A 72089-nucleotide genomic window follows, 5' to 3' on the forward strand; every position below is an offset into this window, starting at 1 on the left:
GGTTTTTATGTTCTCAGGAATGTTAGAGTTAAAGGTTTCTCTGGTAGACTTCTTCTGTTTAGGAATGTTCTGTCTTAAGAAAACATAATATGGAAGCACAAAATTTACAAAATAAGTAAATGGATACTCTGGTTTCTTTTCAGATCGCATAAATCTTTCACCTTTTACAAAATAAGTAAATGGAATGGTTATTCACCTAACGGGAGCATTTTTGCTTTGCAAAACAACTCCCTGAAGGGTTTCTGTTACATACTGTTCTTCTCTCATCCCTCGTTGGTACACATTTGTTTATAGATAGTTTCTTGCTATATGAGGGATGAGGAAGCTGGGTAGAGAAAATCTGGCTAAATCTTAAGAAGAAAGTATTAATTGAAAATCAGTCTAATAAGACATGGCTTTAAAGCAATAATTCAATTAAAAGGAAAATATTTTCTATTTTCCTTTCAGGAACACAATTATGGGCTGAATAAAAACACGTTGGTGTTTTCAGCTTCTCTGCTTCCACACCATTCTACCGTCCTTACCATTGCTGGTTTGGGTGCTGGTTTTGAGCAAAAGTGAAATAATAAATATCTTACCTGTAGCATGGGAGAGCAGTCTCCCGCTCAAAGCAGGAGGAAGTGTTTGTTTTTAGACTGTAACATTATCTCTAGAAAAATGGAGAATAGATAAAAATAAGCTTTGCTATTCAAGCTGACTGGACCCTGTATCCTATAATTCCCTTTGACCACTAGAATTAAAAAGTTTTATATTTGAAAAGACTTAGAAAAATTCCTTGCAAAGGATTATTTCATTTCATTATTGTCTTTTCCACTCAATTATCTGTTTTATTCAGGAAATAAACATTAGTTTAACATTAACTAAAGAAAACGATAAATAAGTAATTAATAGAAAAACATTTCTGTCAAAGAATGTTTTCATCTTTTTAATTTTACCCACATTTTGGGGCGCCTAGGTGGCTCAGTCAGTTAAGTGTCTGCCTTCAGCTCAGATCCTGATCCCAGCGTTCTGGGATCCAGCCCCATTCCTGCGGATCCCTGCTCAGCCGGGAGCCTGCTTCTCTCTCTGCCCCTTCCCCTGCTTGTGTTTTTCTCTCTCACTCTCTTTCTCTCAAATAAATAAACAAGATCTTAAAAATAAATAAATAAATTTTACCCATGTTTGGTCACCAGATGTGTATCTGTAATACACCAGTGGATTTTGAAAGAGTAAATAATTTAAAATGGGTGAAAAGGAAATAAAACCAAAATGCAAACACTTCGAGAAGTGAAAGGCTTAGCATTCTCTATGACAACTGCTTCCCTTTTTTCTTCTAACTTCTAGATAACCAGTTTTCTCGGAATGCAGTGATTCACAGGACATCTCTGTTTCTTGGCACCTGCAACTTTAAAGGTCATGTTGAAGTAATGATCTTGAGGAGATCCTTAGGCAAATGCAGGGGAAGTATCGAATAGCTAATAATTTGATGCCTTTGAGAGAAGACAAATCTATAAATTCTAAAAGATCGTTATTATTTAAAAAGTGCCAGGTTTACACGAGATAGGGTCTTAGCGTTAACAGCAAGTTAAACCAAGCAAGGAGAAAAATTGGAAAATGGAGCTCTTTATCCAGGAAGGAATGTTTGGCAATTTGCGATAGGGTAAAAATTTCAAGAGGAAGAGATAGTGCTAGTTCAACGCGTGCCAAAAGACATCCCCTTCCATCTGCCCTATCTTGTATCTTCAGCTTCTTCTTCAACACTGAATTCTTCCTCCCCACGTGTAAACATATTCAGGCCTCTCACACCCAGGGAAATTACCTCCCCTTGATCCTGAATTCCAGTGTAAGCATTATCCTCCCATCTTTCCTCGATTCCTGTCAGCTAATCTCCTGGAGAGAGAAGCTGTGGTGCAGTCTGGGCCATCTTACCCCCTCACCTTCTTGCAGCCGTCTCTACCCCTAGTCTGGGAAATTTTTCTGCAACTGTCAGAACTAGGGGGCCCTTTCCCTTGCCCCTTTTGTTAACATAAAGACATGCGCTGCCTCTTCCGTTCCATTTACCCCCTTGTCAGACTCAAGGAATTATTTGCACATCTCCCCCTTTCAGGAGAATGTATTTGGGGGCGGGGAGGCCAGAGATGATATTTAACTTGAAAACTTAAGAGGATCCCAGGAACCGGTACACATGGGTACACAAGAAGTGTATGTTAAATAAACGGTTTTTCGTTATTGGACTGAAAATGATTTTCAGGAATTTGGGAGGAAAAGAGCGTTTATAAAGACTTGTGTTATTGTTGGTTTGTTTAAATGATGTGGCCTGTCTTTCCACATGGTTTGGGTTTGAGGGACTCATTTCCTGTTTCTTTTAAATGGTTTCTTGCTCTGAAACCCCCCTGCTAGTTCAGTCCCCTCTCTCGGAGGTCTTGAGCTTTCAGGAGGCCTCCCAGTCAGGTCTGGCGGTGATGTACCCCATTGCATTGTTTGCTTAGCCGCTGGGAGATTGGTTCCCTGTTTGTGGGGGAGGAAGCAGCAACAGAAAACCCCAAGGACCCGAATGTGGTCTCCACATTCAGGCAACTGCGCCGGCTCAAGAGCAGCAATGGCCTCAGGGAACTTCGAGAAGAGCAGCTGCTCCACAGCTTTCCCGGGAAGGATTCTCATCACATGTGTCCTTTGCTTTACTTAATGTTTGGGTGTTTTGTTTTGTTTTGTTTTGTTTTGTTTTGTTTTTTTAGATTATTGTAAAGCAATATAACCATATTTTTAAATTCTGGAAGATTAAAGGAAAGAAATTGTTTCTGTTCTCTCCATACTGTGTACTTTCTGTATAGTCCTCGACAGTCCTGATTGTGATCATTTAAAAAAGTGTGATTGTCATCGTTGTGCCCGCTATTTTCACTTCCTGAATTATAAACTCTCTTTTCTGTGCGACATAGTCCTATAATCATTATTTAAAATCAGGCCATTTTTATGCATTACAGTTACTAAACGGGGAAATTATGAGGTATATATAGTAACCTGAAAAAGGTTCTTGGAGAGTTCGTTCCATATGCTATCCGTGATGCTGGTGGGCCAGATTCCTGTGACGCCTGGTAATTAGGCAGTTTCATTCAGTACCTACTCTATGGTTGCTGTTTCCACAGGTAAAGGTTACCACTTAGGCTCGATTGCTTTTCTGGTGCACAATTCAAACCCTTTTACCTAAGGATTCCAGCCTCAAGAGATAAGTATATTTGCAAATGGAGATTTTATGTACCAGAATATTCAGATCTAGTGCTATCTTTAATATTTATGATACTGTCAAATTAGTACTGATTAAAAAAATGCTCTGACAACAAGGGACTGGCCAAATAAGAATATAATAAGAATATGAGACTGAATACGAGCCAAAGTCAAAAAAGAGAGAAATAGATGAGCATTTCTGTGTAGGTCAGTCAATCAGCAAGGTATGCGTCAAATTAACTCCAGATGAGGTTTGAATTGTTCAGAACACAAAGGCAAGTTCATCTGAAATGACTTGTGGAGGAGTGTTGAAGAGAGGTTAAGAATCATTTCTGTAAGACACAGCTGAGGAAATCTGCCAGGGTGGGGGCAGTGGGGGTAGGGGGCTGGGGGTGTGGGGATCTAGTGGGGTGCAGGGCCTGGGCAGGGGTAACAACAAGGATCAATAATGTTTCCTGTCACTACAGGCATCTTTCCTAGAGATTTTCTTAGTTTGGTGGTCAAAACTTGTGTTTGCTCTTCTTTGCATATTTTCTGCTTCCTTCCACTATGAACCCTAAGGTGAGTATGCTAAAGGGGAGCGTTTTGTTTATGTTCATTTGTTTTAGTTTGATTTTATTGCTTCTGAAGGGGAAGGTGGAATTCTAAGAAGCCAGAGAACACCTTTGTAGGTGCAACCTGCAGGCATCTTTGAATCTTATCAAAACATGACTCCTGAGATCACAGAGCTTTCTCTGATGAGCCTGCTCTGAAGTCTCCTGCATGAACTAGAAATTTGGAAGTTACCAAAAAGAAGTTATTTGCTATCCTAAGGAAGAAGAATACCAATTGTTTATTGCGTGTGGTGTTAGTCATTGATGATTACCATGCATTCTCATCCCCCACCCTACCCCCTGTTCTGGGCATATGGTAGAATTGTACTTTCTGGCCTTAAACTGTAGTTGGGAGGCAAGATGGGAGAGAGTGTATTTGTTCTGGATGATGAGTTATAAGGGAAAGTGATGTGTGTTGCTTCCAGGCTGAGCGTTTCATTACCAGTATAATTATTCTCCAATGCTCTCTTGTCCCCTCTGCCATGACAACACGCCAGGTTTAAGATGACAGATACAGTACCAAGTGAAGAGACGTAGGGCAGGGTTCCAGCTCTATTGGGATGAACATAGAGTGAGTGGGAAAGAAATCTATATTGTTACAATTAAGATTTGTTTAAACCACAGTCTACATGGATTGATACAAATGCTTACTGTAGGATAAAACTATAGTGAACAATGATATCACTTCATTTAATCCTCTCAACCCAATGAGGTAGACGTTCTCATCTTCTCCAGCTTATCGATGAGGAAACAGATTTAGAGTGTTTAAAGAAATTTCCCTAAGTTTTATCTCTTGGAAGTGGCAGATCTGAACTTGAACCTAAGTTTTGTTTGATGAAGCAAATGGAGACACCCTTATACTTTATAGAAGCATGGCTTAAAATAATAAAATCACAAGGGAGCTCAGAAGAGGTCGAGACTATTACCTCTTGACATGTTGCATTCTGAAAGGGGAGTTTTAGTGTTGAATTAGTGAGGCCTCAGGGGGCTCTCTGTCTCTCCAGACAAGGCAGGGTGAAGACTCTCCTTCTGATAGCCTTCAGGCATATCCTCCTGGCCTCTTTTAGAAGCAGAAAAGACCTATGTTTGTGGCTGGAGTTCCCTGGCTCCCAAATCGCAGACCTGTGTCCCGGGTGCATTCCCATGTGTTTGTACATAATATTTCAGTAAAGCCTAAAATGAAGGAGACCAAGACCAGGTGTCAGACTGCCTGGGTTGGCCGCTTAACATGTGATCTTGATAAAGGGAAAGTCTCTCAGCCTTGATTTCTTTTTCTGTAAAATGGGAGTAGATTAATAGTAAACCTCAAGAGTACCCTTATCCTGATGAAAAATAATGTAAATCTCATAGGTTGCTGTGAGGATTCAATGAAGCAATGCATGTCAAGGGCTTAGAATAGTGCCTTGTATGTGGCAAGCACTCTCTCCCTTTTCTCTGTCTGTATAACTGGTTCATTTGTACATTTTCAAAAAACCATTGCGAAGTAACCTTATCTTGTTTTAAGATTCTGGAGGTCTTTTTCCCAGCAAGAGGAAAGGAGTCTTAAAGTGGTAACCAGTTTTTATTTTGTTGTGTTTTTAAGCCACATCAAGGATGCAATACTTTACTTTGAGGAGAGAGGTCAGCAATGTTCAAAATGCAGGAAGTAAAAGAAACACAGGGAACATTCTTTGTGAAAACGCTTGCAGAATCTCCTCTAATCCTCATTTCAATCCTGGGTTCTTACCTTTTGCAGCCAACTCAAGGGAAGGCCCTTTCTGACACAGAGGGGTAAAGGGAGGCATAAATAAATGGTTTTTGAAACAATAGTGTTTTGGGGGACTTTTCTTATTGAAAATTATTTTTAAGGTTATTTTGAAAGTTTGCCTGAGGGCAATTTTTACTAAGATGACCCAGCTTTCTTCCAAGGGTGGGTAAATCATTTCCCCTCCGAGATCTTATCTGCTTTTTATCTGTAAAAATGAATGGATTAGGGTTGATAAGTCTTCTTATATCTGTTGCTCTTTGATTCTGCCATTTCCAATCTCGGAATGTGGATCTGGAGCCTGTTTCTGCTTTAGATTGTGGGCTAGGAATACAGCCCCAGCTCTGCAACTACCCCTCCGTCCTCCAACCCCCCCCCCCCCACCTCGCCCCCAGCTGCCTGGAATTAGAAGTGAGGCTGCGACCCCTTTATTTGACGTTGGAGCTCTCTGTAGCATTAACCTGTTGTTGTCTAACGTGTGGGGCAGAGGAAATGAGCTTGAAGGCTATTAACAGGGGGTGGGGAAGAAAAACAGTGGTTTTGTTGTGAAGCCACAGTGCCAAACTTCAACCTGGAGGAATTTAGTTTAAGTCCTGGAAAAAAAAAAAAAAAAAGTGACGGAGAAGACTTGTAATTGCGTAGTGAGTCGCTACAAGAGGGTAAGAACTTTCAAGGCACTGGATTGAAGAGACACAAAAGTCAGGAAGTGACCCTTTCGTCGGGATTTCAGAGGCCCCAGAGGGGAAACAAAGTGCCCTCACAGCTCGGAGAACTCTGGACCGTACCATCCCGACGAGCAGGGTGGGGGAGCCGGGGAGGGCGGGGGGAACTGACATCTTCGTTCCCGACGAGCCGTGAGCACACTGAGGATTTCCTCGCTGAAAAGACTCCGTGTCCGCAAATCCCCCGCCCAGAAATGAAAGCGGGTTTCACCCGATCCCCATTGTGGAGCCCGCTGAGAAAGACGCCCGGGTCGCCCCGGCCAGAGCAGCCTCCAGAATCGAGCCCTGTGCGCGCCTGTCCGGGCCGCGCGCCCGGGTCTGCAGGATGGCGTGCGGGGGCCAGCCCATCTGCGGCCGCGAGCAGCCGGGAGGAAGCCGCCCCGGGGATGAATGGGGCTTTGTTCGCCGGCAGCCGCGGCTGCCCTCGGCAGGCCGGGCCCGCACAACGGAGGCTGTATGCGAGAGGAATGGAAATGAGCCTCCGGCCCTCCCGAAGGAGCCCCATCCCCATCCCCTAGCAGTGCCGAGGAATGCTGGCAAGCCGGAAAGGAACCCTCGCCGGGAACGCTGCTCTCGCGCCTCTGAAACCCCATTGAGAAGAGCCCTTTGATGCAATTAAAGCGCGTTTCATTGCAGGCCCGGGAGGAGGGAAGGACCGTCAAGCTTTTTTCTGTCTCGGAGCATGTGTGTGCACCTTTGTGGGGCGGGTTACTCAGCGAGCAGGCGGGAACTTGAGCTCCCTCTCTCGCAGACGTTCTGTAACATCATAAAAGCATACCCATAAACAGATTGGTTTTCACCGTGGGTGGAACCCAATTTGGATGAGTTCCAGGCTGACCTGCAGGCTGGAGTTCCTGCTTTGAAAGGCTCCTTGGTATGCCTTCCACCACCTGCTCTGCTCTGAAGGTTTAGGCGGGCAAGAAATCGCGCTTGTTTCTGAAGTCACTGCTCCCCGTTTTCCATTTTCTCAGAGATGGAGTGGGGCATGTGGCAGGTCCAGAAATGGTCACAGTCTGATGTGTAAAGTGATGTAGTTTTCAAATGTTGAAGGACTAGATTGCGACGGCTATTTTGATACTCGATTCTTCTCTGAGATTCCCCTACTCCTTCCATAGAGGCAACCGTGTTGCCCTACAGAACCCACATAGCCTCTCTAAAGTTAATATTTTTCATTTGTTAAAATGAATATTAAAAAGGCCAGAGAGCCTGTATCACAAAGATATGGGTGCTTGTGCAATTCTATCTAAATTGGAGGTGGGCACCTTATCTACTGGCACAGGTGACAGATGTATGGGACTGGAACTCAGGTAAATGTCTGTGTAAAAAGATCCCCTAGATTCCCTTTTTGTTGACTTGGGACCACTTATTAGTAGGGCTAATAGTCTGATGTCTCTCTCTCTCTCTCCACTAGAATATGCCTCATTGAGAACAAGAACCTATCTTTTGTATTCCATTGTTTTCGGAGCCCAGAGGAGTCCCTAATCATCATGTCAGCAACAACTATGTTGACTGAATGAATAAATCCAGGAATGTAAAGAATTAATACTAACTGGCTGGCTATTTTCTGTCACTTACAAATCTAAACAAGAACTAGGGGGAGCTAGGTGGGTACTGGGGATCCTTGTCTAGGCAGAAGTTAAGTAGAAGCTTGAAGAGTAGGAAAACATTTTTGAGAGCACAAACATGCTGCAAATGTTTCCTGAAATGACCCAAGGCAGAAAGGGACACTTAGGTGAAGGAGTCATTCTTTCCCAAGGAATGGATGTTTAATTCCGGCAAATGTGAATCATATTTCATATTTGCAAGGAGTGTGCATAGACTGTTCTTCATTCATTCTTTAAATATTCCATGGACGTGGAACAGTAACAGTAAGGGCTATGCATCATGGGCATCATTGTTTTCTTATATGTTGATCTGAATATGTCTCCATGGTTCTTGTTATGTTAGGTCTTGTTTAGACCTCTATCTTGAGGGTTTTCCCCTGAGGCCTTGTATGCATGAAAGCTTTTCCCATAAAAAAAAATTAACAGGGGCGCCTTGGTGGCTCAGTGGGTTAAAGCCTCTGCCTTCTGCTCAGGTCATGATCCCAGGGTCCTGGGATCGAGCCCCAAATCGGGCTCTCTGCTCGGCAGGGAGCCTGCTTCCCCTACTTCTCTCTCTGCCTGCTTGTGATTGATCTCTGTCAAATAAGTAAAATAAATAAAAATCTTAAAAAAAATTAATAGCACACTCTTGCATCTCAATCAGGAAGCCCATAAATATGAGATAGTAGAGAACTTCCTTCAGATATATATATATCCAGGTATCTGCAGGAAATACTACCTAAGTGACCACATGAGCAAATGGATGCTCCACTCATATCTCCTCCATTCCCACATAATGCATGCCTTCGTAGATACGTGTGTGCGCACACACACTCACACACACACACGAAGTGAGTAATATTAAGTCCAATTTAAAGATGAGACCCAGGGGTGCCTGGGTGGCTTAGTGGGTTAAAGCCTCTGCCTTTGGCTAAGGTCATGATCTCAGGATCCAGGTATCGAGCCCCGCATCGGGCTCTCTGCTCAGCGGGGAGCCTGCTTCCTCCTCTATCTCTGCCTGCCTCTCTGCCTACTTGTGATTTCTGTCTGTCAAATAAATAAATAAAATCTTTAAAAAAAAAAAAAAAAAGATGAGACCCAGTAATTTCTTGTTTGTATCAGAGTACAACATGCCAGCACACAGTTGCCCACAACTTTATTTCTTCTCATGTAGCTCTGTTTGGCTGTCATTTGACATCCCTGACAGTTGAGACTATTCAGACCGTCCCATTCTTGTGTGTTTAGCCAAGTGGATCCAACCCATATCAAATCCCATATGTGAAGTGATTCTAGGATAGAACAAAAGTTGTACAACAGTATCAGTAGCAGTGCTCCTCCTTTGAATAACGGCCGAGTTTTCTCCAAATTATTATTTCTCTTTCCTTCTGATTAATCAGATTTTTTTAAAAAAACTTTATTTATTTATTTGACAGAGAGATAGAGAGAGCACAAGTAGGCAGAGAGAGAGGGAGAAGCAGGCTTTCCACTGAGCAGAGAGCCCGATGGGGAGCTCAATCCCCGCCTGGGATCATGACCTGAGCCGAAGGCAGCCGCTTAACTCACGAGGCAGCCGCTTAACTTACGAGCCACCCAGGCAGCCAAATCAGATTTTTTAAAGAGCAGATTTATCCTCATTTCAGATTGGTCATTAATAGGTAGTAGCTTAGATCGATCTCCTTGACTCTAGCAAATAATGAATAATCCAAAAGAGGTCACTGAAGGCCAGAATTAAAAGTTCTTGTCTGATTCCATTAATGAAAATAAAAAATCCCATGTGAACAATCATGTTTTATCCATTTAGATTTATTTATTTTTAAAAGGACTATGTCTATTTACCTGGAAATACTCAGGATTTGGTAATACCTTTTATTTTACAAACCTAGAATTGTGCAAGCCTAGAAATTGTTGGTGAGAGTGAAATTTGCAGAGACATGTACTTGAAGTAAAGATAGTGAAAACTAGGATTCCCTGTTGCAAGTTAAGAAGTTACTTCAGAAAGGTAAAAGTGGCTTGCCTCTAATCACAGACCATGGAATTACAATTGCATCTCTATTCTCTTAATGTCCAAGGTGGTGCTCAAGGGTTGGTGTTTTAATTCTAGGGAAGCCTGCAGTTTAGACAGTGACCAGGCCCCGGATCTCAAAGGACATATGGAAGCTAGTTCATCTGATTTGATAAGATCAGATTAGCTGTATTACATACTGTCCTTTCATTTTGAGATTTCAATTATTAGCTCAACTTCTCATTTTTCCTATCTTGTGATTTGTCCAGTAGCCAGGAAAGTGAAAAGAAGACCTCTCCTTTATTTACCAGATGACCCATGGCCTTCTTAGCCAGGGCTCTCTAGAAGTGAGGGTGGAGACTTTTATTTGTCCTGTCTTTGGGACAATAAAAGGGGAGGGGACGCCTCATTCAGCCTGTCTTTGGCTCCTTAAAAGCCAAAAAGCAATACTATTTACTTAAGTCTCTGGGCTTCTAAGTGCTGGGGTGGCTCCTGTTGACTCCAATTGGAGTCCTTGAAGCTAGGTGGAGCTCTCTAGAGCTGTTAGTCATGTGAGGTTGCCAGGGCAACTTAAAGTCTCCAGAGTTGGAAGGCTTCACCAAGTACAAAGACGAGACTGCCAGGGTGCATTACAACTTAAAGGCGTGTGTTCAATAACATGTCATCTCCGGGTAATGGGGCTTTTATTTTTATTTCGTGGGATTAAAAGATCAGAAGCCGGAAATTAGCTGAGGAGGATAAAGAAAAGGAAAAATTAAAGGGGGGGGGCTATTTCTGTTCCTTATGTGGGCAATGGTTGAACAAGGAGAACATCTGGTCCTGGAGCAGGTCTCTGGGGCGCTGCTTTTAATTACCCCGTCATTTGGTCTCAGGCTAAATTAGTGACTGTGGGAGCAGCTCAGATCTCCAAACTGACAGGCCCAGAGAGCGGGACTTAGCCTGCCACATAGTCAGAGGGAAACACGGAGCTTCCGGTTTCATATTTAAACCAGAGATTGACTCATAATTGTAGCTGTCAGGAGGGTGATGGAGACATTATGTAATCTGGTTCTTACGGCGATGTGTATTTAAGATTTCTGTTCTGTAAATTCCAGAGGAAATTTTGTGCCCATTGAGGGAGAACTTGCTGGCTGCTCTGTGGTGTGCCCCGCAGGGTAATGACAGTGCTGTTAAAGGTTCTTAGGTCCGCCTGAATCCAAACATGAATGAATTTTCCCATAAAAGGCCCTCCTGTCTTTCCATAGACTTAAATGTGGATGAGGTTAGGCAAAATATGGTGAGCTGCAAAGAGGCAGTATGTTGACCCAGTGGGGAAATTTAATGACAAACCATTCAGTCCACAGATTTTTTTTTTTTTTTTCTGGGCCACATAGTTCCCTTCACTCGTTCCCATTATTTCCAGCCTCAGAGATTCTGGAAGTGGACATTAGTTGCTCCTGGAAACAAAGCACTGGAGCTGTGGATCATTTGTTCCATTTTCATTCTGCTCGTTTCTTGCCTCTTGGAGGCCTCTGTGGAGTGGTATAAATTTTCAGGGCCAGGGAAGGCCTGAGACAGACCCAGTGTTTGCAGCCACGAAAAAAAAGTCAGATGAGGGTGTTTAATTTTAACTCTGAAGGAATGTATTCTCAACACTTCTGCGAAAGGAAGACTTTTGTTTTCATTTGATTGCTCTCTGAACCTAATATGCTTCACCCGCGCCCTAAGAACAGTTCGTCAATGGAGAATGGTTTTCATATTAGGAGAATAATAGCGGAGACAAAATAAAAAATTTACAAGGTGAATTGGGACTGAGTTCGTTTGTGTTTGGGCAGTAATGGTGGTGGGGGCTCGGGGAAGACTGAAACCTTCCAACTCCCTGGTTGTGGGTTTGGCCACTCTCTTTCCTCTCTTGGGGAATCTCCAGTCTATCTAGACTTGGAGTTCCAGTTTTGTCTTTTCAAGCCCCTCAAAGAAGACAATGGTATTTATAAAGTAGTTTCAGTCAAAATTAATTGTTAAATGTGTGAAAATGTGTAATTAAATGTTGGTTGTCATCATGACCTATTTATAAAGTTTCATGTGACTATTATACAGTCACTAACTTAGGACATTATCATGGACTGCTGGCTGATGCAGAGATGGATAAGTTCATGAGCTGTCTAGCCTAAGTTTATTCATTTATTCATATGGGGGTGGTTTCTATTATAGTCTCTATTTTTTTCTAGAAAAAGTAAAAATTGGGATAATTGGATATTTGCTTGTTCATATTTGGAACATGTTATTGGGAATGGACAATTTTCACACTTCAAGAAGAAAGTTATTTTAATGAAAAATAACATAATAATAAAATTAAATAATATAATATTAAAATAATGTATTTTGTATACTTGTATATTTATACACATAGAAATGCATATTTAAAGGACTAATTAAAAATTTTCTGTGTTCTTTCATAGTCTCAGTCTGTGAAATATTTTTTAGGACACAGTGCTAGTATAACGACTGGATTTATTTTCTCTCATGAGGATAAAGATTCACATGGATGTTATACAATGACTATAGCTTAGGACATTATCATATGACTGCTGGATGATACAGGGATGGATAACTTCATGAGCTGTCTACCCTAAGTTTATTCATTTTCCTAGTCATTGAAGTGAATGGACTTGATGTGAGTCCTCTTGAGATACTTCCAGAGGCAACCATCCTTGTAATGGCTTCTATCCATCAGAAAATTAGGTCCTGATTTGACTGTTTTTATTTTCCCTCTACTAGAACTTCAGATGGGCTGGGGATTTCTCTTCCAGTCAAGGGCCATTGGCTTATAGAAAACAATAACTGAAGACAACAAAATAGTGTTATGCTGTGGTTTGAGGAAATTAAGCTTAACATTCGATCTAGTTATCAGTGGGACATTTCTCTTTCTTGCCTTACTCTATCCAAACCCAGGCATTCATCATTGAGGATGAGGGATTCATCAGAAAGGATAATTGCCAGAACTAATAAATTACCTCTAATTAATAAGAATTATTAATAAGGATTAATAAGTTACCTATAATTAATACGAATTAATAAATCTTTATTTATTTCATGATGTTTAATTGGTATTGAAAATTAGTTGAGATTTGCTTTTCTTTAAACTTTACAAACCACAGTTAATCCAAGTGTGTCAAGTTGCCCCAGCAATCTTTGAGAATTTCAATTGTCCACACATGATTTTAAATTCCTTATCAGAACTTTCAAAGCTCACCAAATCTGGCTCCAATTTACCCTTCTAACTTTATTTCCTATTACTCCCAATCTACCCTTCTAACTGTATTTCCCACTTCTCTGTGTCACATGCCAGGTGCACCAGCCAATCTAAATGACTCCATGTTTTCAAAGCGGCTTTCCTTAGACAATATCTTCAAGTTCTAGTTCTATAAAGCCTTCCATTAGTATCCCTAACCACAGGTAATTATGTTTAACTGAACTCCCATAGCACTTTATAATTTCTCTTACAACATTTTGTGATATATAGATTTATGTTCAAACCTCACCCATTTACTTCCTATAAGTTCCTTCATGGTGGAATCCATGTTTGATTCACGTTGTATCCACAGACTGCCTTATATTCCGCTTACTCATGATAGAAGTTCCACAAACATTTGTAGAAGGAATGAATAAAATCAAGCTACAACATTCAAAATATTTAGGAGGGAATCTCTATTTTTTGGTAAAACAAAGGTGGGATTTGGGCTCCTTTCACAGATAATACCATTGTTTCTCCCTAAAATGGACGGACTCAGTGCCCACCACCTGTCCTCAAAACCCAGAAGGACTCAGAACCTCGTGCATCATGTCAGGTAATGAGGAACTGTTTTGTTTCTGTTACTGGGATACGGATGAAAATAAGGATGAGGTAGGTAAGTAAACTCCTGTGCCAGACAAGGAGGAGATCTGGGACACTGAGTTTAAAAATTTTTTAACGGAATTGCCACTAGATTTATTGTGTAGGGTCTTTTGTTATCTTTCCTTCCCTTTCTTTTCCGGTTGATTTGTCAACTCTGACCATCTACTCTGATTTGAATGGAGCTCTGGAATAATGGGCTAAGTCAGGAGAATTGGCTTCTAGAGTTGGCTCTGCCACTGGCTGTGTAGTTTTAGGAAAGTATAAATAATTAATTTCCTCACCTATGTAATATTGATAATAAATTCTCTTACCTTTTTCACAGTGTTGTTAGGATTCAGAAGAAAAGTTTATAAGGAACAATATTGAAAACTACAAAGTGTTTTATATTTGTAAGGAGTTCTTATAAAACTTAAGAATACTGGAGGTTTCCTCTTGGGATATCTATTAAATCACTATTCCCACTTGCACCAATATTACTTAATATGTCTAATTAGGCAAAGTAGAGGGATTTGGAATTTTAGCTCTGCCATTTACTAGCTCTGTGACTCCAGGCGAGTTACCTACCTTCACCCAAACCTCATTTTTCTCAATTACAATTGGGGATGATATAACTAGCTCATACAATAGTGAAAATTATGAGTGTCCTGGCTTTGTCATATGTCAACTCGGCTAGGTTGAATTATATTCCCTAGAAATCCCTTCCTTGAATGTGTTTGGTTGGGATAGGCCACAAGAGACATGTTCACAATGGGTCTGGAAGTTGAAAGTGAAACAGCAACCACCTGTCCTGGGATCCTCCTTTAAGTTCTCTGATTTTGGGGCTTATATATATATATATAGTTCTGTGATAAAGGTTCCTGGCTTCTTCAAGGAAGTACTGTCATATCATTAAGGTTAGAGGTTGCTATAACTGATATAGGTTCCAGTTTGTCCTTGTCCTTGTGGGCTCCAGATTGTACTTGCTCACCCATAATTTAGGTCTTCTCTTCTCTTCCTAATGACTTGCCCTGTGGACTTCAAGCTCCAGCATCAGACAAAAGACTTACAGAGACTACTTAAACCAGTCTCCACCATTGTGTAAGATTTCCATAATATCTACTCTCCTCTATCACCAATACACACACACACACACACACACACACACACACACACACACACACTCCTACCTTCTAATGCTGTGATCATTATTTTTAATTTTGTCATTCAGATGTCAGAGAACTAGGTAAGATTGTCTAAAGGCTCTATCTATTCCCTATAGAAATCCTCTCTAAGATTTCTTCAAACCCCTGTTGAGTTTATATTTTCATGGTCACTTCTGGCTCACCAAACCTTTCCCAATCTGCACAAGAGACTTATTCATACAAAGCACTTGTTAGCATAATTGTCTTCAGTAAAGATTTTGGTGGCATGGGCAAACAAGAAAAGTTCATGTTACAACAAAACAATTTCCAATTGAATTTCAGGCGCCCTTCTGTAAAATGTTTCTCCGCTAGCTCATCTTTACAGAAGGTGCTCAGTTCTTTCACCCTGTAAAAGCCCTAGCCTCAATATCTCCTTGGGTCCTATCTCCTTCTTTTCCCCTTTTCTCATCTGCTTTCCCTTTTCTTCCAGTACTCCGCCCTGTTGTTTTCAAGTGCAGAGTAACTTAACTAGCTCTCCTTTCTTTTTCTTCCTTAGGTTATTGTAGACATATGTCCATGCCCTTAGGATTTCACTTTCTATTCCCAAAGACTCTTTTTCCAAGAAGAATGTTATTGCAGTTAAGGAAAGAAAAATTTCACCTGGTTATAACAGTGACAAGAACAAGAAGCATACATTTAGCACTTACTGTGACCAAGGCTCCAAGAACTCTTCATTTGTCTTCTCTCATCTGATTTCCACAACAGTCTAGTGAGGTAGTCTGGCTTTATTTAGCCTTATTTTTACAATGTTAAAATCAAATCCCAGAAATAATAATAATAATAATAAAGCAATTATAAAAACTAATATTTATTGAAATCATATAGGTCAGGCACTGTTTTAAGCACTTGACTTTTTTTGCACTAATTTCTTACAACTCTACAATTTTAGCATAATTATCCTCATTTTATAAAGAATTTAAGACACAGAAAACTTGGGTAATCTGCTCAAATTCACACAATAAAGAGAGGCGCTGTGAATGGAAGCCAGGCTGTTGGAATGCGGAGCCCAGGATACTGTTTGAGAAGGTAAGAATGTGTTTCAGTGTTCTCTCCTATAGTTGGCCTCCTCTCTCACCTTGATACTTTTCTTGACTAACCTATTATTTTAACCCACCACTCACATTTTATATCCTTTATCCCTGTTTTATTTTGTCTCCTTAGCACCTAATACTATCTAGTATGTTGTATATTTATGTATCATTTTTATTTTTCTATCTCCACCACTAGAATATAAGCTCTGTAAGGGCAGGGAAATTTATGTCTGCTTTGTTCACAGTAGCATTACTAGGGCCTCTAAGAGTGTCTTGCACATAGTAGATGCTCTACAAGTAGTTACTGGAGAAAGAATGAAAGAAAAAGAAAGAAAGAAAGAAAGAAAAAAAAAAAAAAGAAAGAAAGAAAGGAAGGAAGGAAGGACCTAGAGGTCAAGGCCTTCTAATTAGATCATGGAGATACTTAAGGAACCAAACACTTTGGACAGAATGTGAAAAGGTTGTAAATTGCTGAACTCTGGTTATGATTAAATTCATGAGGGGGCCACGAATACTGTGATTCCCCTCCATTCTTTCCTTCCTGTCCTCTCCCCTACCTCTCCCAAGTGCACCTATATAACTGTCTTCATTTGGTTCAACTGCCTTCCCTATGAGCCTGCTCTCAAATACTGAAGAATAGTCTTTAAATTGCTAATTTACTTTCTCTATTTATAAAATGGAGCTAAATGTATTTCTAATAACCAGCAAGATTTGGAAGAGATCAGTGAGACAGTGATAGAAAAAAATAAGGCATCGGGGCACCTGGGTGGCTCAGTTGATTGGACGACTGCCTTCGGCTCAGGTCATGATCCTGGAGTCCCGGGATCGAGTCCCGCATCGGACTCCCAGCTCTTTGGGGAGTCTGCTTCTCCCTCTGATCTTCTCCTCGCTCATGTTCTCTCTCACTGTCTCTCTCTCAAATAAATAAATAAATAATCTAAAAAAAAAAATAAGGCATCGACTTTAGGAGGACTCTGGCTATACAAACATATATGAAAAGTCAAATAAAATATTTTTGTCACCTCTCCATAATTTGAGGTTTTTACCTCAAGGATATAACTTAGTAACATTTATAGAAATAATGACATTTGCGGCTTTTTGTTGTTTTGATCTTAAAAAATTTCTTTTAAGTTATAATTTTAAGGTTGTATTTATTTATTTGGCAGAGAGAGAGAGAGAGAACAAGCAGAAGTTGGAGAGGGAGTGGCAGGCAGAACTAAAGGAAGAAGCAGGTTCCCTGCAAAACAGGGAGACTGATGCAGAGCCCAATCCCAGAACCCTGGGATTGGATCAGACCCTGATCTGAGCTGAAGGTAGACATTTAACCAACTAAGCCACCTAGGCACGCCTTTAAAAAAAATTTTTTTTAAACAATCATTAGAAATTACCTAGCATAAAAATGTAGAATTATTTATTTATTTATTGAATCATAGTTGACATACAGTGTTACATTAGTCTCAGGTGTACAACACAGTGTCTTGACAATTTTATATGTTATGCTATGCTCAGCACAAGTGTACCTACCATCTGTCACCATGCGATGCTATTACAATATCATTGACTATATTCCCTGTGCTGTACCTTTTATTCCTGTGACTTATTCATTCCATAACTGGAAACCTGTACTCCCCAGCCTCCACTATCCTTCATTCATTTTGCCCATCTTCAACCCCCATCTCCTCTGGTGACTACTATTTTCCTCTCTCTATTTATGGGTCTGTTTCTGCTTTTTATTTGCTTATTCATTTGCTGTTTTCTAGACTCTACATGTAAGTGAAATCATATAGTATTTGTCTTTCTCTGACATATTTCACTTAGCATAATACCCTGTAGGTCCATCCATCTTGTCACAAATTATAAGATCTCACTTTTTTAATGCCTGAGTAATATTCTGTTGTGTATATATATACCACATATCTTCTTAATCCATTCATTTATCAATAGACCCTTGGGTCATTTCCATATCTTGGCTATTGTAAATAATGCTGCAATAAACATAGGGATGTATATATCTTTTCGAATTGGTATTTTTGTTTTCTTTGGGTAACTACCCACCAGTGGAATTATTGGATTATATGGTATTTCTTTTTTAAATTTTTTGAAGAACCTCCATACTATTTTCCATAGTGGCTGAAAAATTTATTTCTTTATTCATTTATTTTTTAAAGATTTTATTTATTTATTTGACAGAGGTCACAAGTAGGCAGAGAGGCAGGCAGAGACAGAGAGAGAGGGAAGCAGGCTCCCTGCTGAGCAGAGAGCCCAATGTGGGGCTTGATCCCAGGACCCCGGGGTCATGATCTGAGCCGCAGGCAAAGGCTTAACTTCCTGAGCCACCCAGGCGCCCCTGAAAAATTTATTTTTCCACCAACATTCCTTTTTCTCCACATCCTGCTGATAATTGTTATTTCTTGTCTTTCTGCTTCTAGCCATTTTGACAGGTATGAGGTGATAGCTCATTGTGTTTTTGATTTTCATTTCTCTGATGATTAATGATTTTGAACATCTAGATGTCATCTTTGGAAAAGCGTCTATTTAGTTCCTCTGTCCATTTTCAGTGGATTATTTGCTGTAGATTTTTCCCCTCGGTTGAGGGAGTCACTTTTCTAGTTTGATTTTCTGCTTGGGTTGGTACATTGCGCTAAATTTATAATGTGAATTCACTAAAAAGATTGTGTTCATTCATTAATTCAACAAATATTATTGAACACCTGTTGTGGCAGACATTGCTGAAGTATGCAAAACCTAATGCTGGTAACAAAAGAGACAAAACCCCTGTTTTTTTGTTGTACATTTGAATGTACTAGAGAGGTTTTTTAGAGGTTGCCTGCTGTATAAGTTTGCTAGGGCTGCCATAACAAAATACTACAGACTGGGTAGTCTAAACACACTTTTGGAGACCAGACATCTGAGATCACTGTGTTGCCAGGGTGAGTTTTTTCCGAGGTCTCTTTCCTTGGCTTGTTGGATGTTCATCTTCTCCCAGTGTATTCACATGGTCTTCCTGCTATGCCTCTCAGTACCCAAATTTCATCTTTTTTATAAGGACACAGTGATACTATATTAGGGCCCAGCTGAATGAACTCATTTCATTACTTCTTTAAAGACTCTATCTTCAAATATAATTACAGGCTGAGATAGGGGGAGTTAGGACTGTGACATATGAATTTTTGGGGGACACAATTCAGCTCATAACAGTTATTCTAAAATATTGGTGAACTCTCTGGGTCTTAGTTTATTGGGTCAAGAATAACAAGGCCTGCTCTACACACCTGTTATAAACACGCTATTTATTTATTTATTTATTTATTTTCGTTTATGGTAATTGAAGCTAGATAGAAATAAATCTAGTTTTGGGAGAGATGATAATATTATTAAAGGCCATAGATGGAGCAAAATTTGCTCAGAGCTACACAAAACCAGCTGGATAGAGAGGACTATTCCTTTCAAAGATTTTACTTTTTTGGAAAATGGGCAGCATGCAGCTGAGTATTATCTCAAAGGATTACTATGGGGAGCCTGGGTGGCTCAGTGGTTTGGGCCTCTGCCTTCGGCACAGGTCATGATCTCGGGGTCCTGGGATCGAGCCTTGCATTGGGCTCTCTACTCAGCAGGGACCCTGTTTCCTCCTCTCTCTCTCTCTCTGTCTGCCTCTTTGCTTACTTCTGATCCCTTGCCTGTCAAATAAATAAATAAATAGAATCGTAAAAAAAAAAAAAAAAAGAGAGAGAAGTTAAATTTGAGATCCTACCTAATCGCCACCACCACCACCACCATTATCATCGCTGTGACCATTGTTTTTACCATGTCACATTGGCAGTTTTTACTGTCTTATCCTCTCAAACTTTATCTGTTTCTCAACAAGTCTGTGAGCTCTTTGTGATTATAAAGTATGTCTAGGATTTTTTATGTGTCCTTTTGTGCTTTGCATGGTACTGGGCACAGAGCTTTGGCTTGGTAAGCACTAGCTGGCCAACTTGCATTGACTTCTGGGCGTGGTTGCTGAGTGCATCAGTCAGAAGACTGGTGGTGGGAGGACAGTAGGGGAAAAGCTGGCTGACTGCCATGGCAAAGTTGGGAGTGGATACCTAGCTGGTGATGGTACTGCTGACAGTGATCAACTTGTTGGTAGAGCTATGGGGTTCTGATGAGGGAAATGGAGAGATAGGACTTTGCAACTACATGAACAATGGGCTTCAGAGTAGGATCTCTAAAATCCTAGAAAATATAGACTTGTTATAATTTGAAAAGGAGCCAAATCATTGGTCTTTTCTCAGCACTGAGGCATACTTTGCCATAGAAAATGTAAATTATTTGGTGGTAGGCAGTGGGTAGGGAGAGAAATGGGATCAAAACATGGTTTCTACCTTTCCTTTGACAATAGTTATTGTTACCTTTCCTACATTTATTGGAAAGGTTATTGGTACCTTTCCTACATTTCCTTTGGCAGTGGTTATTATTAAAATATTTTGGCTAGGAAAAGATTAATTTCTGTCTTCAAAATTTAAAAAAATGCAATGTGTGTAAAATATTATGTTGTATAATGTGTAAAATATTATGTTGATGCATATTTTGTTGAACAAAACAGAATATGCATCAGTCAGATCAGTCTATCAGTCCCCAAACTTCTCAAGCATTTCCCTTATAGGATGAAGGGTAACCATTCTAATTCTACCAAGTAAATAAGAGTCACTGGATCTCTATGATTTTGTCTGTTTCTTCTTATAGAAATTCTCTCTTTTTATTATCAAACCAAAGATTTTTCTCCCCAATGATTTTTTTTACTTCCCAATAATTTTTAATAAGTTCTATTAAACTGGGCCATCCAATTAGCACCCAAATGTGGATGTTTATTTATTTTTTTTTGCTAGTCTAGCTGTTCTCAGCAGGGAACCTTTAGGCTTTGCACTACAGTTAGGGAAACTGAGTGCTGAAAGTTTCAGTGACCCTCTTCAACATTTTATAAAAGAGTCACAGCTGAAGTAAACAAGAGAGATAGGTTTCTTGACTCTCAAATCCTTGACTTTTCATTTCAACTTTGATTCCTACTATACTTGAACTTATTTCATTTATGTATTTTCCTTTCTGTGCTCTCCTTTTAGAAGACTCTAAAGAAGACTTAGGGGAAAGATTTTCCTAACTATTCCTATCCTATTTTCCCCTACTCTTCCATCTCTGTGCTTTGGTTTCCTTTGAAATGAAACCACTGCTTCAAGTAGACTCTCCCAGAGGTTTTCAAGGTGAGCCTGCTTCACAGCTGGAGACAGAATGATTGGTCATTAATCAAGCACTTTCTTATGTCATTAGTCATTTCTACATTAAGGGATACTTTTCTTGCTAGAAAAAGTTAAAATCAAGTACAGTAAGCAACAGCCAACTGTTTACCATTCATTGACTGAGGTTCAGGGATAGAAGTTTACATTTTTACTTACTCCTCTGCTCCCAAACAATGGCCTCCCTTTAATTTTTAAAGATTAAAAAACATCTTAATGCATCTATTTCCTACCTAGACTCACCTAGACTGATTAGATAAGTTAGGCAACCTAAAGGACCTGTGTCACTGATGGTGAGGGTCAGGAGCTGGCCCTGACTAGGTAGTGGTGATGTGGGTACACAATAGTTTGTGACTCCAGTGTAATCCAAACCTGTGGAGAGGTAGGGAGACTGTGATCTGGAGTTGTGTTAGCCAACTGATTCTTCTTTCCCTTATTTAATGATCCTTACCAATAACTAGAAGATTTTTCTAAATACAATTGTTCCTTTTCAATTATTTTTAATCCATTTGATCTTTCTTTTCTTTATTCCTTCTCTCAAATATTCTTGCATATATTCACACTTTACCCCTTGCATCTCTACTGAAATTCATTGCTTAAGGCTTTCTAACACTAGGGGTAAAAGAAGAAAGAGATGTTTTGTAGCTATTAAGATAAGCAGCTCAAAATAAAATAGGAGTGCAACTGTATTAAAACTAAGCACTCGGGGCACTTGGGTGGCTCAGTGGGTTAAGGGCTCTGCCTTTGGCTTGGGTCATGATCGCAGAGTCATGGGATAGAGCCCTGCATCCCGCTCTCTGCTCAGCAGGGAGCACCCCCCCCCCCACCCCACCGCCACCTGCCTCTCTGCCTACTTGTGATCTCTGTCAAATGAATAAATAAAATCTTTAAAAAAAACCCCAAAACAAAAACCTAAGCACTCTCAGAAATCTCTTCCTACCATCAATTTAGAGTGAAAATATCAGGAGTAAAATGGAGAAAAATAGTTTATTTACTGAGTGATTAAGATGTGATAGGTTATCTGCACAGATCCTCTGAATTCATCCTTGTTATGGAACCTGTGAGGTGGTAACTATTATTAGCCTCATGTTTGCAGTAAAGGGGACTATGGTTTAGAGAGAGTTAGTGATTTGCCAGAGTTATACAGGGAAGCAGGCTGAAGTTAGAATTTAAACCAAGGAGGTCTGATTTTTCAGTGCTATACTTTCTCATGGGAAATCTCACACACTTCTTAAAGCAAATTTTAAAAGATTTAAATGATAAAACCAATAGTCTGAGCATATTTAGCATATTTATCATCTGACCCAGATGACAAATCATGGCAGCTAAGGAAATACTACATCTTGGAAACATGCTTTGCAAGTGTTCAAATTACTTTCAAAAGATCAAAACACTACTCTAGAACCCTTGGTTTATTTTCTTTTATTTCTTCATTTTCTTCTTAGCTCTAAATTTAAGTCTTTAAAGTTGCTTCACTCTTTTTTTTTTTTTTTAAGATTTTATTTATTTATTTGACAGAGAGAAACACAGCAAGAGAGGGAACACAAGCAGGGGGAGGGGGAGAGGGAGAAGCAGGCTTCCTGACAAGCAAGGAGCCCAGTGAGGGGCTTGATCCCAGGACCCTGGAATCATGACCAGAACCAAAGGCAGATGCCTAATGACTGAGCCACCCAGGTGCCCCTAAAGTTGCTTCACTCTTAAGGCAAATTGCTTTTTATGCTGAACATTTAGTAAAGAAAGCTACTTTTTTCTCTGTCCAGTGTTGTTAGAGAAGGCAGAACAGCAAATTCTGGGTTCTGAGATTGCTTGTAGACCAGATGACCTTTTTGCTGCAGAAGTGCTGTGAATTTCATGCCCTACCATTGAGTCTGAGGCTAATTATTACCTAAACCTTTCTCACCTCTAGATTTTTAAATTCTAAAGCAAAGAGGCACTGTGACCTGCATCGAATTCCACTAAATAGCTGACTTGTCCTACTGACTTCTTTTAACTTTTTGCTACTGTTCAGAAGGAACGAGAAGTTGGATAAAATGCACGAACTTTCCTGGAAACTTCCAGTGTTTCTACACAGCATTTAATATTTCCACATGGCGAGAGCGACAAGCAATTCAGAGAGGGATTTTAAGTTGGTTGTCCTTATTACTGAAATGAAAAAGCAAGACACTTTAAAATCTTGATTAAAGTGAGTTTATAAGTGAGTTTTCATTGACTTCGTGACTTTAAGAAAATTACCTAATTGCATACTAGGTTGCTTATTTTTAAAATAGGCATCCTAAAGAACACAGATTTGAGGTATTAGAAAAGTTTTATATTCCTGACACAATGCCTGCTAGACCCTTCCTCCTTCTCTGCCTGGCAACCCTCCACTCATTTTCTGAAGTCAGCTCAGATACCACCTACTCTGTAAGGCCATCCCTAACTCACTTGGGTAATTTCAGTTGCTCTCTTTGCTCCCACAGATTTCATGACTCTTATAATACCTATTACATGTAATTGTTCAAGTCTGGTTTGCATTCCTATGGCCATCTCACTGCACAACTCTACAGAGGGCACTCTTTGTAATTCTGCAACAGGACATCCCTGTTTCCGTCAGCTCCAGGCACCTAGAAGTCCTCTCATCTTTGTATCCCTAAGACCTGGCATGAGATTCCTAGAACAAAGTTAGTGATTAATACGTAGTTAATGAACTAGTGGCTGAATTTTACCTGTATTTACCTCTCTTGATCCCTGGATATATATAGATTTTTAATTTTTAAAAAAGATTTTATTTGACAGAGACAGGCAGAGAGGGAACACAAGCAGGGGGAGTGGGGGAGGGAGAAGTAGGCCTCCTGCAGGGCAGTGAGCTTGATCCCACCACCTTGGGATCATGACCTGAGCCAAAGGACTTAACTGACCACCAAGGCGCCCTATCCCTGGATCTTTATCCGTTTTATCACAGACTCCATTTCTTTCTCCATATTGTCATTGCAGTCTTTCTTCCCTCCTTCCCTCTGTGCATTTGCTTGATTCTCTGTTTGCTTTCTAAGCGTCGGGTAAAACAGCAATCTCTCCCAGTCTTGGGGGAGGGTCTCCCCTAGGAGATGAACCTTATCCTTCAACCCTGCCCTAGCACAGGGTTGTCTTTCAAACCTTTGTGATTGTTCAAGCAGCCTATTGTATTTTAATGGCTCCCAGTAGTTGAGGGTATGCCAAGACCAGTCAAGGTCCCAAAGGGGAGGAGGTTCTGTCTATACCTAGATTTAGACTGATGGGAAGCCAGACTCTCAGGCAGTAAGCAGATATATACAGTCCTACAGGACTTAAAGTTTTAGTGCCCCAGGCTTCAACAGCCAGGTGATCGAGGGGGCGTTCCTTGGGCAGCAGTGGTAAAGATGGGGCACCAGGCACTTGGAAACGCTCCCGTCCGGGAGTTCCCAGCATTCTGGAGCCGGAAGGAGGAGAGCAGGAAGATGGCGCCCGCCAGCTAGGGCAGAGCGAGAGCTCAAAGACAGGTCTGTGGTCTGCATCCAAGGACAGTGTCCTGTCAGGCCTCCAGAGGTGCATCAGATCAGATTCCCTCCCCTCAGGCCGAGGCTCCAGAACAAGCAAAGAGGCCTTTTTCGCAGAAACGCTGCATCAGGCCAGCCCGCTGTCTGTGCGGGCTCTGGCGCGGGCAGCCGGCGGGGAACTAGCTCTCCAGTTGTTACAACAGTCCCGTGGGACCCAGGAACACAAGCCCCCCCTGGTCGCCAGAGCCAGGAGGTCACGGACATCCTCTGGGCCACGGGTGCAAAGACCCGGGCACCAGACCCGTGTAAAAGCTCCCCTTCAAGGCCTGCTGGCGCTCAGGCGCGCGGCGGAGGGAGAGCGAGCTGGTGAGGATGGCCCCTGGAGGGAGAGCGAGCAGACGAAGATGGCGCCTGCTAGCCTGGGGCGAGAGCGGGGACGAGGCCCCACAGGCGTTTCAAAGCCCACGCCTGCCCCTCTGCCCCGAGCTCCATGACAAGCAAAAAGCGAGCGAGCCTTTCCTAGGCACAGTTCGGCGTCGTTCTGTGGCTGCCTCCGTGCTGGACCCTGAAGCAGGTAAGTCCAAGGGCGAGAATCCTTTAAGAGCGGTTTCTCAGATCCTTGGAGCCGGTGGGTCTTGTGGAAGCGAGCCCCGTTCAAAGCTACACGTTTTGGGGGCTTGTTTCTCAGGTGCAGATCTTAAAGACCTAGGAGTGACTCAGGTGCCCTTCGAACCCTTCGCTCTTCAGAAGGAAGCTCTGGGTGTTGCGCTTCCTCCCCATGACGGAGAGCAGCACTAAGGGTGGGGCTTATGGCAAGAGGTGTCCCAGCCTCCTTCCTGGTTTGATGTGGCCCAAAGCATACAGGTTGCTCAGTTTCTAGTTTCCTTCCTTCCTTTTTTTTTTTTTTTTTTCTTCTTTCTGCCATTTTGCCTTTCTTTCTTTGCAGAGGAAGTTGTTTCAAATGTAATTGTCTATTTGGTATGGTTGTGGGAGGGCGTGAGTTCAGGATCCTCTTAAGCTCTGCCATCCTGAGGGGGAACTCCTTTTTCCCTGTTCTCCATTTCTCACCTCTTTCCAAAAAGAATTTGAGGTGGTTTGCAAATATATACATATGTATAAATACACATGTATTATTCAACAGTATTAAAAAAAAGAAATGAGGCAATCAGGGAAAGTTTGCACCTTTTTTTTTTCTTTCTCAGATTTATCTTTACTTGCCTTGAAACTCACTGGAGGGTGTTTGTTTTTTTTTAAATGCAGATTTTCTTAAACTTATACTAATTATATTGATTGGTTTTTTAAGGTGCTGGTCACTTACTCCCTTCCCTTGTAGTTAATATTCCAGCATTCATTTCACTTGGGCAAATGATAATGAGTATCAAGAGCAGTGGCATCACTACCTTGAACTCAAGGTCTAGGAGGGGAGGGGGGGAGGGAGAGAGAGTCTCAAGCGGACTCCACCCTCAGTGGGGAGACTGACACTGGGCTTTATCCCACCACCATGAGATCATGACCTGAGCTGAAATCAAGAGACAGCCACTTAACTGAGCCAGCCAGGTGTTCCTGTTCAATGATTTTCAAACTGTGCTTTAAGGATCAATCACTCCAGCTTTGATGGAGGTGTATGATGACCAGCTTAAACTTGTTTCAGACATTGGATGGGAGTGTGGGTTCCTTGTACTTACTTCAACCAGGGAATCTTTAATTTTATCCTTTTCATATTTGGGTTTCCTTATGAAAATGGGTTTGCAAAACAGATTTTGCATCTGAAAAAAGGCTGACAAACTATATGCCATTTTACGCCATTTTACTCCATTTTTACTCATATCTACTTCTAATTGAATGTTCAAATCCTTAGATTAAATATAAGAGCATTTATTACAGGGCACCTGGATGTCTCAGTGGGTTAAAGCCTCTGCCTTCGGCTCAGGTCATGTTCCCAGGGTCCTGGGATGGAGCCCCGCATCCGGCTCTCTGCTCAGCAGGGAGCCTGCTTCCTTTTCTCTCTCTGCTTATCTCTCTGCCTACTTGTGATATCTGTCAAATAAATAAATAAAATATTTTTAAAAAGAGCATTTATTACCTAGTTCTGTTTTATTTAGAGATTTTGAAAATCTACTTCCCTTCCCTCTTCACCCAGTATTAAAATATATGCTAGCTTTGTAATTTTTCTGGGTCATCTTTAATACAGGGGTTAAGAAAAAGATATGCAAGTAAAATCAAGAAATAACTATGAGGCCAACATTTATTTAAAGAATTCCTAAGAATGGACTTAGGCTCTCTAAGGTGCCTGGAAGTCTTAATGACATAAAATATATGTATCTTGGGATTAAAACTAAACCAAATTCTACATCTGGATCACTACTAGGTATCAAAGGAAGCTAGCTGAATGGATTTTGAATTGAATTTGTGTTGTTCCAAGGAAGAGGTATTTTTTTTTTTTTTACCCCACTCCCCATGCTAAAGAATTGCATCCTTCTCATTGGTTGACAGTTCTGTGCCTCATTTCTGTTTGCCTCAGATAATTGCTTGAGTTGTTGGTACTTTTCAGATATCTTACTCAGCCCTCAAATACCAGTTGCCCTCCACTTGTTTCCTTTCATCTAATTCTACTGTCTTACAATCTATATAGTTTCACTAACCTCTTCTTTACATGTAACAAATGATACGTGAGCTCTATTATCTGTGGGTAAAGTATTCCCCAGAAGGTTCAAGGCAACTGACTTATGAGTACAACTGGAAATTTCATAGCAAGATAACATGAGGTCTGTGAGTGAGAAAAAAATTCAAGAGGGATATGGATTTATAGCCTGTTTGGACAGTAGGTTTCTGGTTATGAATTTTTCAAACTGTAAAAAGTAAGTCTAGAAACTTCCTTCACGTTGTGGAATATGTATAGGAGCAAAACTAGCTATAAAAGAGTTCTTTTAGGCTGGGGTGGGAAGGGGGAAAATGTGTGTATAGTGGATTTGGGGGGGAGCAAGATCGAAGATGGTGATAACTTTTAAGAGATTATTTGGAAAATGACTTCCCTGTTGATCAATTCTTAGGGATGTTTTCATTGAGGAAAAAGCCCAGACAGTGAAATCTGTTAAATTTGTAAATTCAAAGAGCAGCTGTGAAGGGGAAAGAGGGTTCCCAAGGGTCAGAATGCAGGCTGAGGAATGTGGAGAAAAAGTGACCTTTTCATCTGCCTTAGGAAATCAGGAAGGGTAAAATATTAGCAGGTATAGGTGGTGTTTGGACAGTCAGGCTGTGTTTAGCTCCTCTGGGCTCTGATAGTTAGGAAAATTTCCTATATTTTCCCCTGGCATCTCCTTTTCTACCTTGTTCCTTTACCACTTAGCTCTGCGGTTTTGGCCCCTGAAGAACCTGTAGTACAGTGGACATGCCCACAATGCTGTGCTTGTCTAGGGGGCCAGCTTCACCTATGTGCAGATTTTTCCATCAGTGATTCATAAATACTCATTTAGCACATGTATTTGTATACTGTTCACAATATGATATGAAATGGGACCAGGCTATGTTGGCACCATCAGATGATAATCTTTAAATATTTGTTAATACTTATTTAATTGGGATCAAGGAGACACATGATTTTCTATTCATGAACACTGTATATCTCGTTCTCTTCAAACTAGGGGACTTACACAAATGTAATAAAACAGCATTTAAATGTATTAAAATTAACTTTCATTTCACAGTTTTGTGATTCTCATAACTAGATAGTATTATTTTGAGAAAACATTCAACTTAACTTGGAAACACTTACCAAGTTCTTTTTAACATATGTTTAAATCTTTTATTCCCTAACTTCTGTGATGTTAAAACATTATCTGTTTTACAGAAACATTTATTCCTTATTTAGCTTTCTTTTATAATTTTTAAGAAGAGACATCTTTTTTGGAGATACACTTAATAATTTAAAAGTTAGGTAATAAAATAATTTATTTTTTTCTAGTAAATGGGAGCAGTCATAAATAATTTGTTTTCAGAATTTCAGCTGTGACAACTTGTGTGGTAGTCAGAATTCCAAGATGGCTTCTTTGACCTCTAACTTCCTGGGGTTATCCTGGTGATTTTATTACTTTATAGGGTGAAAGAGATTTTGCAGATGTAATTAAAGGTATTAATCAGTAGACTGTAGAATCAGGAGATTATCAGTGTGGGCCCATCTAGCCTATTACCATTTAATAAGAGGTTTCTCCAGCTGGTAGCAGAAAAGAAAGTCAAAATTGGAAGCAGAAGAAGGATTTGACATGTCATTGTTGACTTTGAAGTTGGAAGAGGTCACATTCAAGGATCAGAGATCAATCTTCAGTTGCTGAGAGAGACCCTCAGCTGATAGTTAGCAAGGAAACAGAGACCTCAGTCCTATAACCATAAAGCACTGAATTCTACCAACAACACAAATGGACCTATAAGTGGATTCTTCCCTAGAACCCCACCTTGACTTCAGCTTTGTGAGACCTTATGTGGAAAAACCAATCAAGGGGCACCTGGGTGGCCCAGTTGGTTAAGTGTCTGCCTTCAGCTCAAGTCATGAGCCCAGAATCCTGGGATTGAGCTCGGTATTGGGCTCCCTCCTCAGCATGAGGCCTGCTTCTCCCTCTCCCTGCCCATGTGCTCTCTCTCATTATCTCTGTCTCTCTCAAATAAATAATAAATAAAATCTTAAATTAAAGATCCTGAATTGCCAAGAAAATATTGAAAAAACAAAACAAAACAAAACAAAACTGGGGGCATCACATTGCCTGATTTCAAGCTATATTACAAAGCTGGGATCACCAAGACAGCATGGTACTGGCGCAAAAACAGACACATAGGGGCGCCTGGGTGGCTCAGTGGGTTAAGCCGCTGCCTTCGGCTCAGGTCATGATCTCAGGGTCCTGGGATCGAGTCCCGCATCGGGCTCTCTGCTCAGCAGGGAGCCTGCTTCCTTCTCTCTCTCTCTGCCTGCCTCTCAGTGTACTTGTAATTTCTCTCTGTCAAATAAATAAATAAAATCTTTAAAAAAAAAAAAAAAAAAAACAGACACATAGACCAGTGGAACAGAATAGAGAGCCCAGATATGGACCCTCAACTCTATGGTCAAATAAGCTTCGACAAAGCAGGAAAAAAATATCCAAGGCGGGGGGGAACCTATCTCTTCAAATGGTGCTGGGAAAATTGGACAGCTATATACAGAAAAATGGAACTTGACTGTTCTCTTACACCTTGCACAAAGATAAACTCAAAATGGATGAAAGACCTCAATGTGAGACAGGAATCCATCAAAATCCTAGAGGAGAGCATAGGCAATACTCTCTTTGACATCAGCCACAGCAGTTTCTTTCAAGACACATCTCCAAAGGCAAGGGATACAATAGTGAAAATGAACTTTGGGACTTCATCAAGATAAAGAACTTCTCCACAACAAAGGAATCAGTCAGCAAAACAAAGAGACAACCCATGGAATGGGAGAATATATTGGCAAATGATAGTATGGAAAAAGGGCTGATATCAAGATCTATAAAGAATTTTCCAAACTCAACACTCAAAAAAACTAATACCCAGTTAAAAAATGGGCAGAAGACATGAACAGACACTTCTCAAAAGAAGACATATGAATGGCTGACGGACACATGAAAAAATGTTCATCATCATTAGCCATCAGGGAAATTCAAATCAAAACCACATTGCGATACCATCTTACAACAGTTAGAATGGCAAAAATTGATAAGGCAAGAAACAACAAATGTTGGAGAGGTTGTGGATAAAGGGGAAGCCTCTTACACTATTGGTGGAGATGCAAGTTGGTGCAGCCTCTTTGGAAAACTGTGAAAGTTCCTCAAAAAATTAAAATAGAGCTACCCTATGACCTAGCAAATGACCAAGATACAGATGTAGTGAAAAGAAGGACCATATGCACCCCAATGTTCATAGCAGCAATGGCCACAGTCACCAAACTGTGGAAAGATCCAAGATGCCCTTCAACAGATGAATGGATAAAGAAGATGTGGTCCATATAAACAATGTAATATTGCTCAGCCATCAGAAAGGATGAATACCCAACTTTTGTATCAGCATGGATGGGACTGGAGGAGATAATGCTGAATGAAGTAAGTCAAGCAGAGAAAGTCAATTATCATGATTTCACTTATTTATGGAACATAAGGAATAACATGGAGGACAATAGGAGAAGGAAAGGAAAAATGAAGGAGGGGAAATCGGAGAGGGAGAGGAACCATGAGAGACTATGGACCCTGGGAAACAAGCTGAGGATTTTAGAGGGGAGGTGAGGTGGGGGTATGGGTTAGCTTGGTGTTGGATATTAAGGAGGGCACGTACTGCATGGAGCACTGGGTGTTATATGCAAACAGTGAATCATGAAACACTACATCAAAAACTAATTATGTACTGTATGGTGATTAACATAACATAATAAAAAATAAATAAAAATAAAAACAACTCTAAGCCAAAAATTAAGTGAATAAATAAATAGAGTGAATCTCAAAAAAAAAAAAAAAAATCTTAAAAAAAAATCTATTTAAAAAAAAAAAGAAACAATCAAGACTTCTCACCTACACAATTATGAGATAATAGAGAGGTGATAAATTTAATCTGATAAATATTTGTTATGCAGCAGTAGAGAACTAATATAGCTTGTTTTTGTAGTTTAGGTGCAACCTATAGTTGTAGCATGCAATTTGCAAATGGCATGAGAAAAGTTTGGAGGAGGTTGCATTTATTTTTAATTTTTAAAATTTCCACTTGAGGCTTCTGCCAACTTTGTTGGAACCAGTACAGTGACAGACAGTCGTTTGACTACACAAATCATTACCTGCTCTTCTTCTTTGCTAACAGGACCCCCATTTTGTTTTTTTCCTTAGAGATCCTTTGACTTCATTGAAGGTAGGCCTAACCAAGGATCTACGGGTAAGTAGGCTTATGATCTAATTCTGGCCAATGTAATTTAAGTAGAAGACTGTTGGAGGGCTTTGGGGAGGATTTTACTTCTTGATATAAGAGGCAGAAGCTGAGAAGTGCTTTGCCTGACTCTGCTATTGGTTGCCTGCCGTTGAATGTGCTATGCTGATATGCTGCAGTTAGGGCAAAAGGGTCACAGAGATGCTGATTCAGGGCCTTGACACCTTTGAAGCAATGCCAGTACTCACTTATATCTAGATTTCTTATGTGAGAAAAATATTTTGTATTTGTTTAAGCTGTAGCTTTTATGATTTTCAATAGAAATCTTTTATAACTAATACAGAATTTGGGTCATGAAAGTGGAATGCTGCAAGTAACACCCTTTAAGAGATAGGTTGGAGTGGGCATTGAGGACCCAGCTGTCTTAAGCTGGAAACTTTCAACGTGGCAAAACATTTAAGTAACCAGTTGCCCGATATGTCTTAGAATGCAGACCACATGTTGACAGAGGTTGTAGTGGCATGGGAAATGGAAGGAAAAATTCAGGATGTTTATGTGTATATGTGTATTGGCTTTTTTTAGTGGCTGTTAACAAAGAAGCCCTATTTGGAGAGGCAAACTTAAGTTAGATAGCTCATCTCTGAGCAGAAAGGAAGAGTTTTGCTAAGAAAGGTACTCATTGTGACCTCCATTCTAAATGACCAGAGTTTTGTAGTTTATACTCTTGCAGGGTCGGAGAAGCTTTCTTAGCTGTCATTGGTAACTCAAGTTAAAACAAGAGACCAAAAAAAAAAAAAAAAATCAAACAAAACAAAAAAACAAGTGGAGACGAGAAAGTGGCACCCTTAAGACTGACAAAACTGGAGCTTCTTACCACAAAGACCTGATTATGTGTGTGAAAAGCCAAAGGATTTGGGAGAGCACAGGATCTAGCAGCAGGAAGATAAAAATTCTTAGCCTTAAAGACTATGTCTAGACAAAATCTTTAACTGTGGTTTCTAGTGTGGGGAATTGACCAGAAGCAAGTAGACTGAATCTGTCAAGTTTTTGAAAGGAACTTTATTGTTAAAGTTAATGCAAGCACCATCATAAACTGCATATAATTGAGACTCAAAGGCAATCCTTGTGTGTCTAAACTTGTGGTGACATGCAGGGGCTGCCAAAATTAGAGAACTTTCTCTTGAATGCCCATCTCAGGTATGGGCATTGAAAATATGATTAAAGAATATCACTAGAGGGGAGAACCAGAGGCTATGGAAGTAAAAGTAGAGAAGTTTTCACAAATAGAACTAGGAACTGTCACATTGACTAACCAGGGAAATTTCTCCGTTGAGAGGACAGGCATTTTCCACTATTCCTTTCCAATAGAATAAAGTTTATGCTAGTTTTAACTATTAGTCTTTTCCCACCACTGTGTATTAGATGTGTTTGAGGCAGATAACTTGTTCTTTAGAGAAAATTTCCAGGCTATAAGAATATCTATCTGTACCAAAAGAAGTGGATAGCATGTCATAGTTTTAGGGCCATTTTGAAAAGGCAGTTTATACTACAGGATTACGATATTGTGAAAGGAGTGTTATCAACCAGTTGGAATGCGCCTCAGTCCAGTGCTAGGTGGTAAAAATCTGGCTCACCTAATGTACCTCTTAGAAAGAGCCCCATCTGTGTCTACATAGTTTAATTAGTTGTCCTCAGTAATGCTTAAACAGGTTCTTTGGCCTCTTTTTATGTAGCTATAAGAACTAAAATTATTTTCTCTAATGAATCAGGTATCTTTTATCAAACTATGAATTATATGTAACAAATTGAAAACAGAGTAAGGTATGGCCATGATCTGGTCTTGTATTTCCTACTAATCCTTCTAAATTCAGGGATTCACTCATTTATTCTTTTGTTCATTTATTCATTCATTCATCAAATAATTTTAAAGAACCGAGTATGACCCAGAACTTACTCTAGGCCAGGGGATACTAAAGTAAATAAGAGTCTCTGTTGAGGCTTATATTCTACTTGGGGAAATTGGTAATCAACAAATAGTTATTTAATGCACTAAGTGATGCTAATTGTTAAGAAAATAAAGCAAAGAAAGATGATAAAAAGTGATGGGAGCTGGAGGACCATGCTATTTTGTGTCATCAGGAAAGTCTGCTCTGTGAAGGCAATATTTTGGCAGAGCCCTGAAGAAACTAAGAAGAGTCATGGTGACATTTAGGGAAAGAGCATTTTAGACAGAACAAATAGCCAGTGTGAGAGTCCTGTGGCAGGAATGTGTTGAGTGTGATCTAGGAATAACAAATGGCTATAGTGGCATGAATGGAGAAAAGGATAGAAATGTTGAAGATGAGTCCAAGAGTAGTAGGACCTGTCATGCAAAACTTCCCAGGCCAATTATAAGGGCCTTGTATTTAGCTCTAGGATTTAAGAGTATATCCAAGATTTGTGGGGTTTGAAATTTCACAGCCCTGTGGGCCTGCCATACATAAAAGAATACAACATTAGGTACAAACCTAAATACTGATTTGGAATGGAAATAAAAGTCACAAGAAATGATCAGTTTTAAAGCAGTGACAAATACCAGTGTAGGGGATCAGATTATGCTATCTCTAAATATGCTACTTTGGCATGATTATTTTGAGCTGAAAACAGTGAGGAATAGCAGAAGCAAAAAAAATCTCTTTGCCTTCCCAGCTCTCATAACCAGGAAAGGGAAATCATACCAGGAAGGGTAAAACCCTTAATCACTAGAGATTACTATCAGTCAAAAGATAGAAACCTACCTAACAAATGTCAGGACAACCCTTTTCTTTCCCCCATAAGTTTACCTTCCCACAGTTTGCTATTCCTAACTGCCAAAATCCTTTTTCCTTTATCTTGTCATTTCTCTACAAATTTATTATTCTTTGTTAAGATGCTGTCTAAAACCCAGGTTCTAGCCACCCTTTTCTGTTACTCATCACCGAGTTAAGAATTACCTCCACTGGCATTTTTCAAAGAGCTGGAACAAAGAATCCTAAAATTTGTATGGAACCAGAAGAGACCCTGAATTGGTAAGGAAATGTTGAAAAAGAAAAACAAAACTGGGGGCATCACATTGCCTGATTTCACGCTTTACTACTAAAGCCATGATCACCAAGACAGCATGGTACTGGCACAAAAACAGACACATAGGTCAGTGGAACAGAATAGAGAGCCCAGATATGGACCCTCAACTCTATGGTCAAATAATCTTTGACAATGCAGGGAAAAATATATGGTGGAAAAAAGATGGTCTCTTCAACAAATGGTGCTGGGAAGATTGGACAGCTATGTGTAGAAGAAGAAACTTGACCATTCTCTTATACCATACACAAAGATAAACTCATTGGATAAAAGACCTCAGCGTGAGGCAGGAATCTATCAAAATCCTGAGGAGAACATAGGCAGTAACCTCTTTGACATTGGCCATAGCAACTTCTTTCAAGATATGTCTCCAAAGGCAAAGGAAACAAAAGCAAAAATGAACTTTTAGGATTTCATCAAGATCAAAAGCTTCTGAACAGCAAAGGAAACAGTCAACAAAACAAAGAGGCAACCCACGGAATGGGAGAAGATACTCACAAATGACAGTACAGACAAAGGGCTGATATCCAAAATCTATAAAGAACTCCTCAACACAACACACATAAAACAGATAATGATGTCAAAAAATGGGCAGAAGACACGAACAGACATTTCTCCAAAGAAGACATACAAATGGCTAACAGACACATGAAAAAATGTTCATCATCATTAGCCATCAGGGAGATTCAAATCAAAACCACATTGAGATACCACCTTACATGAGTTAGAATGGTCAAAATCAATAAGACAGTAAACAACAAGTGTTGGAGAGGATGTGGAGACAGGGGAACGCTCTTACATTGTTGGTGGGAATGCAAGTTGGTACAGCCACTTTGGAAAACAGTGTGGAGATTCCTCAAGAATAGAGCTACCCTGGCCATTTCGTGGACGCCGGGTCAGCGAGAGCATCTGCTGGAGCCGGGAGGGTTGGGAAGTGGGAAGACCCATCCGAGGGTGTGTTGATTTGAGCGTCAGCTTTCTAATCCACGATCTCGAAATGCATCGTGATTCCTGTCCATTGGACTGTAAGGTTTATGTAGGTAATCTTGGAAACAACGGTAACAAGACTGAATTGGAACGAGCTTTTGGCTATTATGGACCACTCCGAAGTGTGTGGGTTGCTAGAAACCCTCCCGCCTTTGCTTTTGTTGAATTTGAAGATCCCCGAGATGCAGCCGATGCTGTCCGAGAACTAGATGGGAGAACATTATGTGGCTGCCGAGTAAGAGTGGAACTCTCGAATGGTGAAAAGAGAAGTCGAAATCGTGGCCCACCTCCGTCTTGGGGTCGTCGCCCTCGAGATGATTATCGGAGAAGAAGTCCTCCACCTCGCCGCAGATCTCCAAGACGGAGAAGCTTCTCCCGCAGCCGGAGCAGGTCCCTTTCTAGAGATAGGAGGAGAGAGATCCCTGTCTCGGGAGAGAAATCACAAGCCGTCCCGATCCTTTTCTAGGTCTCGTAGCCGATCTAGATCAAATGAAAGGAAATAGAAGACCAGTTTGCAAGAGGAGTGGTGTACAGGAAATAACTTCATTTGACAGGAGTATGTACAGAAAATTCAAGTTTTGTTTGCGACTTCATAAGCTTGGTGCATTTTTAAGATGTTTTAGCTGTTCACATTTGTTTTTCTCTTGGAACAGTGACACATAAAGATGTAATTCTCTATGATTTGAATGGATCATACGAGGCATGTAATATCAAGAATTGTTACTTTACAATGTTCCCTTAAGCAAAATTGAATTTGCTTTGAAGTTTTGTCTTATATAGACTGATAATAAACCTCTTACTCCTGCCCAGCTAAACCTTGACATTTAATATTATGAGAACAAAACTGGCAAAAATTGAATGAAGTCTTTCTATAGCTGGGATAATAGTATGCAGCTGTAGTTAAATAAGCAGTCTTTAAAAGCTGGTGTGAACACAAGCCAGCAATAAAAATTCAGCTGCACTATTAAACTAGATTAGAGGTTTAAAAAAAAAAAAAAGAATCCAACTAGTCTTCGTACTGGGCAGGGTGTCCAGTTGGTATAGAATTGGAAGTTTCAAGAAAGTTAGTTTACCTTTGTTTTAGGTCATAAGTTCCTTACGTGATTGCTGTATATGAAAACATGGCTCTTTGTAACATTCTCTATTTGGTAATTTGAAACTATTAAAGATACCAGTGTTCTGCCAGTTTAAGGGTACATTGTAGAGCTGAACTTTGAGTTACTGTGAAAGATTTTTTTTTCATGCTGTCATTTGTAATATGGGATTAAAGTTTTGGTTACAAAAAAAAAAAATAGAGCTATCCTATGATTCTGCAATTGCACTACTGGGTATTTACCACAAAGATACAGATGTAGTGAAAAGAAGGACCATCTGTACCCCAATGTTCATAGCAGCAGTGGCCACAGTCACCAAACTGTGGAAGGAACCAAGATGCCCTTCAATGGATGAACGGATAAAGAAGATATGGTCCATATATACTATGGAGTATTATTCCTCCATCAGTAAGGATGAATACCCAACTTTTGCATCAACATGGATGGGACTGGAGGAGATTATGCTGAGTAAAATAAGTCAAGCAGAGAGAGTCAATTATCATATGGTTTCACTTACTTGTGGACCATAAGGAATAAAACGGAAGACATTGGGAGACGGAGAAGTAACTTAGGGAAAATTGGAGGGGGAGACAAAACATGAGAGACTGTGGACTCTGAGAAACAAACAGGGTTTTTGCAGTGGTGGGATGAGCCTGGTGGTAGGTACTATGGAGGACATGTATTGCATGGAGCACTAGGTGTGGTGCATAAAAAATGAATTTTGGAACACTGAAAAAAATACAGTAAAATTTTAAAAAAAGAATTATGTCATCATTTCTGGCTAAAATCTCTTTGGCGCTTAACACATTATTTTGTAATATCATGTTCTATAGGGAGAATAGGAAGAAAATACAGCTTTCCTTTAGTTTGGTCAAAATTTGTTTATTTTTTATTCACAATGTAGAAAAATCCCCTCTGATTTCACAACTCATTATTGGTAATGCTGTGTACATTTTTAGAATTGTTGTCATATTTGGGAAAGCTTTTCTAATTTTTTTCTTACATGAACTACAAGATTTATAAGAAGTTTCCACAGACTAGCTTCTGGCTCCATACGTTTCAAACCCCTTTTCTTCTCCATTAGACATGTATTACTGTTATGATGAAGACCTCTAGCTCTTAACTTTAATGTCATGGTGTATGCTGGCACAGGTAGCACAGTTGGAAGCCACTTCTATACCAGCAAACACTATACAGTGAAATAAATTATGAACCACAATAATACTGACTCGAACTAAATGCTTCTTTAGGGGTGCCTTGGTGCTCAGATTGTTAAGTGTCCAGCTCTTGATTTCAGCTCAGGTCATGATCTCAGGGTTGTGAGATTGAGCCCCATGTATGGACTCCCTGCTCAGTGGGAGTCTGCTGCTTCTCTCCCTCTCTCCCTGCCCCTCCCCCTGCTTGCACATGCTGTCTCTCTCCCCTCTGAAATAAATTACAGAAATAAATAAACAAACAAACAAACAAACAAATAAATACTTCTCTAACCCAACCTCTCCTTCACTAGATTCCTATGTATTTGGCTATTCTAGCACCACTTGACTCGAAGAGAGTTGTGACAGAGGGGACATTCAGAAGAGATAGTTGTGGTTAAAATATCTCATTTTATAAATTAAACAGAAACAAAAACTTGCAGATATATTGCAGGGCCTCAGAAGGGCTAAGTGCAAGTGCCGGCCCTGAATCAGCTTTATTAGCTTCATGGAAAACCTTCCTCTGGTAAAAATGGGAAGAGCTGGAGAGTTTGAAGCAAAGCCGTAATGTGATATAAGTGCCCTTGTAAAAGGACCATTTGTCTGGAGAGTAGGCTGTAGGGGAGCAGGCCTGGAAGCAGGGAGGTCTCTGCAGAGGCTGAAGTTCAGGCTGCAGAGGACAAGTAAGAAAGCAGACATAACTCATTCTGTGAGTTCTGAGAATGCTGACTGCTACCTGCTAAGCTATGGATGTTTTTCCTGAGAATTCATGCCTGTTCATGTCAGACTGGTTTCCTTTCGCAGTTACTGCTTATTCAGTGATTATTGAGAGTTCTCCTAATATTTTCAGATGTTCTATATCTTTAAAGTTCAAATTTCATCAACAGAGTTTTTATTGCTGTAACTGTTTATGTTCCTATTTGCTACTGCATAGATGCCTGCAGTGCTGGCTGAGTGATCTTTCTTTCTTTCTTTTTTTTTTTTTTTAATTTTATTTATTTATTTGACAGAGAGAGAGAGATCACAAGTAGGCAGAGAGGCATGCAGAGAGAGAGGAAGGGAAGCAGGCTCCCCGCCGAGCAGAGAACCCGATGCGGGGCCCAATCCCAGGACCCCGGGACCACGATCCGAGCCGAAGGCAGAGGCATCAAGCTCCTGAGCCACCCAGGTGCCCCTGAGTGATCTTTCTTAACCGATACAATTTCAGTTCCTTGTATCAGTGCAATCTGTATGTGGGCTGAGAAGTACCCAGAAGGACTCTTTAGTATTATTTAGAAACCTTATAACCTGACACTTTGTCACTTTATATTATCAAATATTCCTTTTCCTGATGAACTTTCTGATTAACATCTTCAAGGCCTTTGGTGTTTAATCATTTTATCTAATTTATTTGGGAGTTAATTTTTGTGGTGTCTTGCTTTAGAGTGGGGGTTAGTGAACCTATAAATATGTTGGCCTTTGAAGGTCATATGGTCTCTGTCAGAACTCCTCAGCAACGCTGTTGTAGCACTAAAGTAGCCATTGACAGTGATGCAAAGAAATGGAAGTGGCTGTGTTCCAATATAATTTCACTTGCTAAACAGGCCAGGGGCCAGATTTGGTCTAGTTGATGCAGTTTGCTGGCCCTTGCTTTGGAGTTTTCCTCTAGTTGTTTCATCTTACGTGTCCCAAATCTTAAACTCATTTAACCTCTATGAGCCTAGTGTTTCTTTCTTTAGAATAAGAACCCTGATAGTGTCTCTATCTTTAAAATAAGGTCCTGTCTGCCACATAGCATTGTTATAATGGTCAAATGAGATATTGTTTGTGGAAATCTGTTATAAATTTTAAAGTAGCACACATCTGTATATTTCTTTCTCTTCCCTACCACCCTGCAACACATTTTCTTACTGTCCCCTCCACCAAAAGCACAATATATAAACACTCAATTACAAAGGAAAATTATGGCTTGCTAGTTTATTTTTATTCCTGGGACTTTTGTCAAATACTGGCTCCCTAAAATGTCACCAAAACTATCTTTGATGGCACAAAGCTGAGTTTGTTCTTACCATGGTAAGGGAAAACATAGCCTTGATAGTCTTTTTTAATTAATTATTTTTATTAACATGCAATATATTATTTGCCCCAGGGGTACAGGTCTGTGAATTGTCAGGCTTACACACTTCATAGCTCTCACCATATCACATACTCTCCCCAATGTCCGTAACCAAATCACCCTCTCCCTACCTCTCCTCCCCAAACCACCCTCAGTTTGTTTTGTGAGATTATAAGTCTCTTATAGTTTGTCTCCCTCCCGATCCCATCTTGTTTCATTTTTTTCCTTCCCTAGCCTTGATAGTCTTAATAGAGTCTCAGAAGAAGGAGGACAAAGTCAGGATATTTATTGAGATTTTTGAAGACCTACCTAGATGAAGATGGGTCTTTCAACTCAGGGGCTTGGTTAGGAGTGGATAAAGATCATGAGATTATAGTCTAGGATTGGTGGACATTAATAAGGTAAGGCTTTTGAAGAGGGAGTTCAAGAGTCTTAGATATTATAATTCTTAGTATAAATTATAGTCTTGGACACTATAATTTAATACTTTCTATTGAAGAATTGATTGGTCTTTCAGGAAGGAAGTTACTAGAGTAAAGAGTAACCTTATTTATAACTTTTATTTTGAGGGGCAAGTTTCCTGGAATAATAAATTTATACTGATAAATGTTTTAGAATATTAAAGTCGTATTAATACAGTCAGTATGCTGTGTATGTATAGATGATTTTGGTTCTCACTTAAACATATTGGTGGTATTTGGTGAGGAGAAGAGGGAAAAATAGATAGGATAGCAAGATTTACTTAGAAAAGTGCAGAGAATAATTAGTAGAAGGTAACAGATACTGAAAAGAGAGGAAAAGGTAGCAAGACTACAAAGGTCTTCTCAAGCACAGTTTAAAGAAAGCTTTGAAAGAGAAGAGAAAATTTCAGGGATGTAAACTACATTGCAGAATGTCAACAATTGGAAAAAACTGACAAATATACATTGCTTTCAATTAATTGTTCTGGCTGGACAGGTTTATTTTTGTTATGTGAATCTGTCAAGACTGGAAAATGTGTTTTAGAGAGGATACTTTTTTATTAAAAAAAAACAGTATATATATATATATATATATGTATACATATATATATATATATATACACATACATACATATATACATACACGCCTGGGTGGCTCATTTGGTTAAGTGTCAGATCAGGATACACGCTCAGTATGGAGTCTGCTTAAGATTCTCTCCCTCTCCCTCTCCCTCTCTGGTCCTCCCCTGTTTGCACACTCACTCTCTCTCCAAAATAAATGAATAAATCTTTAAAAATATTAAATATATATGTATTTGTGATACAAAATTTTGAAAATATACAATTAGAAGAATAACTCTTAATAAGAAAGTAAAATGCCAGTGAAATGGATATGTAAGAAAGTCAAGAGAGGGGCGCCTGGGTGGCTCAGTGGGTTAAGCCTCTGCCTTCGGCTCGGGTCATGATCTCAGGGTCCTGAGATCGAGCCCTGAATCAGGCTCTCTGCTCAGTAGATAGCCTGCTTCCCTCTCTCTCTCTGCCTGCCTCTCTGCCTTGTGATCTCTCTCTGTCAAATAAATAAAATCTTCAAAAAAAAAAAAAAGAAGAGAAAGTCAAGAGAAAGAGGAAAGGTGACATTCACAAAAAATAAAGAATTTATTTGGGGGAAAAGAGTAGAGTAGAGACATGGGAGAGTAATAGAAGAGAAAGGAGAAGAATAAAGACCATTTTGGGAGGCTATTGGATGATTTGTGGGAAGTGGTTAAAGGTTTCTAGGAAGAAGCTTATCTATCTTAAATTTTAATTTTTTTCCATTGCTGTGATATTGTAGAGAATTTAGGCCAACAACAAATTAGAGGGCTTGTCCCCAGGGCTGTCCTCCTATCTGATATCAACTGTAAGTTTGGAGGATCCCAAAAACTATCCTCAGGTTTGGTAATTCATGAGAAAGCCTCAGAATTCACTGAAAGTTATTATATTTATGGATGGCTTATTACAGATTAAAATCAATCAAGGGAGGAAACTTGTTTGGCAGAGTCCAGAAGTACCACATAAAATGCTTCTGTTGTCCTTGCCCTATGGAGTTGAGACATATCACTTGGCTGGCATTGATGTGTGACAATATACATAAAACAGTGCCAACCAAAGAAGCTCATGTGAACCTCCATGTCTAGAGTTCTTTTTCCTGGTTTATGTTTTACATGGGTATGAACACATGGTTGATCTCAGTCTCTGGCTCATCTGATCATGTATAACCCAAAGCCCCTACCCTAAGTCACATTGTTACTTTTTTGCCAGTCTCTCCCCTTTTCCCCAAGACTATGTGGATGGGACCACCCCTTGCCCTAAATCACACTGTTAACTGTCCAGTATGACCCAAGGCAAAGACATTCCTTTCTGGAGGCCCCAGAGATTACCTCTGAAGCCAAAGGTGCGGGCCAGATGTTTTCTTTGAACAAGTCCAAATTCTTCACTACACAGTTATAAATCCCTTTTATCATCCTGTTCTTTAGTAAAGACCTCTTCACACATGTAAAGAAAAAAAAATTCATCTTTACTGCTGACAACTTTAAACATTTTGGTGTAGATCCTTCTAGATAGATCTTAGATAGGTTAGGCATAAAAATGTTAACTCACCTTTTCTTTATTCTTCCCCAAATTAAATTGAATAGCTATTAGCACAAGTTAGAAACCTAATCAGTAAAACTAAATCACCAAATGTTAGGGTTAGATGAAACCTTGAACTGCGTCTTTCGGAAAGGTAAAGTGATTTGTTCAAGACCAATGGAGTTAGTGCGACAGAACTGAATTAAGATATCAGGTCCTGCTGAGCAGAGAGCCCAATGTGGGACTCAATCCCAGGACCCTGAGATCATGACCTGAGCCAAAGGCAGAGGCTTTAACCCACTGAACCACCAAGGCCAGTGACTTTTCTCTTAAAAACCTCTTTTTGGATCCAAAGGATGTTACTTTTTGAAGATAGTATTGCCTTGTTGATGTATGCTAAGGTAACCCTGATGGTTTTTTGATTAATTTGGTTTTGTCCAAGAATTTGGGATGATTTCCAGATCCACATATTAAAGTGTGTCTAGAAGACAGCTGCTCAACTGCTTGCATATTTTTCTGATTAGCTGAATTGTATATGCTGCTTGAAATTGCCAACTGGATTTTGTATTGTTGATAGGAACAGCGGGGGATCTTAAACTGAACACTATCTGTATCTCTCTAGTACTTTGGAAAATTTTCCTTGCCATTTGCTGCCTAGTTGTCCTTCTTAGAAATCTATTAAATTTTATGGTTTTTGGATTCAAACCTGGAACCTAGTTTTCAGCTGATTTCTGACTTCCTCCCAAATTTTATAAACATTTAATCAACTTCTTTTTTGTGTGTACTAGTAGGAGTTAAAAGATGGATCCAATGGTGTGAAAAAGGCCAGCACTTATCCTTTGACAGATAAGCTGTGGCTTGGGAGGACACTAAATAGTTCATGTCCCCTGAACTTGGTATGTTGAAACCTAACCCCCAATGTGATATTATTTGGAGATGGAGTCTTTGGGAGGAGATTAAGTTATGAGGGCAAAGACTTCATGAGTGGGATTAAAACCCTTATAAAAGATTCCTCAGAGAACTCCCTTGCCCTTTTTCCATCTAAGGACACAGCAAGAAGATAGCCATCTATGAACTAGGAAGCAGGTTCTCCCCAGACACTGAGTCTACTAGTGCCTTGTTCTGGGGTTTCTCAGGCTCCAAAATTGAAAGAAATAAGTTTGTGTTGTTTAAAGCCACCATTGTATGGTATTTTTGTTATAGCAGGCTGCATGGTCTAAAGATAGGGAAATTAAGTGTGGGCACTCGTTTTCATTAGTAGGAATAGCATCATGCATAGGCCTGGGGGTAAAATCTTACCTGATCACATTTCAGCTGATGAAAATGACCTGCTGTGCCAAACCATTTCCACTCTCTTATGTGGATTTGCCTTAGCAATGACATGAACAATGAGCAAATCATATGGGTTAACTGGAGATCTGTTTTAAAAATGCAGAATGCAAACATGCCTGAGGGGAATTTTTGCACCCTTAGTTTGGTTATCGCTTTTGTATACTTAACTGAAATCAGCTGCCATGAAGAGATAAAATTCTGATGACATAAACTTGGAACTTGATATGGGGTCAGACCTAGGGTAGAACATCACAGGAATCATCAGGAACACAGAGAGCATCAGGAGACGAAGGAGGAAGAGACTTAGAGAGGTGAGGATGGGAAGATGCTCCACTTTTTCACCTGGTGTAAGTTTGACCTGTAAGCTTAATGTAGCATCACAGTGGAGAATTTACAAAGGGGTGGGCATATGTCCCTTCAACTACTGAGAGGAGAACTATTGTAAATGTTGGTAAAGTGATAGAAAGAACCAAAGTGACATAAGTCAGCTCTGTACAATATGAAGTACAAGTTCTGATTTTGTTTTCCAAATACATAGAAATAAAAGTCAATGGAGAAATGTAGAGCATATGAAGAAGTTTCACATGTGCCATTTCATGGAGTGAGCCACCTCTACCATGTCCTAATATCTGTTCCTTCCTCTCCTACTTTCCCAGCAGAACTAAATACCCTGTGGATCTGCCTTTATATTCTAGACAGTGCTGTCCAATAGAAATATAACATGAGCCACATACATTTTAAAAAATATTTTATTTATTTATTTGACAGAGATCACAAGTACACAGAGAGGCAGGCAGAGTAGGGGGTGGGGGAAGCAGGCTCCCCACTCAGCAGAGAGCCGGACGTGGGGCTCCATCCCAGGACCCTGAGATCATGACCTGAGCCGAAGGCAGAGGCTCAACCCACTGAGCCACTGAGGTGCCCCCATATTTTTAAACATCTAGTAGCTCCATTAAAAAAAAGCAAACAGAAACAGGTACAATTAATTTTAATAGTGCATTTTATTTAAATACCCAAACTATTATTTCACTAATAACAAATTATTAACAAAGTATTTTATCTCCCCCCACCTTTTTGTACTAAATCTTTGAAGCCAGGCTTATATATTGCACTTATATGACATCCCAGTTTGAACTATGTCCATTTCTGTTGTTCAGTCATAGCTGCATATATCTAGTGTTTGCTGGATTGGACAGGGCAACTCTAGATGGAAGATATTAATGCTTAGACACTGTTTCTTAAAGATTGTGAAAATTTGTTGTCAGTTGTAAATGACAGAGTAACCTATTGAGAAAAGCTTGAACTGTAAAGGCACTTATTATTTACTTACCAAGTATACTGAGGGAGTGGTGTATTGTTCAGAGGAATAAAAATGTATCAGAGATCTAGGACCTTTCTGGCTTTTTACCTCATGGGTCTTCCTCAACACATTGGCATTCTGTCTTGTGCTTGTCATCTCATGATCACAAGATGCCTATAGCAGCTTCTGATATCAAGCTCTAATACCTAGAAAGAGAAAGTCTTTTTTCACCCAGGAAGGAAAAGATTCCCCCCAGCAAACATGCCCTGACATCTCATTGGCCAGATTTGCCTCGCGTGGTAACTCTTTGCTGCAAGGGATCTTGGAAAACTGAAAACTTGCAGAGGGGAAGAGAATGACGGAGGAGGGCTTTGCCTTAGAGGATCAGTCCTGATAAATTGCTGCGCCAGACAAAAATCAGACTGCTATTAGGTGTGATGGAAGAAGAGGATGGCTACAAGCCTGGCAGCAAGTGATGTATGCCTTGGAGCATTCTCTCAAGGAGAGGGGGACAGAGGAAGATAATTTTATAGTCAAAATGACCTTATAATTAAATAATAATTGCTCCCATTTACTGAGTATTAATGTGATTAATGTGTTATGTGTGTTTAACGGATTATCTAACACACACACACACACACACACACACACACACACCCAGATGGGTTACCTGTCAGTTGTGGCTGATAGTATAATCAGTGTGTCACATTGTACTATGAGCTATCCAAGAGCAGGAATACATCCGTCCTTCCCTGCTTTCCTTCCTTCCTACCTTGGTTTTATTTCATATCCCATATCACAGTATTCATCAATATTTGTTAATGAATGACTCATCTTATTTACTCAAGATATTTTATGTCTCTCAAATTTTGTTTCTAACCTGTGTCACCTTCTCTCTTCAAAGTCTAGTGTGTTAATCTTCTTAAAATCATTTGTACCTCTACCCACATTCTAGCCTTAGGCACACATCCTGGCCCCTAAAACTCCTTCCATAGGCTACCTAGTATTCTTATTTGGGAGGTTGTCATGGGTAGAAACCACAACCAGGGGCGCCTGGGTGGCTCAATGGGTTAAGCCTCTGCCTTTGGCTCAGGTTATGATCTCAGGGTCCTGGGATTGAGCCCCGCATCGGGCTCTCTGCTTAGCAGGGAGCCTGCTTCTCCCTCTTTCTCTGCCTACTGCTCTGCCTACTTGTGATCTCTGTTTCTCAAATAAATAAATAAAATCTTAAAAAAAAAAAAGGAAAAGAAATCACAACCAGCCAATGACTCAGCAACAGAGTTGATGATTCCTGGGCCTATGTTGTATGACATGTCTCAGTCTTACACTTTGCTAAGCTCTTTCAGTTCGGAAGGAATAGAGATAAATCAATTTTCCTCAATTATTGGGAATTTATTACATGGAAAAAGAAAAGAGACCTCATCTCCTCACCCATCCAGGCCTCACAGAGAACAGGAGTGTTATTTGGGATAAATCAATAGCAGTAGCTGGGATGTCTATAGTAATTTCCATATTTCATCCCCTTAGAAACACACATCCAGTGCTTGACTATTGTGACGATGGAGCTATTTTCTAATTCTGCTCCACTACCACATAATCTCTTTTTTTCCTGCCTACCCCATGGCATCTGTTTAGTCATAGCTTTCACTGCTTTCTGGTCTCTGTGTCATTCTGCTGTCTACTGAGTTTCTCTGAGGTCTTCCTTCAGAATTCTTCAAGAGAGTGTATATCTTTGAGTTAACTTTCCAGGATCCTTCCAAGATCAGTATTCTTCATTGATTAGAGAGGCCCATGCCAGGTTACAGAATACCGGTAATTATACCCTTTTTCTAGTTCAATCATGTGTCTTCAGAATGGAGTTTTAGGGTAAACAATGTATGATCTTAAAATTCTTTAGCCTTAAGGTTTACCTAACCTATTATCCCCAATTAAAAATAACCCTGGGCCTTTTATTTTAGGGGATTTTAGGAAGTCAAATCACTTCTGAACCTCCCCTCCCAGTTTTTCTCATCCTATCTTAGGACCAGAGCCCTTCCGTTTGTTACATGTCAATTTCAATCAGCCATAACTTGTTCTTGGTTTCCCTTTCTCCATCTTGTGAAAGTGGTTTTATCCAGTGGTTGCCTCTTTGGGGTTGGTAGAGGTGGCCCTGAGAGGAACATGAAGAAACTTTTTGGGTTATAGCAGTTTCATTTATCTTCTGGAATGCTGGTCACATGATATGTATGCATGATAGTTTACTAAATTGAATTCTTAAGATTTGTGTGTTTTTAATCTGTGGAAATTACTCCTTAATTTGATTAGTTAACAACAAAGTGGTTGTTAGGGTCCCAACAGGAAACAGATAAACATTCATTTTGGTAATTGAAAGAGAGTTTAATAAAACTCTAAAATAAAATAAAAGAGAGTTTAATAAAAAGAGTTTAATTGATGCTTACAAAAGCATCAATAGGGTATAGCACTCTGGAGCTGGAACTTAAGTTCCCCTTAATACTCCTATAATGAAGAGGCAAAGGAAGGGAGAAGTTACCAGAATGTGATGTGCCAAATGGAGAAGACCATTGAGGCAGAAGTTGGAATCTCTGGTCAATAGCTATAGGTAGTACATCTCAACCCTATGGTGCAGGAACTGGTAGAATAAATGCCCTAATCTCAAGTTCATCCTTCCCTCCCTCTGATCTCCTTGGACATAGCTAACCAGAAACCTGAGAGCAAAGAAGCCAATATACGTAGTCTATACAACTTAGTCTCAGAGGACATAGAAATAGAGTTGAGAAGGATGGAGAACACATCTGGAGGGGCAATCAGTAGCCATCCAGCATCGGGTTTTCTGTTTTCTCTGAATTAATTCACATGTGGACACTGCCCCTCCTATAACTCTTTAAAATGTAAGGAAAGAAAGGCAAGATTATGGCATGTATAATAGTTTATGGAAAGCCTGAGGATAACAGAGGAGTTTACAATGAAGAAAAAGCCATTTTAAAACCTCAGGTTGGCTTTCCCAACTCCTGAGCCCATTGGCCATGCCTTTACACAGAGTGCCTCACTGCCTTCCTTCTCAGCCCCAGCCATGTTGTGTTGAAAGGGTCAGTCCACCTCCCCCCAGGGGTTCTTTCCTTGACCACTTCCTCCATGTCCAGAATCTGATGCTATTTTCCCAAGAGAGAGGGGGATTCTTTTCCTTTTCTGTTTCCTTTCTTATCCAGGCTGACCAATAGTGGGTGTTAACCTTAAAAGTAAAACAGCCATTTTTTTTTTTTTAAACCAGCAAACTGGGTTTATGTGTCAATAGCAGAGAGAATGCAATTCAGGGGACGCCTGGGTGGCTCAGTTGGTTGGATGACTGCCTTCGGCTCAGGTCATGATCCCGGAGTCCTGGGATCGAGTCCCGCATCGGGCTCCCAGCTCTGCGGGGAGTCTGCTTCTCTCTCTGACCTTCTCCTCGCTCATGTTCTCTCTCACTGTCTCTCTCTCAAATAAATAAAATCTTTAAAAAAAAAAAAAAAGAATGCAATTCAGGATGAGCTATGGCAAACAAAGGGAAGTCTAGAGATCAAAAGAGAGGAGCATTTATAGAGAAAAGCAGGAAATTGGAGGGCTCCCTCAAATGAAGTCTATAGGAGGGAAGCAAAAGTTCAGGGTGGTGATAGTTTTCTCACTGGCCAAGTTTAGGTATTTCTTATTGGCTAATCTTGTTGCTGGATAGGGAGAAATTCTTCCTTCCTCCTGCAGGCTAACAGTTAGGCTTCTTTCTGCTGGGGTCTGCAACTGACCATGAGTATTAGGGTGTGAGATCTCCCCCTTCTGGCTTCTTTACTCCATTTTAAATGAGTTATTATTTATTCAGTTTTGGATGGGAATATTCATTTTGTTTGAAGAAACCATTATCATCATTATAGGTAGCAGTCTGGCAGTGGTACATATACTTCTAGTCAGCTATGGTCAGAAATGTATGCCATGAACTCCAAAAGTTCTAGGTGATGAGGGGTCATGTCAGGTTTGGGAAGAATACCAGTACAGCAAGGGTAGGCCAGGGCCTAGAAGAAGGTAACAGGGGCTAGGACTGTTACCTTGAGGTCTGCAGGTTGGGTACTCAGGGCCTCTCAAGAGTCCCAGATTGGAAGACCTTGGATTAAATTCTATGTCTATCATTTGGCAGCTATGTGACCTTGGGCAAGTGACATAATTTCTATCATTTCCATTTTTTCCACCTCCCCCTCATTTTTTTAGAGAGATGATTATGTGAAAATGTACATGAAAACACTATAAAACTCTATGGTCCAAATGAACATAAGCGTTTCCTTTTTTGTAACTGTCAATCTTTCTCTGTTGCCACAGTAGTCACTCCCATCAAGTCATGCAGTAGTTTTCAGGGGCAAAAGCAAGCATAGGGTGGGGGTGGGGAGGAGGTGTGAGGAAATACATGCCTAAAGGTATATTGTGATTGAGAGCTTAAAAAGCCCTTCATGGAGATTTTGATACAAGGTAACTCTCCTATATCTCGCTGAACAGGATCATTTCTAGTTGAGGGCCACTTTCTAAGCAGAAGGTTACAAACTGATGGAGGTGGAGAGGGCTAGAAGATTTGTTTTGTTTGGCTTTCAGAAAATTATGAAGATTTAAAATTAGATATCAGAATTTTAAAATCAATAGATTTCATATGAAAAAATAATGTCTGTCTTCTCTTGAAATAGAGAATTTTTGGCAGAACGAATCCTACATTCTCAAATGCCAAATAGTGCCTTCCCCTTAAGAAGCAGCATACAGTCGTCCAGCTGTTGTCACCTATTTGTGTCACCTGCCCCTTGACAATGAAGTTTGCCATCCTTGGTCTAGACTATCAAGGAATCATTGCTACTGCAGCCAGAAGGAAGCTCAAGCTGTCACTGAGACCTGGCTTTGCTTTTAGTCAGGTCAGGTTTTTATTTCCCCATTTATAGCAGATGCCTCCTGGTTCAAACGATATGCCCAGTCTTATCCAGGTTGGGGCAATGGAGGAGACTAAGTCGAATTGAGGTCAACTCCCTCCCAGTGAAGAGCCTTTTCCTAGCACAGTGTGTTCCTTCTCAAACAGCGTATCATAGTTTCTGAAGCCCAGTCAGTGGAGCCATTGTGAGGAAAGGTCAAACCTTAGATGAACGAGGTTTCTGGACTGCAGTGCTTCCAACACCGGAACACATACAAGTTCTCGTGTGGCTGACCTTGAGCCCAGCCGCCCAGCTCCACTGGAACAAATGTGAACTTCAGAGCAGGGCCGGAAGGGCCGTGAGTTTGGATCAGCTAGTGTCCTTGACCCTTTGGCAAGGATCCCAGAGTGAAGAAACCCTCTGGGTTTCTCGGTGTGGGATGGGGAAGAAAGATGACGGAGGGGAAGGAGAGGAGAAATACAGAGTATAGCTGTTTTCTTTTCTCCCAGAAATTGAGCATTTGTGTTCCTGGGCCACATGTGTGCTGTGAGGTTTTCATTATCTTTCTTTTTTTTTTTCCAGCTCAGAGATTGGTGTGTTGCTGTATTGCTGAGTGTTTGTTTTGGCTGCTAGAGGAAGTATTGACAAAGGAAGTGGTAGAACAAACATAATTTTGTAAGCAGCCAGCCCGAGAGGAACAATAAAGCAGAACTGGAGACAGCATGTCGGGGTTGAGATTCTCGGGGACCGTTTAATGCCAGCATCCCAGGGCTTGCAGCCACTGAGGAGTGGGAATGTGGGGGCTTTTAGAGCAACAGGGGTTTCTGTTGAGTTGTGCTTTGCAATTATGTTTCTGTGCTGTGGTGGATGCCTTCTCTGGGCCTTGGCTTCTCCCCTGCCCCCGACCATTTCCTCCTATGTGTTAAATACTAGAGCCACAAGCCTTTTCTAAGGAGGGGATAGTCTGTAGCAGCAAAATGGTATGTGTGTGTGTGTGTGTGTGTGTGTGTGTGTGTGTGTGTGTGTGTGTTTAAATAATAAGATTATAATACGGAGTTATGAAGAGGATCCCATAAAAATTTGGTGTTATCTTTAGGAATTTTAAAAACACCTGAAGACTGTCAAAACCCCAAGTGATTATTTCGTGAAATCTGGAAAGAATACTCTTTTACTTTCCACCTGTCTATACACCAACTAGGTTTGGGAGGAGACTTTTCACACATTCAAGTGATAGTACCAAGGGGTCTTGGTGGACTTGAGAGATAAATTCAAGAACTCACTTGTGAATGGTAAATATACACACAGCATCATGGATATATGTTGAAGAAACACCCTTTGCTGTAGATTTAGAAGATGGATCAGGCCACATCAGAGGGGGCTGAGGTATAGTCCCTGCCAGAGACAGGGGACAGAATGACATATACTTTGATTTTTTCCCAATGGTGAGAAATGAAAAGGTGGATGAAATCCCATGTTTGCATGATTGCTGGGAGTTATTAAGTGTTGAGCCTTGACTTAGACTGAACACATTCTCTGGGCCTCTGGGTCCAAATGTTCCTTAAAATGTTGATTTTTCTGAAGCATTTTCTGCAGCTAAGAAAAAGGTATATCTTTTTCTCTGGAATAACCTTAGAAGGCCACCTAGATATTAGGTAACAGCTCTGCATGAAAAGCTGTATTGTTATCTTCGAAAGGCTAGATTAGCTCAAGATTTATAACGTACTTTTATTTTTCTTCTGCTTTCATAAGGTAATAAGGGAAGAGGGTGAGGTGGTGAGGGCAGACGTCAGTTAGAGAGCACTGAATTTATAGGAAATATCATTACTTTGTAAAACTATAGCATGTTTGTGTTCATTTAGGCCACTCAGATGTGTAAAGCCTCTGGTTCACTACTGTTTCTCAGGGTAAGGTCTTTTTCCCCATGTAGGTCTGGGCAAATAGAAAGATGGAAGTGCTATGTAGGTTGGATGGAAAGGGAGGTTGTGAATGTACAAGTCAATAAATGTGTGAAATACATCTCTAAATGGGTATCAGTTTAAATTTATCTCTAAGTGGGTATGAGCAGGTGTGCCTAGCTGACTATGGTTTTGGCACTCTTAGTTTTCTGGATCTCTGCTGAAACTGTCACCTTGGAAGGCAGCTGTACCTTATGCTTAAAGGTATCTGGAGCTCCTGCTGATTGTTCTGCATGAAGAAAGGATAGCTTTAGTACTGTCTTTTGACTGTTCTCTTGAATATTCTTTTTTTCCCCATCTTTTTGATGGGGAAACTGACAAACTGACAAATAACTGACAAATAAAAATTGTGTGTATTTAAGATGTAAAATTTGATGTTTTGACACATGAATACTCTTCAATTTCCATGTTATAAAACACAGAGAATTATCTTTTGGGAAATTAATATTTTTCTTAAAGTGTATTGGCATCTATTTAATATTTAAGTTAATGAGGGAGAAAAAGGGGACGTTCACCAAAGAATGTGGAAATAGATTCTGGCACAAGCTCTGGGGGAAAAAAAAAACAACCCCAAAACAAAACCCATCTTATTTTTGCTGGGCTGTTAGGAAAACCGCATATCATCTCTGTACTTTTTTTTCACCTTTTCGTCTCTGTATCATGGAAAGATCTTATTGCAGCATATATTTTCTGAGATGGTCGCAATTTTGAACATTTATAGTGCCCACAAATCATTTAAATGCCAGAGAAATGCCAATATTTTATCATTTTAGTATCAATATAATGTGACTTAGAATAATTCTTTTATGATACTATTCTGGGCCTTTAAAATTTTTTTTAAAAAAATCAGCTTTGTTGAGGGACGCCTGGGTGGCTCAGTTGGTTAAGCAGCTGCCTTCAGCTCAGGTCATGATCTCAGTGTCCTGGGATCGAGTCCCACATCAGGCTCCTTGCTCAGCGGGAAGCCTGCTTCTCCCTCTGCCTCTGCCTGCCATTCTGTCTGCCTGTGCTCACTCTCTCTCCCTCTCTCGCTGACAAATAAATAAATTTAAAAAAGTTTTAAAAAATCAGCTTTGTTGAGAAGTAATTCACATACCATAATATTCACTCATTTAAAGTATTCAGTATATTCACAAAGTATGCAACTATTATTGCAATCTTAATTTAAAATGTTTCATTATCTTATAAAGAAATCCCTAAGCAGACATTCACCATTCTCCTCTACCTCCAGCCCATGGTAAATTTACCTATTCTGGGCATTCTATGTAAATGGAATCATACAATATGTAGTCTTTTGTTTCTAGCTTCTTTCTTTAAGCATGTTTTTCAGGTCCCTCCATGTTGTAGCAGGTATCAGTACTTCATTTTTTATTTTTTTAATTTTTAAATTTTATTTATTTATTTATTTTTTAAAAAAGATTTTATTTATTTATTTGACAGACAGAGATCACAAGTAGGCAGAGAGGCAGAGAGAGAGAGGAGGAAGCAGGCTCCCTGCTGAGCAGAGAGCCCAATGCGGGACTCGATCCCGATCCTGGGACCCTGAGATCATGACCCGAGCCAAAGGCAGCGGCTTAACCCACTGAGCCACCCAGGTGCCCCTTCATTTTTTATTTTTGAATAATATTCCATTATATGGCCATCCTACATTTTATTTATCTTTTCATCAGTTGAGAAGTTGGGTTTGGGCTATTATGAATAATGCTGGTATGAACATTGATGTATAAGATTTTGTATGGACATATGTTTATATTTCTCTTGGAAATATACCTAGGAGTGGGCTTGCTGGGTCATATGGTAACTATATTTGCTTGTAGAGGAGTTTCTAGAGAAGGCCAGGACCTGCAGCCTGGTGACCTCCTCAGTGGTTACATAGCCCTTGTCATCAAGAACCTTTACAAAATGTGTCAGATAGCCGCTCAAGTGACACCTAGTTAAGCCTGCCTCCTGGTGCTCACATTTTTGTGTAATCTCCTCCCTTTGAGCTGGGTAGGAACTTTGACTTGCTTCCTACCGATAGGATATGACAATCATGGTGGGATGTTCCTTTGGTGATGCTATATTTGGTAAGACTCCATTTTAACAGACCAGAGACTTTCCTTGAGGGTTTGAAGTAAGTAGAGATGCTCAAGAAACCCATGTAGCAAGGAATTGCAGGTGGCCCCAGGATGTAAGGGTAGCCATCAACAATATAGCTGTCAGTCGTACAGCCGCAAGGAGGAGAATTCTGCCACAACTGGAATGGACTCAGAAGTAAATTCTTTCCCAGTTGAGCCTTTGATGAAAATGTAGTCTGGGTAATACTTGAATGAAGCCTTATGAGATGCTAAGCAGAGGACCCAGCTAAGTAGTGTCCAGATCCATGGAATCTGAGAAAAAATGAGTATGTGGTATTTTAATGCAGCTAAGTTTGAGGTAATTTGCTATGCAGCATTAGAACAGTAATTCAGGTTTAGGATTTGGTTCCATTATATAATCTGAGCTGGGTGCCACTGAGTTTATTTGTCAAGGGAAATATCCTCTTTATTTATTTGTATGATTATTATAAAAGGACAAACTGCTGTAGAAGTTTAGGTGTGTGCTTGGTAGCTATGAAGAGACTGTGTCTAAGGTATAATTTCTAAAATGGGAAAAGGATAGTGGTGGAAATAAACAGTTCGCTCTGCCTCCCTGACTGGAATGGGATACGTGCATTTCTAGAAACTTCCTTCCAAGGAGAAACATAATCAGAATAATAGTAACTTACATAATGAGTACTGTTATTTATTAGGGAGTATAGCGGTGGGAGGATTAACATGAACTTGAGCTCATGCCCTGATAGAGTTATGGAATCTTTCTAATTTGACTAGCCCTCTATGCAGACATAAGCTTAAAACTTGATACTAGCTTTCCCTTGCACTTCATTAGCCACATGATAACCAAACAATCCCAGCATGTTGAACATCACTTCTATTTTTAGAACCCAACTAGGACTATTCTATCCTTCTTAGTCATCCATTTCTATATTTAACAACTCTTACAATCAGACTTTTTAACTTACAGCTTGCATAAATCCTTTCTTCTGTAGTTACAGCCTGTGTTCTTCCATACCTGCCCCTGGACAGATGGGAACACCTGATTATATGAATCTCTTGATGGCCTTTGTCATACCATTTTGTTCTGTTACATTTAATTTCTTACTGGTGAAGTGAAGAGAGTGAGGTGGATTTTATTCTGTAACACAGAGACACATGTGAAATGCTTTTTACTTCCTCTGTGTTCTTACTTTAATTTCAAACACTGAATGGATGACTTAGTGTGCAGTAAATAATATAAAAAGTCATGCTGCTTCTAATATGCAGCTAGATAACTAACCAGACTCACCTCAGATGACTTGGAAGTTTGCTAGTTAGGGGAACAAAGTAGTTGAAAGTGGTAGGAAATAAATGTCTTATAACCAGTGGAATGGAAGATTGAATCATCACTGAGATTTCCATCTTCCCATATCTCATTCTAGTTGTTTCATAAAGAAGCCAATCATTGTTTTGTTAGGAATAGAATCAGCTTTCTTTCTCCTTATAGTCACAACAGTGCCATCTATATTCTAGCCATAGTGAACAGAGATATAATGGATGGAATCTTTTTTTTTTAGGTAAATGTACATTATGGAACAAGTTTTCCAGGAAGCAACCAAACATTATTTGGACATGGTAAGGGTAGCTCTTCCCATGAATAGGGTCTTACCATTTTTCTTTGTTTTTACTTTTTATATTGATTAAAAAAATGTGTGATCACACTCTTATAGAATAAATGGGGATGATGTTTATATTTACATAGTTGATTTCATTTACTTTTGACCATTATTTTCATTTATGGTTATCAGGAAAACATTTTTACCTCTTTGCCATGCTGGGACATTAGGTTGTGATGTTGTCTTATTTCCCCCATTCTATTACCCATAGCTCTACAATATTTTACTATAGAAGTCTTTGGGTCTGTACTTGGTGTTCTCCATTTATTCCTCTTGGTAACTTGTGGGCGGGAATTTTCCAGATGGCAAATACTATCTTGGCTGTTCTTTATAATGCCTGGCTCCTTGGTCCTCTTGAGTTGGGAATATCAGTTGGTCACGCCTTGTCTCTGTAATTGTAATTCCACATATTTCACAGAACCTTTTTATAAAGGCATATTCCTGTTCATTTGGACCCAAACAGAATTAGTAAATGTTACCTTACAGTTATAAATGATAGAGCTGATTCTAAACATTTTGCTGTTTTTCTTTGTCCTAAATATAGGCTATGCTAGGTAATTTTCATATCATTGGCCCTGCCTATTCCAGTTCATTCTTTGCTGTTACTTGTTGTTCATGTGTTAAATACCACATTAACACCTCCTTGTTACTTCCACAAGAGACAGCATGACTTAGCTGATTTTCAATGTGCTTCACGTCTTAGGACTTTATGGACATCAGACTCTGTTTAGCTTTATTTTGCTTCTGAATTATCCTTTTAAGTGTCTCTGCTCAAGTGTCTCTTAAATTAGAGGCAAGTTGAGATAGTACATGCCCCAGTTATTCTTGTTTTACTCAGAGTTGCTCATTCTCGCATTCATCTAAGAATCATGCCCCTTTGTTTTATGTTTGTTTTGTGCCAACCATTGTGTTGGGTGTGCAGAATACGAAGATGAATAAAACATTATTCCCTGACCTGGAAGAACTTTTAAATATGGAAAGAGGCATGCAAACACATCATTATGACATGATTTTAGTGCTCTAGCAGGGCTAGGAGCCCTGAATCAGCCTGGAAGGGTCAGAGAAGGTGACATGTCATTTGGGTCCTGATGGATGGATAAGGATTTAGCTGATGTGTAGGTATGAGGGGTTGGCGGCTACAGAAATGTATTCTAGACTGAGGAAATGGCATGAACAACAGTGTGGAGGCAAGAAAGGACATGGTTGGCTTGGAGAATAGTGAGAAGTAGGGTGTGACTGCAGTGTAGGGGGTGTGTGTGTGTGTGAGTGTGAGTGATGGGCTCTGGAAGATGAGCTGGGGTGGGGGAAGTTTGGAAAGAGAGGGAGATGTTGTAGGCTGGGTGTGGAGTTTCTAACTTGATTTTGTAGCAATGGGGGATAGTGGAGGTCTAAATAGAATAGTTAAGTTACATGATAGGGAGACAGTGCACAGAGAGGTGTATAGATTAGACTTGAGATGGCAGAGATAAGACAGAGGGAGGCCCTAAAAAAGTCGGCTAATGCAGCAGCCATGGAATCTTCTAGTAATAAAATCTGACTATGAGGCTCTTGCAATTTGACTGAGAATTAAGTCAAGGGAAAAGCAATGCAGAGGAGGGGCTGCAGCTGAAAAACTTTTTCAGAGGTAGAATTGTCATGATGTGACTGATGGGGTATGAATGAGGAAGGGAAAGTGAGGGTAAAATTAATATCAAATGTATGTAATCAAGTAAATGGCTTAGTGTTAATAATTAAGTAAAGCGTAATTCCAGATTATGGACTTCATGAAGGCAGAATAATGCTTGTTTTGATCCTGTGTTACATGGTACAGCATTTGGCAAAGAACTGATGTTCCACAAATAGTTACTGAATGTTGTAAATAGATATAAAAATGGCTAACAAGGAAAAATGCCTGCTATCCTGAAGGCATATGAAAAATGGCCTAAGCTGGTCTGGGGGACAGGGATAGCTCCTGAGGAAATGCTATTTAGGCTGATCTATAAAGCAGTTGTCATGGTGACTAAAGGCAAAGGAACAGCATGTGAAGAGTCCCACAGGCAAGAGGGAAGCTGGTTTGGTTCTATAATTGAGAGAAGTATAACAAGGATCAGTAGGCACTGATGGGACCAGAGTGTTATATGATCTATTGTGCTGCGTAATAGATGACTCTAGAACTTAGTGACTTAAAACAACAAACACCTATTATCTTATAGTTTCTGTGGGTCAGGTATCCAGGAGTGGTTTAGGTGGTGATTCTGACTCAGGGTCTCTCATGTGGTTGCAAAAAAAATATTGGCTTGGATGGCAGTCATCTGTAGGGTTGACTGAGGTTGGAGCATGTGCTTGCAAGAAAGCTCTTGCCTATGGCTGTTGGTTGAAATCTTGAGTTCTTCACTGGCTGTAAACCAGGGACCTTGATTCTTTACCACATTGAATCCACAGGGTTGCTTATAACATGGCAGTTAATTTTTTTCCAGTTAAGTGATTTGAAAGAGAGAGAAAGCCAAAAGATACAATGACTTTTAAGATCTAGCCTCAAAAGTGATATATCATCACTCTGTATGCTGTTGGTCACACACACCAATACTGATACAATGTGGGTGGACTACATAAGGATGTGAATACCAGGAAGCTAAGGTCATTGGGACCACCTTATAGGCTGACTACCACTAGTGGTAATGAAACAAAGGCTAGATGGAGTAGGGTTTTTAGGCCATATTATGGGTCTTAGACTTTATTTTAAAAACAATGAGAAGACCTAAAGGGATTTCCAGCAGGGTCCAGAAATAGGACTGGAGATTTAGGGGCAAGACTACTCGCTGAAGGGTGTAACAGAGTGGCAAGGTGGAAGCATGGCCTTATTTCTAAGGCCTGAGTGCGTATTTGTTCATTCAACCAATACTTATTATAGAGGTTGGATGTGCCAGGATATTTTTCAGGTATGAAAATGCAGAGGTGACAAGACCTACTTATGCCCTGACCTCCTGGGCCTTACAGTCCAAGGGCAAATAGAAGTTAACAAATGGGAGTTATACTCCAGCACAGTGTATTCTGTAATAAAGCACAGGTTTCTATGAGAGCATTTAGAAAGGCACATTACTCATTTGGGAAAGGAAAAGACTCCTGGCAGAGGTGCCATCGAAATAAAGACCTAAAAGATGAGTAGGCAAATGGTCATGTTCATACATGAACATAGGCCAGGAAATGAAAAAGCAGATGGCTTGTTTGGGGAACCAAACTAGTTCAGTGTGTCTGGAATCTTGATTGAAGGTGGATGTGGGTGGAAGGGTGAGTTGTATGAAGTCAATGTGGTAACTGGGATCACATCAGGATGAGCTCTTGGTTCTTGTTAAGGAGTTTAGACTTTGGGGGAGAAAGAGGAGTTTTCTAAAGGGCTTTAAGAAGAGAATGGATACTTTAGAATGAACACCTTGGCTGTAACATAGAGAATAACTTGCAAGCGGCAAATTTGGAAGTTGGGAGAGGAATTTAGAGGTTATGATAATAAAACACATGTGAATTGATGGTGGGTCAGGTTAGGGTGAATGAGAATTGGACTTGAGATATTTAAGAGGAAAGTTGCAAGAATCTCTTGATTATTTGGTTGGAAGGTGAGGAAGAGGAAATCTAGGGTAGTATCCAGGATGATGGCTTAACCTTCGGAGTTCTGGATGGGGACTAAGACCGCCACGAAAGAAGCCAAAAAGGATACGATGATCAGAACTTTAGTAGAAGTTCTGGCCTGGGTCTCTCTGATCATTTACTGAGATTCAACGGTTGGGGGAGAAGGAGATCAGTTAAGGTAGGTTTTGTCAAAATCTTCTGAAAGTTGTATTTCGGACCCTGCAAAGAGGGAGCTTACAAATGTAGAGTAGCTTCTTCTTACTAGGGAGTTTGGAGGGCAGGAAATAAATAGTTCTTAAGAGTTGTAAGGATTTGGTCCAACTCAAGGGCAAATGAATAATTAACTCTTATATACCCCAGAAGATAATGGAGTAAATTCCATGAGATTTTATATGGTAGGAAAGGGAAAGTCAATTCTTATCTGGGATATTTTGCCAAAAACATTTTGTAACAGCAAATTTTCCACAAAAGGAAACTACATCCTTTTTATTGGTATAAAATGCATATCATTTCCAGGCACTATGAATGCATATCAGTTATTCAGTACTTTTCTCTTCAAGGTTCTTAGTTCTGAGAGAGTTGAATTAGTGATGAAACCCATTTTACAATACCAATTTCCCAAATTACACTTCTTGGAAGAGTGAATTATCAGCAGGAAGCCACTGTGTGTGTGTGTGTGTGTGTGCACGTGCGCGTGTGTGCACGTGCACGTGTATGTAGATATACATACTAGCAGCTCTAATTGAGACCTCATTGACATTGGGGGTCAAGAGTTAAAATTGTGTCAAACACAGAGAGCCAAATAACTTTCCATTTGACTCTCTCTTCTCCTCACTTTATCCTAGATCATTACTACTCCCACCACTCCTTTTATATACCCAAGCTAGTCTGATTCATCTGCTTCTCCTTCCTTCTTTCCTCCTACAGAAACTGCTAAAATTATTTTCTATTGAGTTATATTAGTATTTCTGTAGAACTCAAAGCTCCACCTTTAGGTTCCATTGAGTATAGGCTCAAAGATGAGCTTTTATTTGGATGATTTTTTCTGACTTCTCTTGTTTTCCTTTCTTGCTTATGTCAGAGAAGTTTTTTGTGGGCCATTCTGTGATTTTATGAAAGACGTTTTTGGAGTAGCACTTGCTGTTTTGCACCAAGTGAGCCAAAGACCCTTTCCAGGAAGCAAAGGTAGTTTTCTTCAACTGTTTGTTGCCCTGTTTTTTGCCTCTCACTTTCACCCATCATTGCTCTGTAGACTCCATCTCTCACTAATTATTAATGCTTGATGTCCTGCCCTTTTGGAGGAAGCCCTTTATGCTTCTAGAATTATCTGGACTGTTTTTTTTTTTTCCTTCAAAATGTAACTCTGCAGACAGACCCTGTGCTGTACTCTCTTCCAAAATATTTGCATTTGAGACATTTCATAGAAAAATTAATCCATGAGCAAAAGCGGGTTTGTACAGGTAGTTGCATTTGCTGAGAATTATTGAAAGGAATGTCAACACTGGTTGAGCCAGTCACTCAAGTCAGAGGTTTGTCCCATGGGACAGCTGCCATATGAGGCTCAAACAGGATGAATTAATGTGAAGTTAGCAACTCATTTCTGAACTCTTAAGCTCACTTGCTCAGCCTGTTACCTATGAAACTGGTTTTTTGAGCTATCTTTAACAAATGCACAGACAAAAATAATTCTGTTCAATACCATTTAGTCATAATCACCACTGACCTTAAATATCTTTTAAGGTGTCTCCGTATGATCAAGTTTTTTCTCATTTTACTGTTGAAGAAAGTAAAAAATAGGTGGTTAAGTGACCAGATCTAGTTACTACGTTACACTGAGTAAGAGATGAGATAGTTGGAGAAACCAGTTTTTAAAAATTGTAGCTTAATATTGGATCCCCTTAAAACATCCTAAATTAAAATTTTTCTTTTCCTTCAACAGCAAATGTTTATTGAGTACTTATTTGCAAGGTATTATGCCATTTGTTAAAGACAAAAGATGTAAATTCTATCTGCAAGGATCTTGTAGCTGTGGAGATCCTGGGGATAATGATGTACCCAGAAAGAAATAAAATGAGTCAGTGTATGTTAAAGATGGTTCTAATGTGCAAATACCATGATCAAGCATGTCAGGGTGATTAGGGAAAGGATTCTAAAAATATAGAGATAAGAAATGAGAAAAGATCCTCGAGTACCATCCTCCAGACTGGTAGATAGAAGTGCATGCTGGTAGGAGGGTTCTAGAGACTAGGTGACCATTTTGGTTGAAGAAGGGATTTACATAGGGTAATTGTGGGAGCTTCTCAGCTAGAGGTTAGTAGGCCTGATTGCAGAGTCTTAAGTAACAAACGGAGGCAGACTTTCCTCTGGAAGTTACTAACAAGCTCCTGAAGATTTTGGACAACAAAATGATAGCTTTTCAAAATATATTTATGGAGTGACAATTATATGTCAGACACTATTCTAGTATAGGATATAATATCAAGTAAGACAGAGTCGGCACTGTCACCAAGCTTGCAGTTTAGTGGAAACAGACAAGTAGACAGGCATCTACAAAATGGTATGATAATTCTTTAATGAGACAAGTATAGGTAGACCTGGAAACACATAGAGGAAGGAGCCCTACCCCAGGATTAAAGGATTAGGAAAGGCTTCCTGGAGGAATGTATTGTTGAACTAAGTTTTTCAAAACACATGTTTTACTTTCTCTGAAAAAATAATACACTCATATTTTAAATATCAAACTATTGTCAGGACAATGAAGTAGTTGTCCACCTGGCAGTAATGAGCTGGAGACACCTGTCCCCCAGCCCCTTCCGCTGTTGAAGTGATGTCAGAGAAAGCCAGGTAAAAGAGAATCTTATAACATCATACCAAATACCAGATTTTAATTAAAAAAAAAAATCACTCATTAAAAACCAGGAAAACCTCCTACTGAATGAGAAAAGACAATCAAAAGATGCCAAAACTGATATGAAAAAAAATACTAGAATCATCTGCCAAAGATTTTAAGGCTGCTGTCATAAAAATCCTTCAGAGTAATTATGAACATGGATGAAATAAATTAAAAAAAAAACCCTTCTCAACAAAGAAATAGAAGATATAAAGAAGAACGAAATAGAAATAATGCAACTGAAAGATACAGTTACTGAAATGAAGAGCTCAGTTGATGGTCTCAAAAGAAGAATGGTGAGGTCAGAGGAAAGAATCAGTGAACTGGAAAACAGATCAATAGAAATTACCTTATTTAAACAACAGACACTGAACAATGTAAACAGAGCATCAGAGACCTGAGGGACTATAACAAAAGATGTAACACAATGTCATTAGAGACCTGGAAGAAAAGGAGGAAAAAGAGCAAGATTTTAGAACTATCTGAAGAGATAATGGCTGAAAACTTTCTAAATAATAGCAAAAACCAAACCAAAACAAATTCAGAACTTACAGATTCAAGAAGCTGAGTTAACCCTAAAAAGGATATACCAGAAGAGGCACTAACATACATCACAGTCATACTTGTGAAGGACTAAAGACAGAGAAAAAACTTGAAGGCAGTGAGAGGGAAATGACACCTGACCTCTAGGGGAAGAACAATTTGAATGATAACAGTTTTTCATCAGAAACTGTGCAGACAGGGGTGCCTGGTTGGCTCAATGGGTTAAAGCCTCTGCCTTTGGCTCAGGTCTTGATCCCAGGATCCTGGGATCCTGGGATCCCATATCAGGCGCTCTGCTCAGCAAGGAGCCTGCTTCCTCCTCTCTCTCTCTCTGCCTGCCTCTCTGCCTACTTGTGATCTCTGTCTGTCAAATAAATAAATAAATAACTTTAAAAAAAAAAAGAAAGAAAAAAAGAAAAGAAAAGAACTGTGCAGACAAAAGAAACAAATACAATATCTATCTTAAGTGCTGAAAAAAAGAACTGTCAGCCCAGAATCCTATATCCAACAAAAATATCCTTCAGGAATGAAGTGGAAATTAAAACAATTTTGGATGAAGGAAAACTAAGAGAACTTCTTGTCAGTAGACCTAACCTAAAAGAATAGCTTAGGAAGTTTTAATTATCCTTTCTTTTTCCTTTCTGCCAGAGAAATTATTAAAAAACAAAACAAAACAAAAAACCTTAGAACATCAGGGAGGAAGGAAGAATAATACAGGAAGGAAGGAAGGAAGCAAAAATACAGGTAAATACAATGACTTTCCTTCTGTTCTAGAGTCTTGTAATATATTTGATGGCTGAAACAAAAATTATTACACTTCTGACAAGATTCTCAGTGTACGTAGAGGAGTTATTTAAGATAATTATAATAAAAAGTAGAAGACATAAGGCTAGAACAGTGGTAAGTTTTCTATACCTTATTCAAACTGGTAAAAGGACTAGTAGACTATATTGTGTATATATTATGTAATATATTAGAGCAACCACTAATAAGGTCTGTACACAGAGATATACTCAAAAATACTATAGGTCAGAATGGAATTGTAAAAAATGTTCAAGCAATTCACAGGATGCAGGGGAAAGTAAAAAAAAAAAAAAGAAAAAGAAAACAAAAAAATGACATAATAAATATAAGCCCTAACATATCAATAATTATATTGAAATAAGCTTTCCAAATGCATCAATTAAATGACAGCTTTTCATAGAGTGAATTGAGCAACTTGATCAAACTACATGCTGCCTATGGGAGACTCACTGAAATTTAACAGTATAGCTATATTAAAAATAAAAGGATGCAACAAGAGATAATATGTTAACATTAATTGAAAGTAAGCAGGAGTGGCTATGTTAATAGATAAAGTGTATTTTATTAACTTTATCTGTTAACAGATAAAGTGTATTTCAAAGCAAAAAAAAAATTATTAGAGAAAGAGAGGGATATTATGTAATTTAAAAGGGCCAACCTCCAAAAAAATCCTGTGGCAATCTAAATATGTATGCACCAAACAACAGAACTGTAAAATATGTGAAATAAAACCTGATAGAACTAAAAGGAGAAATAGACAAATCTATAATTATAGTTGGAGACTTTAACATCTCTCTATATATAATAGAAAAACTAGACAGAAAATCAGCTAAGATATAGAAGAACTCATTAGTACATCAATCAAATGGATCCAACTGATACTTATATAACACTCCTCCCCAAAACAGCAAAATACATATTCTTTTCTTTTTTTTTTTTAAGATTTTATTTTTTTATTTGACAGAGAGAGATTACAAGTAGGCAGAGAGGCAGGCAGAGAGAGAGAGGAGGAAGCAGGCTCCCTGTGGAGCAGAGAGCCTGATGCGGGACTTGATCCCAGGACCCTGAGATCATGACCTGAGCCGAAGGCAGTGGCTTAACCCACTGAGCCACCCAGGCGCCCTACATATTCTTTTCAAGTGCCTAAGATAGATCATATCCATGGCCATAAAAAAAAACTCAACAAATTTGAGACTGGAAATCATACAAAATGTGTCCTTCAACCTCAATGCAATGAAAGTAGACATAAATGACAAAAAGATAAGCATGGGAAATAAACAGCATACTTCTGAATAATCTGTAGGTCAAAGAGGAAGTTTCAAGGGAAAAAAATATTTAAAAAAGTAAATTGAAGAAGTGAGTGGGGGGAAATCAGAGGGGAAGACAAACCATGAGAGACTGTGGACTCTGAGAAACAAACTGAGGGTTTTGGAAGGGAGGAGGGTGGGGGGTTAGGCGAACCAGGTGGTGGCTATTATGGAAGGCATGTATTGCATGGAGTGTGGATGTGGTGCATAAACAATGAATTTTGGAACACTGGAAAAAAAATAAAATTTAAAACAAACAAAAAGTAAACTGAATAAAAATATTTAACTGAGTAAGAATGGAAATGATGGGTGCCTCGGTGGCTCATATGGTTAAGAATCTGCCTTCTGCTAGGGTCATGAGCCTGGAGCCCTGGGATCGAGTCCCACATTGGGCTCCCTGCTCTTTGGGGAGCCTGCTTCTCCCTCTGCCTCTCTCTGTCTCTCATAAATAAATAAATAAAATCTTAAAAAAAAAAAGGAAATGAAACATCAAAATTTCTGAAAGATAGCTAAAGCAGTAGTAAGAGGGGAATTTGTATCATTAAATGCTTATGTTAGAAAAGTAGAATATGTTCAGGGGTGTCTGGCTGGTTTGTTTGGAGGCGCATGGGATTCCTAGTCTCAGGGTCATGAGTTTGAGTCCCATTTGGGGTCTAGGGATTATTTAAATGAATAAAACTTGAAAAACAAAACAAAAAAAAAGTAAAGTAGAATAGGTTCAATTATCCAAGCTTCCACCTCAAGAATCTCCATGTTCCCCCACAAAAGAGCAAAATAAACTCAAAGCAAGCAAAAAAAGGGGGAAAAAAAGAGCAGAAATAATAAATGAAATTGAAAACAAAAAAAAATGGAGAAAACCAATTCAATAAAGAGCTTAGTTCTTTGAAAAGATCCATAAAATTGATAAATCTCTAGAAAAACTGATTAAGAAATAAAGAGAGAAGAAACTAATTACCAGTAACAAGGATGAAACAGGATATCACTATAGACCCTGCACATATTGAAAGGATAATAAAGGGAAACTATGAACAACTGTACATATAGATTTGGCAGCTTATATGAGATTAACAAATTCCTCAAAAAAAACACAAACTGTCATCCAATATTAAAGAGTTATAATGGCCTATAACTATTCAAGAAATGGAATTTGTAATGGGAAATTAAAACGAAAATCAAAAACTCTTCAAACAGAAATTTTCAGACCAAAATGGTTTCAGTGGAGAGTATTACCAAACGTTTAAATATGAATTAACATCATTTCTGTATCATCTTTTCCAGAAAGTAGAGAGGAGAAAGTATTTCCTAATTCATTTTATGAAGCTAGAATTACTCTGGTTCTAAAACTGGACAAAGGTAGTACCAAGAAAGAAAACTACAGACCAATGTCCCTTATGAATATTGATGCAAAAATCCTCAACAATATATTGGCAAATAGAATTCAGCAGTATACACAAATAATTATACACCATTTCCAAGTAGAGCTATTTCAGGAATGCAAAGCTGGTTCAATATTAAAACATCAATCAATGTAATCTGCCATATTAACAAGATAAAGAAGAAAAATCATACAGTCCTATCAATTGATGTAGAAGAAACATCTGACAAAATTCAACATTAATTCAGGATAAGAATTCTCTGAAAAATAGTAGTAGAAGGTAACTTTCTCCACTTCTTAAAGAACATCTACAAAAAACCTGTAGCTAACATTATACTTAGTGGCGAAAGACTGGGTATTTTCTGTCAAAGATCAGAAAGGGGGGTGCCTGGGTGGCTCAGTGAGTTAAGCCTCTGCTTTCAGCTCAGGTCATGATCCTAGGGTCCTGGGATCAAGCCCCACAACGGGCTTTCTGTTAAGCAGGGAGCCTGCTTCCTCCTCTCTCTCTGCCTGCCTCTCTGCCTACTTGTGATCTCTGTCTGTCAAATAAATAAATAAAAAATCTTAAAAAAAAAAAAAAAGAAAAATAAGACAAGGATAACTGCTTTCAATACTCTTACTTGACGTAGTGATAGAAGTTCTAACCAGTGCAATAAGGCAAGAAAAAATGGCATGCAGATCAGAAAAGAAGAAATGAAGCTGTCCTTACTTACAGGTGACATGATTTTCTATGGAGAAAAGGAATGTATAAAAAAAAAACCCACAAAAAATGGCAGAATTTATGGGTTCAGCAGGGTAGCAGATATAAGATCAACATACAAAAACCCATTGTATTTCCATATACTAGCAATAAACATATCAACACTAAAACTAAAAATATTGTACTATTTTAAATCATCTAAAAAATAAAATGCTTAAGGTGCAAATGTAACAAAACGTAAAAGGACTTGTGTGCTAAATAAAACTACAAAATGCTGATGAGTCAAAGATTAATGGCATGAATCAACATACTTTCTTTATGGATTAGAAAATTTGACAAAGTAAAGATGTCAGTTCTTCCTAAATTGATGTGCAGGTTTAAAGTACTCGCTATAAAAATCCCACCAAGATGTTTTTGTAGATATAGACAAAACTATTCCAAAATTTATATAGAAAGGCAAAAGAACTGGGGAGATAAGACAGTTTTGATGATGACAAAAAGCTGGAGGATTTAGTCTATGTGATTTCAAGACTTATTAATAGTAATCAATATTGTGTAGTATTAATGGAGGACTAGACACATAAATCAATGGAACAGAATAGAGAAGCCAGAAATAGATGCACATAAATATGTTGAACTTACTTTTGGCAAAGGGGGGGAATCAATTCAGTGGAGGGAAGATAGCCTTTTTAACAAATAGTGCTGGAGTGATTGGTCATTTGTCGGCAAAAAATAAAACTTAATCTAAGCCTCCTATATGAAAATGAACTCAAAATGGATCATAGAATTAAATATAACATATAAAAACCATAAACCTTTCAGAAAAAAAAAAAGAAAATCTTTAGGGTGTAGGGCTAGGTAAACAGTTCTTAGACTTGGCATTAAAAGCATTACCCATAAAAGGAAAATTTGATAAATTAAAATTAATGAAAACGAGAACATTTTTTTTCTCCTTAAAAGAGCTGATAGAATGAATCAGTAAACTACAGACTGAGAGAAAATATTTGGAAACCATGTATCTGACAAAAGACTAGTATCTAGAATATATAAAGAACTTCCAAAAATCAGTGGTTAAAAAAAAAATCCAATGAGGAAAAAAAGCCCATGACGATCCATTTCACGAAAAAGGACATATAGTTGGAAAATAAACCCATGCAGAAATGTTTAACATCAGTAGCCATTAGGGAAATGCAAATTATAACCACAATGAGGTATCACTTACACCCATAAAGAGTGGCTAAAATAAAATGAAATCACCAAATGCTGGTGAGGATGTGGGGAAATTGGATCGTTCATTTACTGCTAGTGGAAATGTGAAATGTCACACTCAGTCTGAAAAATATTTTGGTGGTTTCTTAAAAACAAAGAAACAAACAATCAAAACCCAAAAACTAAGCATGCAACAATGATATGATCCAGTAATTGTACTCTTGAATATTTACCTCAAAGAAATGAAAACTTAAGTTCACATAAAAAACATACATGAATGTTTATAGCAGCTATATTCATAATAGGAAAAAAAAGTTAAATAACCCATATGATTTTAATGGCTCATGGCTGAAAAATCAGTCAATAGATGAACAGGTACATCCACTTCATGTAATACTATTTAGCATAGCATGTAAATACTATTTAGTCCAGCCATTCATACTATCAATGAACTATTGATATCTGCAACAACATGAATGATTCTCCAGAGAATTATGTTTTGTGGAAAAAAAAAACCAAAAAACGAGTTTTTTAAAAGGTTACAAACTATATAATATCTTTTATAGAATTCTTAAAAGGACAAAATTATAAACAAGGAGAACAGATCAGTGGTTTCCAAGGATTAAGTAGGGGCCAGGGGTGGGAGAGAAGTGAGCATGACTATCGTGGGGCAATATGAGAGATCCTTGCGGTGACGGAACTCTTCTGTTTCTTGATAGTATCAGTTTTAGTGTCTTGGTTCTGATGCTATACTATAGTTTTGCATGATGTTACCATTAGGCAACACTGGGTAAAGAGGTTATCTTTACTTGGTTTTCTCTGCATTGGGTTATTTTTGGTAATCTCTGTATTATGTCTTAAACTGTATGTGAATCTACAATTACCTTAAAGTTAAAAGTTTAATTTAAGAAATTCAACTGTTTTGAGTTAGCCAAGAGAAGAGAGTAGAGAAGGGCATTCTAGAGGATGGATAAATGGAACTGCAAGTAAGTCACCAAAACTGGATGGAGTGTAGGACATGTGCTGGGGTGGAGGGTGAAATAAGGCTGGAGTGGTCAGGCCAGGCCAAATTATAAAGTTAGAAAGAATTCTTTGTCTAAAGAATTTGAAATTTTTAAAATATATGAAGAGCCTTTGAAGAATTTTAAGTAGGAAAGTGACACAATCATATTTCTGTTTTCAATGATAATTGGAAAATGATAGGAAGTCAGACAGACTAGGGGAGATGTGGGATTAAAGGCTTGGAGGTATAGATGAAGTATAAGAATAGAGACAGAGAATAAAGAGTAAGAAAAGGTGGAAAGATATAGTTTGGAAGTGGATATGAGGCTTTTGGTTTAAAAGGTGGAATAGTTTTGGAAGTAGAAAAGAATTGGATTTGGAATAGCAGTAGATGGCTGAAAGAGAGTGGAGGTCAAGGAACTGTGATGTCAGGTTGTGTAGGAGGACATCAGATTCACCTAGATCTTTGAATGACAACAGCACCAGAGAAGAAAGGAAGGTATTGAGATAATCCAGGTACTTAAATCAGCAAGAAATACAAGTAGTAACTAGAAAGTCAATAATAACAATGGCAAGGGAAGGAGTGGGAGCTACAGACAGATGATATAACCCTCAATGTAGGTGTGTTTATACAAAGGTGGAGGGGTAATAGTCTGAAGGCAGCAGTGTAGAGCAAGAAAAATGTGATGGTTATCCCCATCTGAACAACCCAGGATTGGAAGTGGAAACAAACAGCTAGAGGGAGTGTTTGGGGGAAAGGTGGAAACTCAGGTGGTTGACGAAGAATGAGGATCCTGCAGAGTATCATGGGAAGGGCTGATGGATTTGCCAATAATGGGAGGATGAAAGGTGGATTTGGGGTGAATAGAGAACTGAACTGGGGAAGGAGATCAAATGAAAGGCAAATGACCAGAGGAGTTTACACTTTGGGTCCTGGCAAAGGATGACAGTTAGTGACAGGCATGACTGAATTAACTGGCCTCCAGATGCTGCCTGGATTTCTGCCATCAAGTGGCTTTTTAGACTGGCAGAGGCATTAGGCCCTGGTGGTGTCTCAGACAGGATGACATTTGGTGTTTGTGTCCCAGTCAGTGGTGTGTAGCCTTCAGAAAGCAGTTTCTGCTGTAGTAAAGCCTAGTCCAATGGTGGGAAGTGCAATTAGGCCAACATGAGACTGAAAAGAATTACCAGCCTTGGTAAAACTCTGGCTTTAGTAGGAAAGGTTGCTGTGGTTAGGCTTATCCCTAACATTTGAGGGACCTGGAACAAAAGGACAAATGGAGATCCCTGGCCTGTGGTTTATCCTGTTGTCTTCTTAGCCCTGGTTTTGCTCTGCCCCATCATCCTGGGGAATCCCCAGCCCATGCATCCAAGTTTTGTCCACTAAATCCTGACAGCTGTTTTGTGGCTGCCATTCAGGCCCAGAGGCGAGGACACTGTTGGCCTGGTTTTTGCTCAGGAGGTTTGTGCTGGGAAATCATCCAGGCTGTCTGAGTACCCAGAACCTCAGAATTCTGTAGTGAATGGATGGTATAGTCTTCCAAATGTTTGCATATGTTGTACGATAATTGCTTTTTTAAAAACATAAATATATCAGTTGGTAAGCATAGACATACAATGTATTTTAAATAGTAGCACAATTTTTGCTAAGTGATGGGGTTACCATTATTTATTTAACTAGTGTTAAGATTATTTCTACTTTTTTCACTATTACAGTGTTGGAATTTACTCATTCATTTCATATATGTTTATTGAACACACCTACTGCTTTAAACTATAATGAACTTTGTATTCTTTTAGCAACTGAAATTTTGGCTCTTATCTGTTACAGCAGCTCATATTTCCCTAATTAATGTTTTTGGTTTTTTGGCAGATAATCATATCATCTGGTAGAGTATTTTAGTTTTATAAGAAACTGCCAAACTGGGGTGCCTGGGTGGCTCAGCGGGTTAAAGCCTCTGCCTTCGGCTCAGGCCATGATCCCAGGGTCCTGGGATCGATCCCCGCATGAGGCTCTCTGCTCGGCAGGGAGCCTGCTTCCTCCTCTCTCTCTGCCTGCCTCTCTGCCTACTTGTGATCTCTGTCAAATAAATAAATAAAATCTTAAAAAAAAAAAAAAGAAACTGCCAAACTGTCTTCTAAAATGACTGTACCATTTTGAATTTCCACCGATTACAAATGAGAGTACCTGTTGCTCCATACCTTTACCAGCATTTGGAGTTGTCAACGTTTTTAGGATTTTGACCAGTCTAATAGGTATGTGGTGGTATCTCATTGTTTTTCAGTCCCATTTTGTCCCTCTGTATTCTAATCGAAAACTGTCTTTGTCTTGAGACTCTTTAAATACTCTAGAATTATGTATTCCACTTTCCTCCTGTCATATACTGAGATGCAGAATGAGAATAAGGAAACCTTGTAACAGAGGGAAATACAATAAGCAAGTTTAGGCTTATGGGGCATGTGTGTGTGTGTGTGTGTGTGTGCGCATGCTGAATGGGCATTGTATCTCTGTTCATTAATTCAGAAATCCCTCTAACTCTTGGAAGACAATTCAAATAAATAGAGGTTGAGTGAGGGTTGAGTGAATAAATAGTTGGTAGAGTGAGGGTCTGTGAGAAAACTTGTCATTAGAGTTGGTGAATTTATAAATTAATGTATCATCTCTTTTATTATTTAATGAATAGAAATTATAAGGAGGGTGAAAGTTAGTTAAATGAGTTTCTTAGGAAGAGTAAGAATAGGGGGACTGAAGAGAAACCAAGGGTGTTTGGTAACTCATTATAACATCTTGAA

At 39.4% G+C, this 72089-nt stretch overlaps 1 protein-coding gene and 1 long non-coding RNA gene across 2 annotated transcripts; both read left to right on the plus strand.

The window, feature by feature from the left end:
- The first annotated feature begins 10407 nt into the window (after window positions 1–10407).
- Window positions 10408–23402, plus strand: LOC309868198. Its single transcript, XR_014313571.1, has 5 exons — window positions 10408–10516; window positions 13578–13672; window positions 14741–14796; window positions 15790–15926; window positions 23111–23402. It is a non-coding gene; the product is annotated as an uncharacterized lncRNA (long non-coding RNA).
- A 12181-nt stretch (window positions 23403–35583) lies between these two features.
- Window positions 35584–36982, plus strand: LOC309868197 (serine/arginine-rich splicing factor 3-like). The gene has a single exon (XM_082737744.1). The coding sequence runs from the start codon at window positions 35701–35703 to the stop codon at window positions 36154–36156; it is 456 nt and encodes a 151-aa protein (XP_082593870.1). The 5' UTR covers window positions 35584–35700; the 3' UTR covers window positions 36157–36982.
- Window positions 36983–72089: the final 35107 nt, after the last annotated feature.

Source organism: Mustela nivalis, assembly GCF_964662115.1.
Source record: "Mustela nivalis genome assembly, chromosome: 6".
NCBI classification, from domain to species: Eukaryota; Metazoa; Chordata; class Mammalia; order Carnivora; family Mustelidae; genus Mustela; species Mustela nivalis.

What these genes read in the sequence shown, in the direction of transcription:
- LOC309868197 (XM_082737744.1), top strand. Translation starts at nt 35,701, where the DNA reads ATGCATCGTGATTCCTGTCCATTGGACTGTAAGGTTTATGTAGGTAAT.